Here is a 72,089-nt window from a genome sequence, read left to right as displayed (position 1 = left end):
CAACCAGGATGTGCCGGACAACATGTATGACATGTTGGTGACTGAGTTTCCAAATCAAAGGAAGGATGAGCAAGTTGCCCTTGTTAATTCTTAAGTGAACAGTAAACTTGTTCAAACAAGTGAATTTGAGACAGATACTGAAGCAAACGTCCAAGACATGGTGTTCATTATAAGGAGAAAGTTTGGTGGCAAGAGAATTCCTTTGAATTTTTACTCTGCTCACATGGATAACGTTTCATTTCCTTCTAAAACAAGTATTATTGTGACTGAGTGTAATGTTGAAGGCAACATGGAGTATAAAAGGGTCAATGGTAAAGGAAAGTGTGAAAATTTCTCTCTCTATTATTAATTATTATTTGGGAAGAAGTAAGGTTCCCTCTTTTGATAAGATTATGACTAAGTAAGAAGAGGAAACTGCAAGTGAGGATGAAGAAGAACATTATGTTGAAGAACTGAAGCATAATGAAATTATGGAGCTTCATAGTTATGCTAAATCATTGAAGACAATGTTGACTGCTGAAGCTTATTATCCTAAGTTAATAAAGGAATGTGAGGTGGTATTACTCCTGGGGTGATGTATACTAAATTATGGGAAAGATGTCTGAGACGTTGTGTTACACATGCAGGTACCTGTTGTTGAAACTAATAGTTTATGATGGAGAAATATTGAAATTGTTTTCAGCTCAACTTGTTGTTGTTGCTGTAGCGGTAAATTCATGATCATCCAGCTATGGATAAACTAGACATCAAATAACAAGAGTCGCCACCGCGCTTTTATTGTTTCCAAGAGAAAAGGAAAAAGTACGAACAAAACCAAAAAGTAAGAATTTTTCAAATCAAAACTAAAAAAATGTTAGAGATTACAGGTAAGGGGGTTGGTTACACAGAGGGAAGGTGATATCACCCAAAGTGTCTTAGGTACTCCTAGGGAGCCCTTTTTGTGTGCATATGTATTTTGTACAAATTGAGGGGATGAGAAAAGAATTCATTAATTATATTTTGGTGTTTGAGAAGACCTTCAGACTTGTGCCTATGTACCAACATAAAAATGAGGGATCAAAACCTCGTAGTTCGTGATACAAATTTCAAAGTGGATGCATTGCTTTTAAAAAAATTAAGTTTGAAAGGCACAAAAGCTTGAAAATGGTTTGAATGAGTTAGTTCTTTTTGGATTTTTTGAAAGTTTAAGTCAAGTATAATTAAGTCTACTTACAAGTTTGATTAAGAAAAGAAGTTTGAAAATGCAATGGCATAAGGCCAAAGTTTCTATCTTTTGAAAAGTGGTCAAAGTTTAGAACAAAACTAGTTCAATCAAAGAAGATTTTTTGAAAGGAGGGAGAGATTTTAAAATTAAAGAAATGGGGAGGAGATGAAGAGACTAATCCTATGCACAAAATTAAAAGTTAAGAGTTGAAAAGATCTGACCAATGGATAACAATCCAATAGACAAGAATGTCAATAGAAACCCAAATTCCCTTGAACATTTTAGAATCTAGCAACATACAAATGCACAAATATATCTTGAAGAGCAAGGCATCAAATAAAGATGGCCACATCCAAGCTTATCCACTCCATGATCTTATTCAAATTAAGCACATGTAATAGAGGAATTCCATAAGTCATATGTTCAAAATAACAGCTTCACAATGATCATGTTGCAGATGAAATCAAAGGGATCTTGAATTATGTATCAGATGAAGTTTCAAATTGGAATCCCTTAGTTTCACAAAAGTTGGCATTGGCCAAGTCCTTTAGCATAGGGAGGTTGCCTAGATTCTAAGTCCAATTGTCCAGGATCAAGTTAACAGTCCACACAAAAGTTTTTTAGGGTTTTTATTCTTATTATGTACATTAAAGGTAAAAGACCACACAAACAAACAAAATATACACAATAATATATCACACAATATGGTCCAAATGGACAAAGAGAAAATGACATTAACATAAACAATTAGAATGGTATGAATAATGGCAAATTAATTAAGACAAAATTAAATTGCATTAAAGTAAATGGCTTGAAATTAAATTTTAGTTGTTAAGGGGTTAGAAATTAGTATTGTTTTGCTTTTGCTTTTCATTTTTAAGTCATTCTTTGGAGAACACTCAAGCCACTAATCACAAGCATGAATCCTTGAACCAAGACATCTTCCAAAGGAAGGAAAAAAGGCCAAGTTTCCATACAGTACCATGAAAGAGGGGAGACTTACAATCTCACTAACTAGAATGTTATGCCTTTTGTGTCAAAATTTAGCGCTATGTTAAGCAATCGTAATTGGACTTATGTAGAAGTCACAACTATTTGAGGTCGGGCAATAGAATTTTGGTGTTAATGCATGTTAGAGACATAATATAATGGATTATGCTCATGAAACATACCATACACAAAAAGAATATGCAAAAGAGGCTGCCTAATCTCATCCATACTTATGTTGATTTTGCAATCAAGTAGCCTTAGGATTTAGAGACATCATAGGCCAAATGAGATGAATGCATAAAGAATGGGAAATAGATGAAGAGGGAGGGGAATGGATCAAAACTCAAATAGGTCAAAGGAGGACTTTTACCAAATTAATATCATTCATTCATTTTGGGAGATGGAATGTACATTCCATCGATCCCCTAAATCCAATGATATTAACTCAACAAGGTCAAGTCAACCCTGACCAAGGCCTAACAACAAGAGTCAAACTTATACAAGTCATCACAATAAGTCATCACAATAAGTCAAAACAATTATTTGGCATTTATTAAAATTAAAAATACTAAAATAAGACATTTAAATTAAATATGGTTTGTCAAATTCCTAAAACCTCGTCAAAACACCAAAGAAATGGCCATGAGATTTATCATAGGTCAAACAAGGTCAAACGACATTGGAGAAAAAATTTCAAATTTTTTAAAGACTTAAAAGTATTTTTAAACAATTAAAAACATAAACAAAATCAATTAAATCATGAATAATATTAATAATGATCCAAAAAATAATTTTAATTCAAAATATGAAAGAGATAACTATTTAAAAATCTTTGGTGAAAATCTCATATTTTTTGGATCAATATTAAAATTATTATGAACTAATGAAAATCAAAGGAATAAAAATTAAAATAAAAAAATCAAAAAAACATGGACCACTTGATCTCCCTCATTAATTGGGGTAGCAGATCAAATGGTCCGAAACACGCGTTCCACCAAACACACAAGTCAACGCGCTGTACCAATGGTAATCACAATGGGCGCTCAGGATTAAAACATTTTGAAAGGATCCTATGGCTGGGAGATGTGCCAACGCACCGCCGGAGCCAGAGCTCCGGTCTTCTTCTCCGGTGGACCTCACCGGACTGGTCCACCCTCAACCATCACCAAAATAAAAAAGGAGGACATCATATGAAAGAAAAATGGCGTAGAGCACAAATCTGACCTCAATTTTAACTAACTCCACATATATAGAAAGATATGAGGAGTTGAATTTTGAGGTGTGTCAACTGAGTTGCTTCGATTTGACCTCTAAGCAACTCAAACTTCTTGCCTACATTGGTACGACTTCTGACAACCAAAGATCCAAGAGAATTGATGAGAATTGAGTGAGAATTGAAGAGATGAAGTTTTCTAAAAATTACCTTTAATGCTATGTAGAACTTGAGGTTGCTTGCTTCAAACACGATCTGATCACACTTGAGAAGCTTGTAGGGAGTGATTAGCAATGGTGCAAAGCCTTGGATCCTGGAGTTCTTGAATCTCCAAACAGTTGAGATTCAAACTCAATTTTCAGATTGAAAATTATCAAGTTTTCCTTTAGAATGGGAGGGTTTGAATTTGGGGGCAAAGCTGGCGCGCAAGGTGTGTTTGAAATGAGCTCAGAGGCCATGTATTTATAGCATTTGGTATTGATAATTGCACACTTGAAAATTTGCTAAATTTGGCAATGTGATGCACAAGCTTGCATGGGCGTGTACAGGCCCATGAAGCAATCCATTTTGTTCCAATTGCAATTGTACTGAAGTTCAAATGATGCTTGATTGGCAAGGCAATGCGAGATGGATTTTTGGACATTTGATTTCCTCCAATAGTGCAACTCTGTTAAAGCCATGCGCAACCCTAGCAAACTTCATGCAAAATGCATGAACTTGGGTTCTTTGGAAAGCTTGGATCAAGGGGAACAAGTTTAATGCTGAACACTTTTTCATTTGGAGCATGGATCATGGTGAATTTGAAGGTGGAAGTTTGGAAATTTCAACATGTTGAAAAAAATTCTAAGTGTCAAGCCATATATCTCAATATTCCACCTTTCTTAACTTTTTATGTGAGCTTCAAATAAGAATAGTGTCTTTATAAAAGTTGTAGATCTTTCAAAGACCTTCAAAATGGTAACCAATTTCATGTCATTTGGATTTATAATGATAGTGTTATGCATTTTTGAAGTTTAGAAAAATCACTTGTTCAATGTGTAAGACCCCAATTTTGACCCTAAGATCCCTCTTGCAATTTCATCATAAGCATTAGCATTTGGATCATACCTTGGCATCCTCCTTACCCCTTTTCATTAGGTTGGTTTTGGGAGAGATCACCAAGAACTTTGTGATTATATCATACTTGTATTTTATCATTTCACTAACCAAAATACCAAAAATATGTCTTTGCATTTGCTTAACTCTTTTGTAGGTAGGGCATGGTCTCCATTGATTCATCAAGTTCACATCTAGGGTTTGAGACCCTCATGAACATAGAGCACAACCATGAGTTGATTCAAGAATGGTTATGGGCATCATATATGAGTCCCAATAATCTCTACATGTTATATTGATCAAGTTTTCTTCAAGAGTTTGAGGGTGATTTGCCTTGGAAACCCTAGTTTGACTGGGTATCTTGAGTAACTTATCCAACAAGCTATCTCACCAATTGATCAAATTTCTCAAGTGACACTTTAAAAATCATCATCTTAAGCATATATGATCTACCATGAGCCAATAAAGTCAAGAGAATTGGAATTTAGCAAGTTGGTTTATGGTGGTTGGCCAGATGAATTCATCTGATCAAAATTGGGTCTCCCTAGACCCTATCTCTTACAATTTTCACCCTATGAAAATGATTACAAGATAAAACTTACTCTAAATGACATTATAAACAACTTTCATGTTAAGACCTAGAGCTAGTTTTTCTTGGAATATCATTTTCTATGTTGAAACATTATTGGTCATTTTGTCTAAACCCTAATTTGAAAGTCAACTTCCCAAGGCCATAACTTGCTCAATTTTTATTAGATGAAAGATTTCCAAGTTTCACAATTAACGTCAATGTGTCTACCTCAACTTTTATGTTTGGATTGGGATCTAATTCAACTTTTTTGAGCATGTGATATGAGGTTACATTATAGGTCACTTTTGACCTATACCATTGATCAAGTGATTTTTCCAAACTTCGAAAATGCATAACTCTATCATTTCAAATCCAAAGGACATGAAATTGGTGACCATTTTGAAGGTATTTGAGAGATATACAACTTTGATGAAGACACGTTTATCATTTGAAGCTCCTATGAAAAGTTAAGCAAGGTGGAATATTGAGACATATGACTTGACACTTAGAAATTTTTTGATATGTCAAAATGTTCCAAACTTCCACCTCAAATTTCTCTAAGTTCCAAGCTCCAACTGAAAAAATGTTGAACATGAAAGTTGTTCCTTTTGATCTCACCTTTCTAAAGAGCTTAAATTAATTCATTTTGGACAAGAAATGCATAGGCTGTGCATGGCATAAACAGGGTGACATCACTTGGCAAGGATCAAACTTCAAACATCAATGCATACTTGCCTTGCAATCCAAGCTCAATTTAGACCATCTGGTATTCATTTGTCGACCTCAAGCAATCATTTCATGGGCCTATGCCCGCCCATGCACACTTGCATCACCATTTGCCAAAATTGGAAAGTGAATTTGAAAGTGCAATTATCACTTGCTGCAGATATAAATAGAGCTTTAATTGCTCAAAAATGAACACACATTCGCGCAAACTTTGATCCCCCATCTCAAACCCTCACTTTGCAAAGGATAAGCCTGAAAAATTCTCTTGAATTTGAGATTGAATTTCCACTGTTTTGAAATTCAATTCTCCAGGAATCCACAACTTTTTAACCATTCAATCCTTCTTCTGTAAGCAAGTGGAGTGAGACCAAGCACAAGCAAGATCAGTTGAATCCAGACCTCCATTGAAGGTATTTTCCAGAAATTTTGAACTCCTCGATTCTCTCAAATTCTTGCTCAATTCTATTGATTCTTTGGTTGTCTGAAGTCCTACCAATGTAGGCAAGAAGATTGAGTTGCTTTGAGGCCAAATCGAAGCAACTCAGTTCATGTACCTCAAATTTTAACTCCCTATATCTCTCAATATACTTGGAGTTAGAGTGAATTGAGGTCAGATTCGAGCTCAGTGCCATTTTTTCTTTAAGATCATGTCCTTGTTTTTCATTTTGGTGATGGTTGATGGTGGACCAGTCCGGTGTAGTCCACCGGAGAAGATGATCGGAGCTCTGGCTCCGCGATGAGTTGGCAAGGCTCTGAACCACATGATCCATCCATTATGTTTTAATCCTGAGCGTTGGTTTTGATTACCAATGTTTCCACGCGTTGACTAAGGTCTATCGTGGATAACGCGCTCCTGGCCACTTGATCTGCCACCTCAATTAATGAGGGAGATCAAGTGGTCCACGTATTTTTGATTTTCTGAATTTTTATTTTAATTACATTATTTTCAATAATTCATATTAAATTCAATATTGATCCAAAAAATATGGGAGTTTCACCAAAAAATATCAAATATTTTTCTCTTTCATATTCTGAATTAAAATCATTTTTTGGATCATTATTAATATTTTTCATGAATTAATTGATTTTGCATATTTTTTAATTGTTTAAAAATATTTTTAAATGTCCAAAAATTATGAATTTTTTTCTCCAAGGTCCTTTGACCTTGTTTGACCTATGATAAATCTCATGGCCATTTCTTTGGTGTTTTGATGAGATTTTAGGAATAGCACAAACCATATTTGATTTAAATGCACTATTTTATTATTTTTAATTGAATAAATGCTAATTATTTTTGTTGACCAGTTGTATTGACTTGTTTGATTTTGCTTGTTGTTGTTAGGCCTTGGTCAAGGTTGATTTAACTTTGTCAAATTAATATCATTGGATTTAGGGGATTGATGGAACGTACATTCCATCTCCCAAAATGAATGAACGATATTAATTTGGTAAAAGTCATCCTTTGACCAATTTGTGATTGCATTCATTCCCCTCCCACTTCATCTCATTCGTCTTCTCCATTCATTCATTCCATTTGGCCTATGATATCTCAAAGTCCTAATGATAGTTGATTGAAAAATTGACATGAGTATGGATGAGATTAGGCCACACCTTTTTGCATATTCTTTTTGTGTGTGGTATGTTTCATGAGCATAGTTCATCATACTATGTCTCTAACATGCATTAACACCAAAATTCTATTGCCCGACCTCAAATAGTTGTGACTTCTACATAAGTCCAATTACGATTGCTTAACATAGCGCTAATACTGTGACATAAAAGGCATAAGCATTCTAGTTAGTGAGATTGTAAGTCTCCCCTCTTTCATGGTATTGTATGGAGACTTGGCCTCCTTTCCTTTCTTTGGAAGATGTTTTGGTTCAAGGATTCATGCTTGTGATAAGTGGGTTGAGTGTTCTCCAAAGAATGTCTTGAAAAAAGCAAAAGCAAAAACAAAACAATACTAACTTCTAACTTACTAACTATTAACTTTTAATTTCAACCTTTTACTTTAATGCAATTTACTTTTAGCATTTTATTTCATTTTCCATTGTTCATATCATTCTAATTGTTTATGTTAATGCAATTTTGACTTTGTCCATTTGGACCATATTGTGTGATATATTTTGTTTGTGTATACTTTGCTTGTTTGTGTGGTCTTTGACCATTAATGTTTATAATAATAACAAAAACCCTAAAAAACTTTTGAGTGGACCGTTGGCTTGATCTTTGATAAATGGACTTAGAATCTAGGCAACCTTCCTAAGCTAATGAACTTGGCTAATGCCAACCTATTAAAGAACCAAGTGCTTGCAATTTGAAATCCATCTGATACATCTTTGAAGATCTCTCTAAGATTTATCTGCAACATGATCATGGTGTAGCTGTTATTTTGAACCTGTGACTTGTGGAATCCATCTGTTGCATAGGCTATTTTGAAGAAGATCATGGAATGGATAATCTTGGATGAGGCCATCTTTATTTGATGCCTTGCTCTTTAAGATAATATAATTGTGCATTTTTGTGTTGCTTGATTCTTAAAAGTCAAAGGGAATTCTGGGTTTCTATTGACATTTTTGTCTATTGTATTGCTACCCATTTGGTCAGATCTTTTCAACTCTAAACTTTTAATTTTGTACATAGGATATTGTCTTCATCTTCTCCCCATTTCTTTAATTTCAAAATCTCTCCCTCCATTTTTCAAAATCCTCTTTGTGTGAACTACTTTTGTTCTAAACTTTGACCACTTTTGCAAAATGATAGAAACTCTGGCCTTATGCCATTGCATTTTCAAAATTCTTTTCTTAAATCAAACTTGTGAATAAACTTAACTATACTTGACCTAAACTTTCAAAAAGAAAAAAAAACTAACTCATTCAAATCATTTTTAGGCCTTTGTGCCTTTCAAACTTAAATTTTGTTAAAATCAATGCACCCATTTTGAAATTTGTATCACGAACTACGAGGTTTTGATCCCTCATTTTTATGTTGGTACGTAGGCACAAGTCCGAAGGTCTTGTCAAACACAAAAATATAATTAATAAATTCTTTTCTCATCCCCCCTTCTATGTATTTGTACACATCACTTTGTACAAAATACATATGCACACAAAAAGGGCTCCCTAGGAGTACCTAGGACACTTTGGGTGCTAACACCTTCCCTCTGTGTAACCAACCCCATTACCTGTGATCTCTGAGTTTTTTAGTTTTTATTTGAAAACTTCTTACTTTTTGTGTTTTGTTCGTACTTTTTCCCTTTTCCCTTGGAAATAATAAAAGCGTTGTGGCAACTCTTGTTAATTGATCTCTAGCTTGTCAATAGCTTGATGATCATGAATTTCCCGCTACAGAAATTATGTGGCGACTCTGTTGGGGAGTAGTCTCCAGTGGGTTTAGCCTAATTTTTGTGTGAATATATTTGTATATATGTGATGTTTGTATATATGTATGTGTGATATAATCTTCTTGTTGTGCTTGATGATCTCTGAGTGGTAAGATAAGTTCTAACCCGAACTTGAGTGCAATTAAGATAGGAGGATGGTATAGTCATGTTCGACATGTGTGGAGTAGTCCTCAACAAGTTAGCTTGAGATCCATCTGCTCAGTGGAGACTCCTTTGGATTTGGAAATGTCACACAAGTATTTATGGTTAGGCATTACTATTTTTAATTGGGTCTGAGAAGCTGGGGACTTTAGATCATTTAACCCATCTTGGCCTATTTAGGACGTAGTGCGGAAACTGTTCAGGTGTAGACTTGATAACAATTGTTACGTGATACTACACTCATACGAGTTTCTCTTGAGAATATTATGGGTCGATGAGTCAGTCATCTTAACCTGTAATATCCGATAGATGGAATTAAGACTCTGGAAACTTTTTAGAACATGATCTACAAGTTTTTATCCTTAGTTCACTCCTATGGGATGGTTCTTACCCCGACTCCATGCTCGCGACTTACAACAAACCCTTGATTCTTAGTTGATCGAATCAAGTCTTGTCAATATCAATGGAAGTCGGGTGTTGGTAAGGTGTAAATCATAATCCACATAAATGGATGATTGATCTTGACAATGACTTGATTCATCCCTTTACCTTTGTTTTCCTTGTATGTGATCCCTTATTTGTGATTGTTGCATTCATGCATTCATGCGCATTATAACATTCATCACACGAAAATTTGAAGGAACTAAGGTATCATTTGCAAATATTTTCAGACCATGGATTGTGGACGAAGGAACACTATGAAGTACAGTTTCAGGTGTCCCGACTTGAAAGAGTTAAGGAAGCTAGCATCTTTTGTATTAGATCCATTGGACTTCAAACAACGTCATGGGAAGCTTCTGTCCATCTTGTCTGCTGATGTGGTTGAAGCACTCTTGAGTGTGTTAGTGCAGTTCTATGATCCTCTCTACCATTGTTTCACTTTCCCAGATTTTCAGCTTGTGCCTACCTTGGAGGAGTATTCTCATCTTTTGGGGATACTTGTTTCTAGTAGAGTGCCTTTTAGTGGATTGGAGGAGATTCCCCGATCTAGTATTATTGTTGAAGCTCTTCACTTGAAGAAGTCAGAGGTAGAGGCTCATTAGGTGAAGAAAGGAGGATTATTTGGGTTGCCATCTGTTTTCCTCATCAAGGAAGCTACTACTTTTGCTAAAGCTGGTAGTGTGGATGCTTTTGAAGTTATCTTTGTATTGCTCATCTATAGGTTAGCTTTGTTCCCTAACATTAACGGTTTTGTTAATGTTAACGCCATTAGACTTTTCTTGATTGGGAATCCTGTGCCTACTTTGTTAGGTGATATGTATTTCTCTTTGCATCTAAGGAATTCTAAGGGTGGTGGAACGATTGTCTGTTGTATCCCTCTTCTGTACAAGTTGTTTATTTCGCACTTGCCTCAGACGCTTGCTTTTGTGGAGAACAAACAATGTCTAAGATGGTCTCAGAGACTTATGTCTCTCACCAATGATGATATAGTTTGGTATGATCCGTCTTTAAGCAGTTTGGAGATTATTGATAGTTGTGGGGTATTCTCTAATGTGCCTCTAATTGGTACACAAGGGGGAATTAACTACAACCCTGCTTTGGCTCGTCGTCAACTTGGGTTCCCCTTGAGAGACAAACCTAATAACATGTTGTTAGAAGGTCTTTTCTATCAAGATGGTAAAGATCCCCAACATTTGAAGCAGAAGATTGTGCATGCTTGGCATAATATGCATAGGAAAGGAAGATCCGAGCTTTGTCCACGCAATTGTGTAGCTTTGGAAGCTTACACTCTTTGGGTGAAGAAGAGAGCTTTGGAATTAAAATGCCTTATCCTTGTGAAAGACCTATGTATATGGTTGTGGTTGAGCCATTAACTCTCCCTAACCAAGATGTAGAGTGTAGCGGGGTATTCGTTACCATTAGAGATATTGACTAAATCCAAGGTAAATCATACAAGTCGAGTCGCCACCGCACTTCTATTTATCCAAAGGAATGGTTAGAAAGTGAACAAAAACCTAATAGTTTTAACAAAAACTAGTAAAAGAAACAGAGATCTGGGTAAGGGGGTTGGTTATGCAATGGGAAGGTGTTAAGCACCCAAAACATCCTAGGTACTCCTAGGGAGCCCTTTTCATACTTGTTGTAAGGTTGGTATTTTGTGAAAATTTATTTGTGCAAACATGATTGAAGAGATGAGGAAAGAATATACAAGTTTATTTACATTTTTTGTGTTTGGATGGATAAACCCATTGCCTACGTACCATCTTATAAAAAGATTAGGATCAAAACCTCGTAGTTCGGGGTAGAAATCTCAAAATAAGTTGGTGAATTGATTGGTCCAAAAGCCTTAAAGTCTTTTGTTATCAAAGGGAGAAAACTCAACCAAACCACAAATCCACCATGTGAGGATAGCTTCAACATGCTAGTGAGGGGTTAACCCTATAATAAGCATGGAAGGCTCATTGTCCATCACTAAGGATATATGTGAGTATTACATCTACCACAAGGATAACTCAAACCTCATAGCTAAAGGTTATGAAAATTTGATTAAGGAAGTGGCCATTAGAACCACAAAAGGACATTTGAATGGGTTATATTTACCAATTAGAAGTATATACAAAATGGTCAAAGTTGACTTAAAGATTCAATTCAAAACAAGTGTTATGAAAAGAAAGTTGAAAATCAAAAGCATAAGGCTTAGGTTTCTAATGTTGAAAACAAGTGAAATGTTTGCACACAAAAGTTTTGGCTTGGGTTAGAGTGGAGAGAAGAAGAAGAATGGCTAAGTCCTAAGGAAAATAAAAGGTGAGGGATAAGAAATGAAACCACACTAGGAGTTCCTCTCTTGAGATCATATTGATGATCCAAGTAGCTCCCATCCTTTGGAACAACGCAACCACAAAGCAAATATTTCAAACAATCAAACACAAGGCAAATGCTTCTAAGAATCCTTCAATGGCTTTGGCATCTCCTTCTTTAGATGAACATGGCAATGATCCTCTAATTAAGCTTAAATGGGAACTCCTAGCACAAAAGCACACACATCAAAAGTTCCATGAAGTAAAACAAGAATGGACAAGAGTGAGTTTAGGGATTTGATTCTCCCAATCCATCTTCATCATTAAGATGCTTTTATTCCAATTTTGCATAAGGAAAGTCCTAGAAACTAAGTCCAATTCTCCATTTCTTTGCATAGGGAAAGTCCTAGAAACTAAGTCCATTTCTTTGCATTTGGTTCACAACAATCAAAACAAAAACACAAGCAAAATAATATATACACAATTATGTGCTCAAGTGAGCAAAAGGCAAATGGCATTAACATAAACATGTGCTCAAGTGAGCAAAGGAAAAAAACAAATGAATAATATGTACAAGAATAGTAAATTGCATTAAAGTAAATTGCATAAAGTAAATGTTAATTGTCAATAGTTAGTGTTAGTAGTTAGTGTGTCATAAGGAAAATTTAGCCCTATGTTAAGCAATCGTAATTGGACTTATGTAGAAGTCACAACTATCTGAGGCCGGTCAATAATAATGTAGGCAACAAACACAAGTTAGGAGTCTTGATTAGTGAACCAAGTCCCAACATCTTGCCATGCCAAAAAAGAGAGGAAAATTGATCTTGTATTGGTTTAAGCCTTTTGCATGATTTAAAAGACAACCTATCCTTAATGCAAAGCCATTCACTTAATCAATTAATCAAGATGAATTAGATTTGAATCAAGGAAGGTTAAATCTCCCTAATCAATGCTAACTTATCAACCTTCAACTCATTGATCAAAAAGAAAAAGGAAGAAGAAGAAGAAGGAGATGGATATGAGAAATGGAAATGACAAAATTAAACTGCATTAAATGGAATAAAATGTACCAATCCTCATATGTTGACCAATCAACATTGAAAGTCAAGGTCAAACAATCAAAAACAGAAGTGAGATGAAGATTGGAAGTCAAGAAGAGAATAAAATATTTTTGGCATTTTTTAATATCAAAAAGAAACTTGAATTAAAAATAAATGGAAAGGTCAAACTTCAAAATCACTTCAAATCAACCTTGAAAGGTCCAAGTTATTTATCCTAAGTTCAACAAGGTCAAACAAAGTTTGACAAAAAATTTCAGCATTTTTAAAAGTCAGAAACTATTTTTAATCAATTAAAAATGAATAAAAATAATCTAATTGAACTAAAATCTCAAATAAATCTCAAATCAATTCAAAAATTAATGAGAATATTTTTCATAGATCCATCATCATTCAAATAGGTTAGGAAAATATTTTTTCATTTTTTGAATATAAAAAACTATTTAAAATGAATTAAAAATAACTAGAAAAGAGAAAATTCACAAAAAATATCAAATGACTAAATAAAAAATATTAAAAATCAGAAATAGAAACTAGAAATTATTTGGGAAATAATGCAATTGGTCCAATAACTTTTGGATTAAAAATGAAAGAGATGTGATTTTTTGAAATAAAAGGAATTTAAGAAAATAAAAACAGAAATTACAAAATGCAAAAAAAAGGAGGAGCGTTGGATCTGAGCTCATTAGTTGAGCTGGCAGATCACACGCTCCTAAGGCGCGCGCATATGGTGGTCTCTGGTCAATGCGTGCGTATGGGAAAGAATTAAAAGTCATAACAATGAATGATCCTGATTGAATCTGGAAAATAGATCAAACAGTCCAGATTTAAACTGGAGCTGATGAAGCCACCGGAGCCACCGTCTTCTCCGGTGAGCCTCCAGATTCCGGCCAAAATGCAGAAACTCAAAAGGCAACCAAAACGTGCGATCTATACATCAATAGAAAGATGGGATGATGTACATCATCCCTATACCATCCATTTTCATTTTAGATCTCTATGATTTGAGAAATCAGAAGTTGAAAAATCTGGTGTTCATCATGAACACAATGAATTGTAAAAATTGAAAGCATAAACATGATGCCTCTATTGAGAGGACTTCAGCCAACACAAAATCACAGCCAATAGGTCAAAGGATTAGGAGAATCGAAGAAAATACCAGTTGGAGTGTGAGCTTGAGTTCTGGTGATTTGAGCTTGAAACCTTGCTTGCTTTATCAAAACAGAAGTTCAATGAAGTGTATGGTGAAGGTCTAGAAGCACTAGATCTAAGAATACAACCAGATGAAGCTGAATTCTAGATCTGAAACTTTTAAGAGAAATGAAACTTGCTTCTTTAGTGATGGTTAAGGGATGAATTCTATAGCATTTCAGGTTGAAATTAGGGTGTGAAATGGAGGGAATGAAGTCTCTATTTATAGAGAAAGTGGCAAGGGAAGTGTGAAAGAATCCGTGTGCATGAATTTGGATACCACTTGCATGGGCTTGCATGATCATGCACAAGACCCAAAAGCAATGCCAAATGCAAGCTGAGTTCAAATGCCAAGGGTTTGGACGTGTAATTTGCTATGAATTGGCTTGTGCAACAAGATTTCAACATGAATTCCACAATTGAACCTAATCATTCACCTCTTCGAAAATACCATTTAGAAAATCCAAGCATAAGCATATGGGTAATGGTTGGAAAGGTCTTGGTATGAGGAACAAATGTTATGTTGGGCAAAAACTCATTTGAAGTGTGGAAATTTATGAATTTTGAGTTTAAAGTGTGATGTGCAAAACATGCCAAGTCAAGGTTTCAAAAATTGGCCAACTTTCAAGCCTTTCTGTTTTGATGATGCAAGCTTCAAATGAAAAAACCTCCAACATCAAAGTTGTAGATATTTTCAGGACAATAAAAATGGACTTACATTTTGCATCATTTGGATTTTTGACGAAAGAGTTATGGGCACTTGAAGTTGGACTTTTTTGACTTTTAATGCCTTTGACCCAAAAGGACCTATAATGTCTTTAATTATCAAATGTATTTCCTTTGAGATTTTGAAGTTGTGTTCAACATAACATTTGAAGTAGACATCTCAAGCTTTCCAATTCATTTGATCCCACCTCAAAATCATAAAAAATGAATGAGTTATGTCTTTGGGAAGTTGACCCAAAATTAGGGTTTCAGTCAAAATGACCTATAATGTATTGGAATGGAAGATGGTTTTCCAAGATTCAAATCAATTTTTTACGAACATGAAAGTTGTTCATATTGTCCTTAAGAACAATATTTATTTTGGAACCATCTTCATTTAACCAACACATAAAAAGTTAGGTCTCAGTGCATTTCAAAATAGTCAGGTGAATTGACTGATCAACTTCTCAAGTCCATGCCTCATATCTTGATGAATTGATGATTGAGGATACTCAAATAAGTTCAAATATGCATGAAATGAAGAGTTAAAGCACTTCCCTTGATTGTATTTGATCATGTGTTGAGGTTGCTTCATGAGCAAGGCATTGTGGTGCATAGATGAATTAGGGTTTCTCTGGGGAACAAACCTCAAATCCTTTGACTTGCTTTGATCAAAATGATGAATTGAGATGATAGGGAGGCATATTTGATGGATGAGAGCTTTGGGAACCATTACCATTCTTGCTTTCACCTCTTCTTGGCCATGTCTTTGTACCAATGATCTCCTAGAAGCTTTGAACTTTGTGATTTGCTCAAGCTACAAACAACAGATGTTAGTGACATATTTTTGTGCTTTTGGTTAGTAAATAAGATGGGAAAGCAATGATATACAATTCAAGCATGCTTGGTGATCTCAAACCACTCACAAGAAGTCCCAACTAAAGGCAAAGGGAACCAAGATGCTAATGATCCTTGAGACAATGCACATGCAATGTTATGATTCCATAAGGGATCTTAGAGACAAAATTAGGGTCTTACGTAGAGGAGTTGGAAGACGCGCTCGCCAAGATGAAGCAAGAGAAGGATATGTGGGAATATCGTTTCTGTGCTTTGAGCAAGAAGCATGAAGAGTTGCAGTTGGAGTCTAAAGACAAAGATGCACTGATTCAGCTACTTGAAGACCGAGTGACGAAGAGACAGAGAGAGCCAGAGGTTTCATCTTCTAGCATGCCTCAGCTTTCCGTTGCTTGGGAAAAGATTGTTGATCAGATTGTCCTCGAGAAGACTCAAATGAAGGCTTCTTTTGAGACCGAGATCCGTCGAATTCGAATGAAGTACGCGCCTTCAGCCAGATCTTTTGACATTGTTGTTAGGGATCCTTAGGATGACTAGTCTCCTTTCCTCTTGTATCTGTTTATTTTTGGTTTCTGAAATTGTACTCAAAGTAATCCTTCCAATTTATATAAATAAAAGGATATTTTTTGGTCATATCAAATTGTTGCAATTGCCATTATATATTTGCAAATGATATAGTAAGTTCCTTGGAAATAAAAATAATCAAGCATTGCATTTCATGCATCATTTGCATAAGTAGGTTTTTGCCAGGTGTCTGATTGGTGTTTCTTCTATGCTTTAGCCAAGCTGACTCACCGGTACAACACCAGGGCCAATCATCTGAGAATTATGGAACATTTGGAGCAAGAGAATAGAGAGCTAAAGAATGAGATCGCCCGTCTGACTGCCATAATGGATTCAGTTCTTGTTGCTCAGAGTCAAGCTTCTCCAACACCTGCAACTCCTCCCGCAAGGACTGTTACTTCAGAGGTGACTACCTCTACCATGCCTACTGCTACCGTCCACTTCGCGCCAAACCTGCATGCCGGATTCCCATGAGGAATGCCGCCCAACTTTGTGACAGAAGGATTTCTGCCTACCTTTGCTTTCATGCCGGAATCTATCCCGGTCATGTCCGTGCCACCTCCAGTTGTGCACACGTTGCCTCGCGTAGAGGATACCATCTGTCATTCCGAGCTGTCTTAGGGTCCGGATGTTTATGAGAAGATGGCCGAAATGAAAGATCAATTTCTTGAGTTGCGCAAGGAATTGAAGACGCTGAGAGGTAAAGATCTATTTGGGAAGAGTGTTGCCGAGTTATGTTTGGTACCCAATGTCAAAATCCCGGTGAAGTTCAAAGTGCCTGACTTTGAAAAGTATAAGGGGAACTCTTGTACGCTCAGTCATCTTGTGATGTATGCCCGTAAGATGTCGACTCTGACAGATAATGGCCAATTGCTTAGTCACTACTTCCAGGATAGCCTGACTGGTGCTGCACTCCGTTGGTACATGGGATTGGATAGTGCAAGCATTCACACTTTCAATGACTTGTGAGAGGCTTTTGTGAAGCAATACATGTATAATGTGGACATGGCGCCAGATAGAGACCAGTTGAGGTCTATGTCTCAGAAGGACAAAGAGACATTCAAAGAACACGCACAAAGATGGAGGGAGTTGGTTGCCCAGATCATTCCTCCTTTGGAGAAGAAAGAGATGACAAAGATCTTCTTGAAAACCCTGAGTTCATTTTATTATGAACACATGATCGCTAGTGCCCCCGGTGACTTTACCGAAATGATAAATATGGGGATGAGACTTGAAGAAGGAGTCTGTGAAGGACGTTTGTCAAGAGATGAGGTGTCAACGAGTAAGAGGTGTGACAGTAGTTTCAGCAAGAAGAAGGATAATGAAACCAATGCAGTAATCAGTGGGAGGAAGAGGAGGCCTCAGATCAGAAGAAATCCACCACCCCGTCAACATCATCATCATCAAGTGTCATTAGTAATTCTGGTATTTTCTAATCAATATGCAACACCAACTCAACAACCACAACATCAACGTCAACAACAACAACTGCAACAAAGAACGAACACCTACAACAACAACAATACCAACAACAATCATCATCAGCAGAACATTGAGAGGAAGAAGGTCTCTTTTGACTCGATTCCTATGTCGTATGCAGAGTTGTATCCCTCGTTAGTTTTCAAGAACTTAATCCAACTTAGGAACCCGTCGCAGATCCCAGAACCACTTCCCTGGTGGTATAAACCTGACTTTCGGTGTGCTTTTCATCAAGGAGCACCCGGACACGATATTGAAAACTGTTATCCATTGAAGTATGAAGTTGAAAAGCTTATGAAGAGTGGTATGGTGTCCGTTGAGGACCGCACGCCAAATGTGAAAGCAAACCCTTTGCCCGCTCATGGGAACTCTTCAGTGAATATGGTAGATGGTTGTTCTGGAGAATTCAAGGTTTTTGATATCCGGTTTATCCGAAGATCCTTGGTGCAGATGCATAAGGATATCTGTTTGGTGAATGACTATGAACATGACCATGATGGTTGTGTTGTTTGTAGTGTGAACCCAAGAGGGTGTGATGTGGTGAAAAGGGACATCCAACGTCTGATGGATGAAGGCATGATCCAGATTGTTCAATCCCATCATGTAATGTCATAGTGCCCATTTTCAAGCAATAAGAGTGGTTGGTAATCCAATATGATAGCAGCAACAATAAGAATGTCAGTCAAAGATCAGTATCACCGTTAGTAATACGGTTAGCGGGCCCAATCCCATATTCATCTGATAAGGTTGTACCGTACCGGTACAATGCTACAATGATAAAGAATGGTCAAGAGGTCCCGTTACCTATGACTAGTTCAGTAGTGAGCATTGTTGATGTTACGAAGGTGACTCGCAGTCGTCGAGTGTTTGGGTCGGTGGTCCCAGAGGAAACGATTGTTGGTAAGAAGGTGGAGGCACCTAATGTAGATCTAGTTGGTTGTTCAAAGGATAAGTCTGGTGAATCCAGCAACTTGAAAGCCAATGATGATGATGAGGTACTCCGATTGATAAAAAGGAGTGAACTTAATGTGGTTGAGTAGCTGCTCTAGACTCCTTCAAAGATCTTCGTGTTGTCTCTGCTTTTGAATTCCGAAGTGCACAGAGAAGCACTGCAGAGAGTTCTTGAACAAACATATGTAGAGCAAGATGTTACTGTGGATCAATTTGATCACATTGTGGCTAACATCACTTCATGCAATAATTTGAGCTTTTGTGATGAAGAACTCCCTAAGGAGGGAAGAAATCATAACCTAGCTTTGCATATTTCAATGAACTGTAAGGAAGATGATTTGTCAAATGTGCTTGTTGACACTGGTTCGTCACTCAATGTGCTTCCGAAGTCAACTTTGTCAAAGTTATTTTATCAAGGAGCGCCCATGAGGTATAGCAGTGTAATTGTCAAAGCCTTTGATGGTTCGCGCAAGACAGTAATTGGTGAAGTGGACCTTTCAGTCAAGATAGGTCCGAGTGATTTTCAGATTACTTTTCAAATAATGGATATCCACCCGGCCTACAGCTGTTTATTGGGAAGGCCATGGATTCATGAGGCAGGGGTTGTTACCTCCACTCTGCATCAGAAATTGAAATTTCTCAAGAATTGCAAGCTTGTGATTGTTGGAGTAGAGAAGGCGTTGTTGGTTAGACACCTGTCATCTTTCTCGTATGTTGAAGCTGAGGATGAGGTTGGAACTCCGTTCCAAGCCTTGTGTATTGCTGCTGAGAAGAGAGTTGGGGCACCTATGTCCTCGTTGAAGGATGCTCAAAAGATTGTGGAAGAAGGTGCTGTTGATCAGTGGGGGCGCATGGTAGAGGTCTCCGACAACAAAGGCAGAACCGATTTGGGGTTCCAGAAAGGCTCATCAACTGTTAGATCTGAAGATATGCAACCCAACTTCCGTAGCAGAGGGTTCATTCATGGAAATGAACAACACTTAGCTGCTGTGCTAAAGGATAGCGAAGAGGAAGATTGCACCAACTTTGTAACGCATGGAAAGACATGCAACAATTGGACTGCTGTTGATATTCCTGTTATTTTGCATTGATCTAAGTAATTGCTTTTATATTTTAAAATCCTTCTCCTATGCCTAAGGAAGAAGTGAAAATTGTTTGGGCATTTTAAATTGATCATCAATAAAATTAATTGTATTCATCCACATCTTTGATGTTTTGTTTTTACTTTTTGCTTTATTCTGAAAATGGTAATCACAAAAAACATAAATAAACAATATAATTGTCCATATGCATAATATTTGGTCACAAATTAACTTCTCTAAAATCAAAATATCAAATCATTATGCAGGTTGGTTCCTAACCCCATTGAATACAATGATCCTTCTCCTTCTCCAAATTTTGAATTCCCTATGTTTGAGGCCGAGGAGGAAGGTGATGTTGAAGTGAGTGAGGAATTGTCTCGTCTTCTTGTGCAAGATGAAAAGATTATTCAGCTGTTTGAGGAGCAGATTGAGCTAGTCAACTTGGGTTCCGAAGATGATGTGAAGGAAGTTAAGATTGGGTATCGACTATGTCCAGATGCTAAGAAGGGGTTGATTTATCTTCTTCAAGAATATTCAGATGTGTTTGCTTGGTCCTATCAAGACATGCCTAGTTTGGATTCTGAGATTGTGGAGCATAGATTTCCGTTGAAGCCAGAATGCCTACCAGTCAAGCAGAAGTTGAGAAGAACGCATCCTGATATGGCTGTGAATATCAAAGAGGAAGTGCAGAAGCAGATTGATGTCGGTTTTCTCGTGATAGCTGAATATCCGCAATGGGTGGCCAATATTGTGCCTGTACCGAAGAAAGATGGAAAAGTCCGCATGTGTGTTGACTATAGAGATTTGAATAAAGCTAGTCCGAAAGATGATTTCCCTCTGCCACACATTGATATGTTGGTAGATAATACTGCTAAATTCAAAGTCTTTTCGTTTATGGAAGGATTTTCCGGATATAATCAGATCAAGATGGCACCCGAAGATATGGAGAAGACCGCATTCATTACACCCTAGGGACATTCTGTTATAGAGTGATGCCTTTCGGTTTAAAGAATGTTGGTGCAACTTACCAGAGATCAATGACTACTCTTTTTCATGATATGATGCATAAAGAGATTGAAGTATATGTCGATGACATGATTGCTAAATCAATTGATGAAGAGGAAAATGTTGAGCATTTGTTAAAGCTATTCCAGCGTTTGAGGAAGTATAAACTCCGCTTGAATCCCAATTAGTGTACTTTTGGTGTTTGTTCTGGTAAGTTGTTGGGCTATATTGTCAGCAAGAAGGGTATTGAAGTAGATCCCGCCAAGGTCAAAGCAATACAAGAGATGCCTGCGCCCAAAACTGAGAAGCAAGTCAGAGGTTTTCTCGGTCGCTTGAGTTATATTTCCATATTCATTTCCCACATGACTGCCACGTGTGCGTCTATATTCAAGCTTTTTTTGGAAAGATCACTCTTGTGATTGGACCGAACACTTCCAGAAAGCTTTTAACAGTATCAAAGAATATTTGCTTGAACCTCCGATTTTGTCTCCCCCTGTTGAAGGAAGACCGTTGATCATGTATTTAACTGTACTTGAAGATAGTATGGGTTGTATTCTTGGTCAGCAAGATGAGACTGGAAAGAAAGAATTTGCAATATACTACCTTAGCAAGAAGTTCACCGACTGTGAGACTCGGTATTCTATGCTTGAGAAGGCTTGTTGCGTATTGGCTTGGGCTGCTAAGCGTCTGCGTCAGTATATGTTGAATCATACCACTTGGTTGATATCCAAAATGGATCGAATCAAGTATATATTTCAGAAGCCTACTTTAACTGGGAGGATTTCCCGTTGGCAGATGTTGTTATCAAAGTATGATATCGAATACCAATCTCAGAAAGCGATCAAAGGTAGTATCTTGGCTGACCATTTGGCTCACCAACCAATTGAAGATTATCAGTCAGTACAATATTGTCGCAACCTGAAAAATACAGTGCGCGAAAAAACAACCGGCGAAAGAAAATGACAGGAGAGTCGCCACCGTGCGTTATTCATCCCAAAGGAGGGAAAGGAAATGCTCGAAGTAAACCTGAAAAAGGAAAGGACAAAACGGGGTCTCGCAACCAAATCTTGGGTTCGGGAGTCGATTATGCGAAGGGAAGGTATTAGCACCCCTACGCATCCGTAGTACTCTATGGGATCCACTTTTGTAGTTTTCGTCTAAAGGGTGTGAGTTTATCTTGTGTTGTTTACCAAAAAAAAGGGTTAAATGAAAATGACTCGCGCGGATGTCGCATCCACTGCATACGTATCTCATCTGAATATGAGAATCAGAGTCTTCGTAGCTCGGCTGATCTATGGGTTGGGGGATGTGTGCTCGCTAAGACATCGCGTCTTATGCCTATGTATCTCATCTGGAATGAGAATCAGAGCAAGCCGTAGTTCGGCTAACTACGGGGTTATGGATTGGGTTTTGGACGAACGACATCACTACGCAATCTACCGGATGCTCGACCTTTGGAGACTTACTCGCCTGTAGTAGAAGGAGTAAACGTGTATTATGGAGAAGAAAAATCAATGAAGGGTTTGTTTGCATTGTAGGAACCCGCATGCAAAAGGGTAATGAGGATAAGACCTCATAGCTCTTAACCCTGGACAAAGGAACCTGCATAAAGTAAACACAAAAACATTGCCTCCTATCGAGGTCTTCCAGCTAGGAAAGCAGTAAAATGCGGGAAAAATGTAAAAGTACCACGCGGATAAAGATCCGAAGTAACATCAATTAGAGGAATGGGAAACCCTGAGATCCTTCCAAGCTAACATCATCAAAGAAAGTGGGTCAGTACAGGTAATCGGAATGAACCTCCAGGGGTTATCCCACAAATAAAGTGGGAAACCACGCAAGTTATCCCTGCAAAAGTCATGTGAGCCCTCACAAAAACTCAACAAAAGGGTTAGTGAAACACCATAAGCATTTTTTTCATGGATAACAGTATGGTTTCAGAAACCTCAAACCCTATGGCATACACTTCAGAAATCATGTGATTAAACATTCAAGGCATAGGTTTCACCCATTCATAATACATCACACATTTAAAACATTCAAATTGAAGGCGTAAAATAATGGGAATAGGGCAAACCTGATTGGAGAGCTTGATTGAAATTGAGTTGCACCCGTGAGGCCCTTCAGGGTTTGGAGGCTGCTCTGAGTTCTCTGTCAGGTTTCTCTTCAGGTTTTGTCCAGGGTTTTGTTCCAAGGAAACCTCAGAGTATTTTGCTTCTCTCCCTTTTTCTCAAGTGAAGCCTTGGTATTTATAGACTGAATTTCATGGTTTTGTGGGCTCAAATAAGAGAGACCCAAGTCCAAATTTTTTTATTATATTTTATTTATTATTTATTTATTATTATTTTTATTTATTTATTTTTTTTGTAAAAAATTAATTAATTATTTTTTTTTTCGTTTTTTTCCATTTTTTTTTCGGATCTAATTCTGATTGACATGATGAAATGCAATATGAAATGCTAAATGAATGCATGAATGAGGAGGGCAAATTTTGGGGTGTTACAGATGCCCCTATTCAATCATTAGCTAAACCGAGTAGGATGAAAGCGAACAGCTTATCAGACAAACGGGGTGAGCTGTGATTGAATACCAAAGACAGACCGAAAATTTGCGCTCCGAGAACACCACAAAAACGTGGAAATACACCGTGCTGTTTATTTTTCTTCCGATCCTCTGGCTTAATCTGGAGTTTCGATCCTCTGGCTGAACCTATACTCAATTTAGTCCTCTGGTTGGATATTAATTTTGATCCTCGGGCTGGATACGATTTTGATCTTCTGGATAGATCTTCTTCGATCTTCTGGCTAGATCTCCTCCGTTTCGATTCTCTGGCTGAATCTATTTCCTTTGATTCTCTGGCTGAATCTACTTCGATCTTTTGGCTAGATTTGAATTGTTGCGATTTTCGATCTTCTGGCTAGATCTTCTTTGTTTAGATTCTCTGGCTGAATCTACTTCGATCTTCTGGCTAGATTTGGATTGTTTTGATGATAAATTCCCGTCATTAGGATCCCGCATCTGAGGCATGCGCTGGTTGACCCTCTTTTGAAATCTACACCCAACCTTCATATTAGATATGCAGCTTTTGGGCTTCGTACATATTCTTCGGGCTAGAACATGTTGTAACGACTCCTCAATTAGACTTGGGCTTGCTGGGGAAATAAAGCTTGTAGGCGACTTCATTGGGGAATCTTCAAATTGAGCCTTAGGCTGGCTTACTGGAACACGATTCTCAGGCTGAATCTTCGAAATGACCCTCAGGCTGGATCACTAGAACACGATTCTCAGGCTGAATCTTTGAAATGACCCTCAGGCTGGATCACTGGAACACGATTCTCAGGCTGAATCTTCGAAATGGACCCTCAGGCTGGATCACTGGAACACGATTCTCAGGCTGAATCTTCAAAATGACCCTCAGGCTGGATCACTGGAAAACGATTCTCAGGCTGAATCTTCAAAATGACCCTCAGGCTGGATCACTCACGCTTGATCCTCTGGCTGGATCTCATGACCTTGGTTGTAAAGTAATTCTTCAGTCTGCTTGGAAGAACCTGTTTATCAGCTTATGTGTATGCTTGATATGATATGCATGCAAATGCAAATGTTATGCATGGTGTAAAAAGAAATCTGCTTGGGGAAGCAAACTTCGGTAGGGAACAGATCGCTGTATCAATCCTTGAATGCTCTGTGGGGAATGATCCGTCTGCCGGGACCAATGAGCCACCAAAAATAAATTGGCTGCTTGAAAAGTTGACCTTGCGGGGGGAGTATCAACTATGGAAACTTTGTTCGGCGAGGCTCTGTGAGGAGAGTCTGTGGGGAAAACACTTCCTGGGGAAATGTCGTAGGAAACGACCTTTGCTGGGGATATGAACTTGCTAATCGTCCTCAAGCTGGGGATTAACAAATCTGTTAAAAATAATCTGATGGGGAATGAGATGAACACTGGGAACGCCACCCTCTCATCTGTTGGTTATGCAACCACTCCGCTGTTGCTAGGAAGATACAGTCTGACACTGTCAACTCCACTGGGGATATATAGTCTGGATACTGTCAACTCTACTGGGGATAGACAGTCTGGATACTGTCAACTCTGTTGGGGAACATGCTCTGCTGAGGAGAGACTTTGTCAACCGCTTGGAGATGAGGATTCATGACTTGGCATCCGGTTCCTGTGACTTACAACCAAAAATACACGTATGCCCCGGGGGAATTACTCGGTTTGAATTCACCGTTCGGGATTAAGCACATTCAAAGCAATTTTAAATGTTTTCCTGTGCAAATCATCTGCAAAAGCCACCATTATGTTCATATGCAATATGTTTTATCAAAAATTCGGACATTTTTGCAAACAAACTGATAAATGAAAAATAAAGAGGCTCTTTAACTGAATTATTCGACTCTTACTGGGGAGAAAAATTGTGCCAGGAATAGGCGAGGGTATCAGGAAGCTGATCCCTGAAAAGAGGTGATCGCTATAAAAAGAGAACTATCCTAATGGCAATGGGGATACGGGGTCCCACCGAGTTTCGACTCTGCTATGACTCGTATGTCCTCAAGACGCTCTGCTCATCTTGCTTTCTGAAGTGGATGATTAGTCGATCTTTAACCTTTGAAGATTGCCGGATTGAATGAAACGGTGATATAACACTGATGAACTCAGATCACAGTCATTCGCTTATTCCCTAACTTTTGCCTGGATCGCCCCCTTTTCGGGTTTTCAATCCATCGGGATACCCATTTTTGCTTGAGCCGCCCTTTTAGGTTTTCGACTCACCGGGTGTACTCTTTTTTTTATATCCCTAATTTTTGCCCGAACCTCTTTATTCTCTTTTTTTTTGGTTCGTCGGGATGCCTTTTTTTTGCCCAGACTATTCTTTTTATCGTCCAGCGGGTCTATTTTATGCGAAGTATTTTTTTTAACTGCGTCTGAGTTAATAGGGGACGGGAATCCTTCGCCATCCATGGTTGTTAGCATCAAAACTCCGCCATAGAAAATCCTTTTAACCACGTACGGACCCTCATAGTTCGGTGTCCATTTGCCCCTGTGATCTGTGTTGGGAGGAAGAAATATTTTGAGTACCAATTCACCGACTTGAAACCCCCGAGGGCGCACTTTCTGACCAAATGCTTTCTTCATTCGTCTCTGACCGAGATACGTCAATTCTGGGTACGTGGTTCCAGCATAGCACCTTAATCATCGAAGACAAGGTAGCCAAAGTATCAGCAAATTGGTTTTCTTCATGAGGAATGTAATGCAGCCTCACCGTCGTAAAGAAAGTCAACCATCTTCTCGTGTAGTCTCTGTAAGGAGCCAGATGAGGCTAAGGTGTATACCATTTCCGGTTGGTTTGATTGATGACCAAAGCTGAATCCCCGTATACATCCAGGGTTTTAATTTGTATATTGACGGCTTCCTCAAGTCTTAGGATTCAAGCTTCGTATTCGGCTTCATTGTTGGTGCAGGGAAAAGTTATTCTGGCACCAAATGGCATATGAACCCCCTTTCGGTGTGATCAACACTATACCAACTCCGCGACCATTGACGTGGACCGCCCCATCAAACATCATAACCCATTTGGATTCAGGGTCAGGCCCCTCCTCCGGGAGTGGTTCCTCTCAATCTTTCAATTTGAGAAACATGATGTCCTCATCAGGAAAGTTAAACCTCATAGGTTGGTAATCATCAATCGGTTGCTCTGCAAGATAGTCTGACAAGACACTTCCCTTGATAGCTTTTTGTGAAGTGTATTGGATGTCATACTCTGTCAGTATCATTTGTCACCTAGTAACCTTTCCGGTAAGTGATGGCTTTTCAAAAATATACTTGACTGGATCCATTTTTGATATCAATAGAGTCGTGTGAGTCAACATATAATGTCTTAGTCGGCGAGCAGCCCATGCCAAAGCGCGGCAAGTTTTCTCGAGCAATGAGTATCTTTGTTCACAGTCGGTAAACTTTTGCTAAGGTAGTATATTGCATGCTCTTTTCGACCTGACTCGTCATGCTGACCGAGCACACAACCCATTGACCTTTCTAACACAGTCAAGTACATGATCAACGGTCTTTCCTCTCGGCCTGTAGACTGGCCCCGATCTTGATCTCTTTCTTTTCGTCTTCGGTACCAACGTTGATGGTTTCAACCACCTCCTGATAAGGTGTAATAGCTCGGTCCTCCTGTTTCAACAATCTGGCTAACCCTTCAGGCAATTCACAATCTTCCTCAGCCCCTTCTTCGGCTTGATAGATAGGATTGTCGAAGTCATACTTGGCCATAGTAGTGTCGTTAGCAGTGAGATCCGAGTGGTCGGCTCTGCATGATGGAGGATCATGCTTTACCTTAGAATGAGAGATTTTTTTTTGAAAGAAAGGAAAAACGAAAAAAGAAACATTGCCATTTTTTTTTGTAAAAAGTAAAAAAAACTGAAAGAAAGAGAACACAAAATTGTTTGCAAAAGCCGTCCTTTATTGATGATAAAAATAATTGCGAAACGTAACTAAATGGATGGCCCTACAAATGAGCCGTTACACCTTGGGCAAAGTGTAAGACTTTATTATGCATGTAATAAAGGAAAATAATAAAAATCACTCTTTCAGCAGAGTAACCCGGACGGTTTTTTCAGACGACCAATTGTCGAGCTTTTCTCCCGGGACACACGGGCGAATCCAGCTATCTAAGTCACAGTCGCTGTCAGCCTTGTCTTCATCTACAGCATTGACGATGTGGGGGGAAACCAAACCCTCGCTGGAGAGAGTACCAGTTTCATTCTTCTGAGATCCCGGAGCATACCCCAATCCAAACTTGTCTTCTTTGATGACTGGCTCCACAAATTTTCCCCAGCCTTGGGCATTACCAGCTTTAACCACTTCGACAGCTTGCTTGTATGAAGAGATAGAAGTCCCGACCTTCTCAAACTCAGGTGAAAAGACAGCTTCGGGCGCGACCTCATTGATGTTTGTAGTTTCGAAGCCCTGACACAACATCTCATGCATCTCGCCATCCATCTTTACATACTTAAATGTAGACAGGTGGCTAACAAAAATATCCTCTTCACCATATACAGTGACGATCTGACCTTCTAGTTCATATTTGAGCTTCTGGTGGAGGGTAGAAGTAACAACACCGACATCATGAATCCAAGGCCGACCTAGCAGACAGCTGTAGGCAAGCTGGATATCCATCACATAAAATGTGCTCTTGAACACCTGCGGTCCAATCTTAACTGGCAACTCAACTTCGCCAAAGACAACTCTCTTAGAGCCATCAAAAGCCCTCACAACTAAGTTACTTGGCCTCAGGATGATGCCATCGCAACCCAACTTCATTAAGGCTTTCTTTGGAAGAACATTCAGAGAAGAGCCTGTATCGACCAAAACATGGGAAAGCACCACCCCTTTGCACTCCATTGTGATATGTAAGGCTTTGTTGTGATTCCTGCCCTCAGGTGTCAGGTCATTATCGGTGAAACCTAGCCCCCGGCTAGCGTTTACATTGGAAACAACCGACTCCAGCTGGTTAACAGTTATCTCCGGTGGAACATAGGCCATATTCAGTACTTTCAACAAGGTTGCTCTGTGCGCCTCAGAGCACAGCAATAGTTAGAGAATGGAGATCTTTGAGGGTGTCTGATTTAGCTGGTCGACTACCTTGTAGTCACTTTTCTTGATAATCCTCATAAACTCATCCACTTCCTTCTCGAATGCGGTCTTAGGAGGATCTTCCTCAGTAGTAACCTCTTCGGTGGATACCTGTTTCCCTTTAGCCTTGGCAGCTGCCTCGGCTTCAGCATTCGCGCGTAATGTTGATGGTGCAAATAGGCGTCCACTACGAGTGAAGCCACCAACCCCTCCAACATTATCTACGGCGGAGCTACCAATGTCAATGTCTTCTTCGTTAACTTTCTGCCCCTGGCAGTAGATATCAGCCCCATAGTGCCACGGGATAGCACTGTCTTTCTCATACGGAACAGGTCCTGGTACCGTGATGGTGATTGGACCAACCAAAGTCGGTTGAGGGCTGTCAGAGTAAATTGCGACTGGTGCTGAACTTTCGATGTTCACCGCTGCTGGTTCTGTACTTTCTGGGAAATATATTGTTGTCGGAGCGAGTCTCTCGGGAACATATATTTCTTCAGGAGTGAAATAAAACGTTACCGTCGATACATCATTCTTCACCGGACGGGCCTGATCGAACTGAAGACAACCTTCATCTATCAGCTGCTGAATACCCCTTCTCAAACTGTCACATCCGTTTTCGGCAGCTTGACAATTTCTGCATTCTTCCCCACAGCCCGGGAAAATCTGTCCTTTTAGAAGTCGGTCTTTAACCACCGATAGTGAAGTCTTCACCTTAGTCACATCAAAAACCAAATTCAAAGTTTCCCCACTATCAACATCATTAATCCTCTGCCCGCCGTGAGCCGGCATCGGGTTCTGGATAACATTAGGCACCGGAGCAAAATTGATAGCCTGGGCATCTCTCAAATCTTGTACCTTTAACTGGAGAGCCTTGCAATTATATGTAGTATGGCCAGGTGCGTTGGAGTGAAAAGCACATCGGGCGTTGACATCATAACCCCTAGGCAAATTATTGGGATCGATTGGTGGGGCCAGAGTTCTCAATGTAACCAGATTCATGTCAATCAGCTTGGGAAGTAATACTGAATAAGGCATTGGGATTGGTTCGATGACCCGGTCCGTCTGCCTTGGACGTTGTTGATAGTGTCTCTGCTGACCCGGATTACCTCCTTGTTGTTGATTGTTATACCTGGGTTGTTGTTGCGGAGGATATTGCGGTTGAGGAACAGGTGTTGGAATAGTGACTGCGGCCACTTGATCTTGATAATAATTAGGGCGTCCTCTACCCCTGCCTCTGCCGGCATACACAACGCTTGCCTCGCCTTCTTTTCTTCGCTGACCGTTACCAGCAAACGGTCTCTTGGGACCTGATGAGTTGGAAGCACTATTGTCTTGAATTCGGCCCATCTTCAACAGACTCTCGATTCTTTCTCCAGCAATTACTATCTCTGCAAAGCTGATTGACGGGCAAGCAGCCAATCTCTCAATATAATTGCCTTGAAGAGTGTTCATGAACATGTCCGCCATCTCCCTTTCAGACATAGGGGGTTGGACGGACGCAGCAATCTGTCTCCAACGCTGAGCATACTCTCTAAAGGTTTCCTTGGCAGTCTGGGACATACCTTGCAACAAGGTCCGATTTGGAGCCATGTCCAAGTTGTATTGATATTGCTTGACAAAAGCCTCTGCCAAGTCTTTCCAGCTCTTGATGGTAGTACGAGACAAATGAGAATACCATTCACGAGAAGCTCCAGTTAGACTGTCTTCAAAATAGTACATCCACAGCTTTTCATCTTCCATGTGGGCTCCCAACCTTCCCAGATAAGATTGGAGATGAGTGTGTGGGCAAGAAGCCCCGTTGTATTTCTCAAAAGTAGGGGGTTTGAACTTGTGAGGAATCCTTACTCCCTGAACCAGACCAAGATTTGTGACATCAAAGCCTAAGGAATTTTGAGACTCCAAAGATTTGAGCTTCTCAGCAAGCTCATCCATACGGCGAGTGGTCTCGAGGGCCTCGTCGTGCAAAGAAAATTGATCATACTGATAATCTTCAGTAACGGGGTGCCCGTTAATCCGAATTCCTTGATTCACATTGTACCTTCCGCCAATACCATTTCCAACATTCCCTGTGTTGCCAACATTACCCGGGTTTCCATCAGCATTTGCATTACCCGCGTCACCAGTGTTCACAGGGTTATCAGCATTCCCAGGGTTACCAGGGTTTCCCTCAGCATTTAGTATCTCCACCTCCGGATCAGGCCTCGGTTACTCAACCAATTCCCTCAGCTTTTCTTGACCTGCTGCCATACCAGTCATCAATGTCATGAACTGATCCATCCTTTCACGCATATCAGCCAGCTCTTTCTGTACTTGGTCCATCGCTAGTCGTGGACGGTTTTCCTTTGTCGGGTATCTATGAACTCGCTTGGGACCAATAACTGCCTGATACAGGGAACAAACATTAGACACTGCGGTGACACCTGCAAAACAGACAAGGGTTAATATGCATGGTATGCGATGCACTGCTTGTTCAGTTTTAAGGCACCCCCGTTTTGAAAGGGAATACCCTGCAAATGAATAAGCATGAGATGTTGGATGCAAATATGCAGATGATGTTATGCAATGCAAAGGCATGTCAATCAGAATTGATGGATCCGCTTGAACATCTGTCAGGTTGCACTTCCTGGAGAGAAATTCATTGAGGAATATAATACAAGACCAAAACTCTGCTCCAGAAAACCGGGTTGGTTGAAGGTTAAGGTTTCCTAAATTTAGCCCACCCCTCACTGATAGGTTCTAAGAACAGAAGTTCGTCAGCTTCAGCCCTTCAGTCGCGAATAATACGTTTACCACTGAAGGTTTGGCATTATTACGGGATAAAAGACCTCCACTGACTCCCCTCAACAGGACATCCTAAAGCAAGTTCCCAGTCTCGGGGTCCTCGGATTGATCAGCGAGAATGCGCCCACCAGAGCTAACATAATCACGTCTCTGAGGAGAGGCCTCGACTGAGTTCTCGGGAAATGGTCACCAGAGTCGACGATTTCTAAAGGAACACCATGTCGTTACGGAACATCCGTAGGACATAATATATCCAAAAGAAACCTCGTCTGGGTGTGGTTCTTCATGAACGACTTAACGTAGCAACATGCCACGCAAGCCTCATGATCATCCACTCTAAAACCTGTGTGTACACTCAAGCCTGGGTAATGGGTTTATCTCTCATAGAACATCCCATCCCAACAAACAAACAAACAGATCCAATAGATACAACAGATGCATGCAAGCAGGTAAGCAAATAAATGTACAAAAGCATGAACACCCAATAAACAAGTAATCACACAAGCTAGGAGGGACTCGCTTAGGGAAGATGGACCAGCAAGAGGTCAACTTCTTAGTCCCCAGCAGAGTCGCCAGCTGTCGCAACCTGAAAAATACAGTGCGCGAAAAAACAACCGGCGAGAGAAAATGACAGAAGATTCGCCACCGTGCGTTATTCATCCCAAAGGAGGGAAAGGAAACGCTCGAAGTAAACCTGAAAAAGGAAAGGACAAGACGGGGTCTCGCAACCAAATCTTGGGTTCGGGAGTCGATTATGCGAAGGGAAGGTATTAGCACCCCTACGCATCCGTAGTACTCTACGGGATCCACTTTTGTAGTTTTCGTCTAAAGGGTGTGAGTTTATCTTGTGCTGTTTACCAAAAAAAAGGGTTAAATGAAAATGACTCGCGCGGATGTCGCATCCACTGCATACGTATCTCATCTGAATATGAGAATCAGAGTCTTCGTAGCTCGGCTGACCTATGGGTTGGGGGATGTGTGCTCGCTAAGACATCGCGTCTTATTCCTACGTATCTCATCTGGAATGAGAATCAGAGCAAGTCGTAGTTCGGCTAACTACGGGGTTATGGATTGGGTTTTGGACGAACGACGTCACTATGCAATCTACCGGATGCTCGACCTTTGGAGACTTACTCGCATGTAGTAGAAGGAGTAAACGTGTGTTATGGAGAAGAAAAATCAATGAAGGGTTTGTTTGCATTGTAGGAACGCGCATGCAAAAGGGTAATGAGGATAAGACCTCATAGCTCTTAACCATGGACAAAGGAACCTGCATAAAGTAAACACAAAAACATTGCCTCCTATCGAGGTCTTCCAGCTAGGAAAGCAGTAAAATGCGGGAAAAATGTAAAAGTACCACACGGATAAAGATCCGAAGTAACAGCAATTAGAGGAATGGGAAACCCTGAGATCCTTCCAAGCTAACATCATCAAAGAAAGTGGGTCAGTACAGGTAATCGGAATGAACCTCCAGGGGTTATCCCACAAATAAAGTGGGAAACCACGCAAGTTATCCCTGCAAAAGTCATGTGAGCCCTCACAAAAACTCAACAAAAGGGTTAGTGAAACACCATAAGCATTTTTTTCATGGATAACAGTATGGTTTCAGAAACCTCAAACCCTGTGGCATACACTTCAGAAATCATGTGATTAAACATTCAAGGCATAGGTTTCACCCATTCATAATACATCACACATTTAAAACATTCAAATTGAAGGCGTAAAATAATGGGAATAGGGCAAACCTGATTGGAGAGCTTGATTGAAATTGAGTTGCACCCGTGAGGCCCTTCAGGGTTTGGAGGCTGCTCCGAGTTCTCTGTCAGGTTTCTCTTCAGGTTTTGTCCAGGGTTTTGTTCCAAGGAAACCTCAGAGTATTTTGCTTCTCTCCCTTTTTCTCAAGTGAAGCCTTGGTATTTATAGACTGAATTTCATGGTTTTGTGGGCTCAAATGAGAGAGACCCAAGTCCAAAATTTTTTATTATATTTTATTTATTATTTTTTAATTTATTTATTTTTTTTGTAAAAAATTATTATTATTATTATTATTATTATTATTATTATAATTTTTATTTTTTTTTTCGGATCTAATTCGGATTGACATGATGAAATGCAATATGAAATGCTAAATGAATGCATGAATGAGGAGGGCAAATTTTGGGGTGTTACAAATATGACTTTCCTGATGAAGAGATTTTGTACTTGAAAATGAAAGATTGTTATGAACCATTGCTTGAAGAAGGGCCAGAACCTGGTTCCCGTTGGGGAATGGTATTTGATGGAGCGGTTAATCAATATGGAAATGACATTGGGGCAGTGATTATTACTCCTCAAGGCACGCATCTACCATTTACACCTAGATTGACTTTCAAGTGTACAAACAACATGACAGAATATGAAGCTTGCGTTATGGGGTTGAAGAGACCATGAATCTCAGAATCAAGTATTTGGATGTCTTCGGGGATTCGACTTTGGTTGTGAATCAAATCAAAGGAGAATGGGAGACAAATCAACCCGGTTTGATACCATATAGAGATTATGCGAGGAGGATTTTAACTTTCTTTACAAAGGTTGAATTTCATCATATTCCTCGAGATGAAAACTGGATGGCAGACACTCTTGCAACATTGGCATCAATGATTGTAGTAAAGTATTGGAATGAAGTTCCCAATTTATCTGTGATGCGTCTTGATAGGCCAGCTCATGTGTTTGCTGTTGAAGAGATCAAAGACGAGAAGCCGTGGTATTATGACATCAAAAGTTTTCTCCAAAGTCAAGTTTACCCGCCTAGGGCATCTTTGAAAGATAAGAAGACTTTGAGAAGATTAGCCGGTAATTTCTACTTGAATGGTGATATACTCTACAAGAGAAACTTCAACATGGTTTTTCTCAGATGCGTGGATAAACATGAAGCAGACTTGTTGATGACTGAAGTGCACGAAGGTTCTTTTGGTACTCATTCCAATGGACATGCAATGGCGAAGAAGATGATGCGAGCAGGCTACTATTGGCTGACAATAGAGTTTGACTGTTGCAAATTTGTGAAGAAATTCCACAAGTGTCAAATCTATGCTGATAAGATTCATGTTCCTCTGAAACTTTTGAATATTATCTCTTCCCCATGGCCCTTCTCCATGTGGGGAATTGATATGATTGGGATGATTGAGCCCAAAGCTTTGAATGGACATCGTTTCATTTTGGTGGCAATTGATTACTTCACAAAATGGGTAGAAGCGGCGTCATATGCAAATGTAACCAAGCAAGTCGTTGTAAGGTTTATCAAGAATCCAATCATATGTCGTTATGGTGTGCCAAGTAAGACCATTACTGAAAATGGATCGAACTTGAATAACAATATGGTGGAAACTCTTTGCAAAAACTTCAAGATTGCACATCATAATTCTTCTCCCTATAAACCCAAGATGAATGGGGTTGTTGAAGCTGCGAATAAGAACATCAAAAAGATTATCCAGAAGATGGTTGTAACATATAAGGATTGCCATGAGATGCTTCCATTTGCTTTGCATGGGTATCGTACATCCATCCGCACTTCAACTGGGGCAACCCCTTTCTCTCTTGTATATGGTATGGAAGCAGTGCTCCCTGTAGAGGTTGAGATTCTTTCATTGCGTGTGCTTACGGAAGCCAAGTTGATTGAAGCTGAATGGTGACAGACTAGGTTTGACCAGTTGAATTTTATTGAAGAGAAGAGATTAACTGCCATGTGTCATGGTCAGTTATATCAGCAGAGGATGAAGAAAGCTTTTGATAAGAAGGTCAAACCTCGAGTGTTCAGAGAAGGTCACCTTGTACTCAAGAAGATTTTGACATTCAAGCCAGATGCCAGAGGAAAATGGACTCCCAATTATGAAGGCCCATATGTTGTCAAGAGAGCCTTTTCAGGAGGTGCTTTGATTCTTACAACTATGGATGGTGAAGAGTTCACTCGTCCTGTGAACGTAGATGCAGTCAAGAAATACTTCGCCTAAAAAGAAAAGAAGAACTCGCTAAGTTGAAAACCTGAAAGGAAGGCTAGGCAAAAATGAGCGTCTCGGTGGATTGAAAACCCGAAAGGGCGATCCAGGCAAAAATTAGAGACATAAAATAGAAAGAATTTCCCGTTTAGTTGAGTACCCCACCTTGGGGAAATTTCTGCAAAAATTAGGGATTATGGCAAGTAACTGCATTCTGCTGATCTTCAGTGTTTTGAAGACTTGGTTGAGCACAAGGGTTGACATTAATTCATCTCCAGCGGTAGTCAAGAGCACAGTGGATATCAAGAGTTGGTAGAGGGATTAAGGATCATTTGTATTCAATGTAACCCTTTTCCATGTAAATTACCATTTTCAACTTTGTAAAATCTATGGAGTCTTGTCATTTACAAACTACCATTCTATTAAATAAAGTTGAGCTTTTATCCAATTGCTTCTACTCTTATTTACTTCAGCCAATAGTTAAATTTTATTATGATCATTTTGAAATTAAATTTTTAAATCAAAACCAAGTTTTCTTTAATATATAAAAGCAAGAATTTTTCTAACGCAAGTAAAAGGAATATCAACAACATTTCAATGGATAGCAAGTCCTTAAGTGTGAAGCATTAGAGGTTTCCCAAGCAGTTAACCCTACGGGTATCCCTAGAAATTAGTGTTGATTCATTTCATCGATGGATAGCGCGATCCTGGCCACTTGATCTGCCACCTCAATTAATGAAGGAGATCAAGTGGTCAACGTATTTTTGATTTTCTGAATTTTTATTTTAATTACATTATTTTCAATAATTCATATTAAATTCAATATTGATCCAAAAAATATGGGACTTTCACTTAAAAATTTCAAATATTTTACTCTTTCATATTCTGAATTAAAATTATTTTTTGGATCATTACTAATATTTTTCATGAATTAATTGATTTTGCATTTGTTTTTAATTGTTTAAAAATATTTTTCAATGTCCAAAAATTATGGAATTTTTTCTCCAAGGTCCTTTAACCTTGTTTGACCTATGATAAATTTCATGGCCATTTCTTTGGTGTTTTGATGAGATTTTAGGAATTGGACAAACCATATTTGATTTAAATGCACTATTTTATTATTTTTAATTGAATAAATGCCAATTATTTTTGTTGACCAGTTGTATTGACTTGTTTGAGTTTGCTTGTTGTTGTTGGGGCTTGGTCAAGGTTGATTTGACTTTGTCAAATTAATATCATTGGATTTAGGGGATTGATGGAATGTACATTCCATCTCCCAAAATGAATGAATGATATGAATTTGGTAAAAGTCATCCTTTGACCAATTTGTGATTACATTCATCCCTCTCCCACTTCATCTCATTCCACTTCTCCAATCATTCATTCCATTTGACCTATGATATCTCATAGTCCTAATGCTAGTTGATTAAAAAATTTACATGAGTATGGATGAGAATAGGCCACACCTTTTTGCATATTCTTTTTGTGTGTGGTATATTTCATGAGCATATTGTGTGATATATTTTGTTTGTGTATACTTTGCTTGTTTGTGTCGTCTTTGACCATTAATGTACATAATAATAACAAAAACCCTAAAAAACTTTTGAGTGGACCGTTCGCTTGATCTTTGATAAATGGACTTAGAATCTAGGCAACCTTCCTAAGCTAATGAACTTGGCCAATGCCAACCTATTAAAGAACCAAGTGCTTGCAATTTGAAATCCATCTGATACATCTTTGAAGATCTCTCTAAGATTTATCTGCAACATGATCATGGTGTAGCTGTTATTTTGAACCTGTGTGTTGCTTGATTCTTAAAAGCCCAAGGGAATTTTGGGTTTCTATTGACATTTTAGTCTATTGGATTGCTACCCATTTGGTCAGATCTTTTCAACTCTAAACTTTTAATTCTGTACATAGGATAGTCTCTTCATCTTCTCCCCATTTCTTTAATTTCAAAATCTCTCCCTCCATTTTTCAAAATCCTCTTTCTGTGAACTACTTTTGTTCTAAACTTTGACCAGTTTTGCAAAAAGATAGAAACTTTGGCCTTATGCCATTGCATTTTCAAAATTCTTTTCTTAAATCAAACTTGTGAATAAACTTAACTATACCTGACCTAAACTTTCAAAAAGCCAAAAAAAACTAACTCATTCAAACCATTTTTAGGCCTTTGTTCCTTTCAAACTTAAATTTTGTTAAAATCAATGCACCCATTTTGAAATTTGTATGACGAACTACGAGGATTTGATCCCTCATTTTTATGTTGGTACGTAGGCACAAGTTTGAAGGTCTTGTCAAACACAAAAATATAATTAATGAATTCTTTTCTCATCCCCCCATTATATTTGTTTGTAAACATCACATTATATAAAATACATATGCACACAAAAAGGGCTCCCTAGGAGTACCAAGGACACTTTGGGTGATAACACCTTCCCTCTGTGTAACCAACCCCCTTACCTGTGATCTCTGACTTTTATTAGTTTTTATTTGAAAACTTCTTACTTTTTGGGTTTTGTTCGTACTTTTTCCCTTTTCCCTTGGAAATGATAAAAGCGCGGTGGCGACTCTTGTTAATTGATCTCTGGCTTGTCAATAGCTTGATGATCATGAATTTCCCGCTACACAATGGTATAGGTCAAAAATGACCTATAATGTATCCTCATATCACATGCTCATAAAAGTTGAATTAGCTATCACTCCAAACATAAAAGTTGAAGTAGGCATCTTGATTTTGATTGTGAAACTTGGAAATCTTTCATCTCATAAAAACTGATCAAGTTATATCCTTGGGAAGTTGACTTTCAAATTAGGGTTGAGACAAAATGACCTATAATGTTTTAACATAGAAAATGATTTTCCAAGAAAAACTAGCTCTAGGTCTCAACATGAAAGTTGTTTGGGATGTCATTTAGAGTAACTTTACCCTTTGGGATAATTTTCATATGGTGAAAAGTGTAGGAGATAGGGTCTAGGGAGACACAGTTTTGATCAGATAAATTCATCTGGCCAACCACCATCAACCAACTTGCTAACCTTCAATTCTTATGACCTTCTTGGCTTATGGTAGATCATATATGCATAAGATGATGAATTTTGAAGTGTCCCTTGAGAAATTTGATCAATTGGTGAGATAGGTTGTTGGAGAAGTTACTCAAGATACCCTGCTAAACTAGGGTTTCCAAGGCAAATCACCTTCAAACTCTTGAAGAATACTTGATCAATAACACATGTAGGAATCATTGGGACTCATATATGATGATTATAACCATTTGTGGGTCAATCTTTGGTTGTTCTCTTTGCCATGAGGGCCTCAAACCCTAGATATGAACTTGATAAATCAATGTGATCATGCCCTACCAAAAAAAGAGTTAGGCAAATGCAAAGACACATTTTTGGTATTTTGGTTAGTAAAATGATAATATACAAGTATGATACAATCACATGGTGCTGGGTGATCTCTCTCAATGCAAACCCAAGGAGATAAGGGTAAGGAGGATGCCAAGGTATGATTCCAATGCCAATGCATATGATGAGATAGCATGAGGGATCTTAGGGTCAAAATTGGGGTCTTACAGCTGCCCCTATTTAAGGATATTCTAACTGAGGAGGTGAAGGTTAAAATCTTCGGCTTGACTCAGTAGAATGGGCTTAAATAACAACATATAGAAACAAATTTTGGTCCCTAAGAGACCGCATGATGCATATGATATGAATGTAAAAGTTAATGCTCTGTGGGGAAATATTGCCATAGAGGAAAAGAAATCAGAGAGACCGAAAGTCCGCAGGAGTATAATGCATTCCATGAGGAAAACTCACTGGGGAGACAGAGACTCTGGGGGAATATATGAGGTTATGCGTAGGCCAAGATACAACTTAAAGCTGTTGGGGGATTAGAGGAATTCCATACAAAATAGAAAGACTCAGTCAGGGAAACAAAACATCTACAGGGAAAGCGAGTACTTGAATCATGCAGGAAAAGCGATTTCACTTAAAGAAATATGCACTTAAATCAACTGGGGAAGAAATAACTTCAACACAGGAGGATCAGAAATCTATTATCTACTACATGCTTTTGGGTAAGGAGATAATAAAGATTTGACAGAGAAGACATCCGTCATCTATTAGGATGAACATATCAAGGATGACTCACTAGGAACCACCAGGAGGGAGTATTCATTACCGGTTACTGGGTAAGAATAGCCTTGCTAGGGAAAACTACAGATAGTAGGATTTACAACTACCAGTTACTAGGAAGAAGACCAAAGATGAGAGTATCTGTCATCGGTTAGGATGAACATATCAAGGATAAACTCAACATGGAAGAAAATATGCCATCGGTTAGGATGAACATATCAAGGATGGACTTGCCGGGGAATGTAAAGGAGGATACCCATCATCAGTTAGGATGGACATATCAAGGATATACCAACTGAACAAAAAGTAGGAATTACATCTATCGAATGATGGATAGAATACCATCAAAGAGAAAATCTGTCACCGGTTAAGATGAACATATCAAGGATAGACTCTGTGAGGAGAGAAAATAGGAATTACATCTATCAGTTACTAGATAGAATACCATGAGAGGATATCCATCATCGGTTAGGATGAACATATCAAGGATAAAATCTACAAAGGGGAAAAAGGCAGGATTTACAACTATCGATTACTAGGTAGAAGACCGCAAAAAGAAGGAAACCCGTCATCGGTTAGGATGAACATATCAAGGATTAACTCTCAGAGGAACAAAATAGGGATTACAACTACCTTTTTACTGGGTAGAATACCAAGAATGAGAATATCTGTCATCGGTTACGATGAATATATCAAGGATAGACTCGAGCGGGAGAGAGAAAGATATCCGCCACCGGTTAGGATGAACATATCAAGGATACACTTCCTGGGGAAAATAATACACTAGGGACTCTACTGAGGAGAAAAATAGGGATACTTTTGTCGGGTATTGGGCAAGAAGTAACAAACTGTACACTAAGAAGAACATTAAAAGTTATTGGGAAATAAACTCTTAGGAGACTCACAATATCTATCTAGGCAAGAGCTAGAAAGACAGGGTCAATCAAGACTCTACCCAATGAGGATATATCTCAAGGGGAGGGGTTCCATCCAGCTAATCAACTAGGGAGGAAACTAAAACAATAGTCATCCACGAGGAAATAACTCAGTGGGGAAAGGAGAAAGGTTAAAGTCTTTCTGCTTAAGGGGCTGACACTTTACGACTGAGAGAGGACAAACACCAAACTTGCATGGGGATAAACAACCGCCATAACAGGAAATAAGAATCTCAGACGATGATTCGACAAGTATGATGACGCAAATATGCCATTATGAAATTACATGAGTGTATATGTATATATATATATATATATATATATGATGATTATGCTGACAAAATGATTGCAAAGGATACAAGGGTGTCGCAAAATTTGAATCATCGGTATAATCCTCGACCAATCCACAAAAGGGAAATAACTGCCAGAGAACAGAGAGATCCATGTCCCAAAAGCTCAAACCTAGCTAGGGAAGGAGGAGATCTACTGAGGAAAGGAAACATTATCGAGTCTGCGGGGAATTTTAGGTCAACACCATATTAAATGGGAGACAACCATATAAAGGTAAATGCAAGATAGCTCCTCAGAAACCAGGAGGAAACTCTGACTGGGAGCGAGTCAGATGGCGACTGATGGAGACAGCAACACGATCTATTGGGGAATCAAAATACTCCACTGAGGACCAAAACTTCTAATGAATACACAAACTCTGTCCGGTGATACAGAGACTCTGTCGGGGATCAAACTTAACTCCACAGGGTACTGAATCAACCAACTTAGCTGGGAAACCTGAAGGGTTAACTGCTTGGGGAACCCTTAAAGCTTCACACTGAAGACTTTCTGCTTTTGAAATGTTGTTGATATTTCTTTTCAAATTGATTTGAAAAATTCTTGCTTATATATATTTAAAATGATTTTGATTAAAATTTTAAATTTCAAAAATGATCATACTAAAATTCAAAACTATTGGCTGAAGTAAATAAGAGTGAAAATAATCGGATAAAAGCTCAACTTTATTTAATGGAATGGTAGTCTGTAAATGATAAGACTCCATAGATCTTTACAAGGTTGAAAATGGTAATTTACATGGAAAAGGGTTACATTGAATACAAATGACCACTAATCCTTCTACCAACTCTTGATGTCTGCTGTGCTTTTGGCCGCTACCGGGGATGATGAATTGATGTCAACCCTTGTGCTCTAGGTTTCTCCAAGCAGAATGCAGTTAATTGTCATAATCCCTAATTTTTGCATAAGTTTCCCCAAGGTGGAGTACTCAACTTAGCGGTAAAGTTCCTTCTGTTTTATGTCTCTAACTTTTGCCTGGATCGCCCTTTTGAGTTTTCAATCCACCGAGACGCTCATTTTTTCCTAAGCCGCCCTTTCGGGTTTTCAACTTAGCGAGCCGTTCTTTTCTTTTTTAGGTTAAGTATTTCTTGACTGCATCTACGTTCACAGGACGAGTGAACTCTTCACCATCCATAGTTGTAAGAATCAAAGCACCGCCTAAAAAGGCACTCTTAATAACATATGGGCCTTCATAATTAGGAGTCCATTTGCCCCTAGAATCTGGTTTGAATGACAAAATCTTCTTGAGCACAAGGTCACCTTCTCTGAATACACGAGGTCTGACCTTCTTATCAAAAGATTTCTTCATCCTTTGTTGATATAACTCACCATCACACATGGCAGTTAATCTCTTCTCTTCAATCAAATTTAGCTGATCAAACTTTGTCTGACACCATTCAGCCTCAATCAACATGGCTTCCATCAGTACACGCAATGAAGGGATGTCAACCTCTACGGGGAGTACTGCTTCCATACCATATACAAGAGAGAAATGGGTGGCCCCTGTTGAAGTGCGGATGGATGTTTGATAACCGTGCAAAGAAAATGGGAGCATCTCATGCCAATCCTTATATGTCACAACCATCTTCTGAATAATATTCTTGATGATCTTGTTCGCAGCTTCAGCATCCCCATTCATCTTGGCTTTGTACGGAGAAGAATTATGATGTGCAATCTTAAAGTCTTTGCAAAGAGCTTCCACCATATTATTATTCATGTTCGATCCATTGTAAGTAATGATCTTACTTTGCACACCATAACAGCATATAACCCGATTCTTGATAAACCTCATAATAACTTGCTTGGTTACATTTGCATATGATGCCACTTCGACCCATTTTGTGAAGTAGTCAATTCCCACTAAAATGAAACGATGTCCATTCAAAGCTTTGGGCTCAATCATCCCAATCATATCAATTCCCCACATGGAGAAAGGCCATGGGGAAGAGATAACGTTCAATAATGTTGGAGGAACATGAATCTTATCTGCATAAATTTAACACATGTGGCATTCCTTCACAAACTTGCAACAGTCAGATTCCATTGTCAGCCAATAGTAACCTGCTCGGAACATCTTCTTCGCCATTGCATGTCCACTGGATTGAGTACCAAAGGAACCTTCATGCACTTTAGTTATCAACAAGTCTGCTTCGTGTCTATCCATGCATCTGAGCAAAACCATGTCGAAGTTTCTCTTGTATAGTATATCACCATTCAAGTAGAAATTGCCAGCTAATCTTCTCAAAGTTTTCTTATTTTTCAAAGATGCCCTAGACGGGTAAGTTTGACTTTGGAGGAAAGATTTGATGTCTTAATACCACGACTTCTCGTCTTTGATTTCTTCAACAACAAACACATGAGCTGGCCTATCAAGACGCATCATAGATAAATTGGGAACTTCATTCCAATACTTCACTATGATCATAGACGCCAACGTTGCAAGAGCATCTGCCATATGGTTTTCATCTCGAAGGATATGATGAAACTCAACTTTTGTAAAGAAAGTTGAAATCCTCCTCGCATAATCTCTATATGCTATCAAACCGGGTTGATTCGTCTCCCATTCACCTTTGATCTGATTCACAACCAAAGTTGAATCTCCGAAGACATCTAAATACTTGATTCTAAGATTCATGGCCTCTTTGAGCGCCATAATGCAAGCTTCATACTCTGCTATTTTGTTTGTACACTTGAAATTCAATCTAGCTGTAAAGGGAAAGTGTGTGCCTTGAGGAGTAATAATCACTGCCCCAATGCAATTTCCATATTCATTAACAGCTCCATCAAATACCATGCCCCAACGAGAACCAGGTTCTGGCCCTTCTTTAAGTAATGGCTCATCACAATCTTTCATTTTCAAGTACAAGATCTCCTCATCAGGAAAATCATATTGTACTGGCTGGTAATCTTCAATTGGTTGGTGAACCAAATGGTCAGCCAAGATACTACCTTTGATCTCTTTCTGAGATCAATATTCAATATCATACTCTGATAACAACATCTACCAACGGGCAATTCTCCCGGTTAAAGCAGGCTTCTCAAATATATACTTGATTGGATCCATTTTGAATATCAACAAAGTGGTATGATTTAGCATATACTGACGCAGACGCTTAGCAGCCCAAGCCAATGCGCAATAAGTCTTATCAAGCATAGAATACCGAGTCTCACAGTCGGTGAACTTCTTACTGAGGTAGTAAATTGCAAATTCTTTCATTCCAGTCTCATCTTGCTGACCTAGAACACAACCCATACTATCTTCAATCACAGTCAAATACATGATCAAAGGTCTTTCTTCAACAGGTGGAGATAAAATCGGAGGCTAAAGCAAATATTCCTTGATACTGTCGAAAGCTTTCTGGCAGTCTTCGATCCAATCACAAGATTGATCTTTCTGAAGAAGCTTGAATATAGGCGCACATGTGTCAGTCATGTGTGAAATAAATCTTGAGATATAATTCAAGCGGCCGAGAAAACTTCTGACTTGCTTCTCAGTTTTGGGCACAGGCATCTCTTGTATTGCTTTGACCTTGGCAGGATCAACTTCAATACCCTTCTCGCTGACAATAAAGCCTAACAACTTACCAGAACGAACACCAAAAGTATACTTATTAGGATTCAAGCAGAGTCTGTACTTCCTCAAACGTTGGAATAGCTTCAACAAATGCTTAACATGTTCCTCTTTATCAATTGATTTAGCAATCATGTCATCGACATAAACTTCAATCTTTTTGTGCATCATATCATGAAAAAGAGTAGTCATTGCTCTGTGGTAAGTTGCACCAACATTCTTTAAACCGAAAGGAATCAGTCTGTAACAGAATCTTCCCCAAGGTTTAATAAATATTGTATTCTCCATATCTTCGGGTGCCATCTTGATCTTATTATATCCGGAAAATCCATCCATAAACGAAAAGACTTTGAACTTAGCAGTATTGTCTACCAACATATCAATGTGTGGCAAAGGGAAATCATCTTTCGGATTGGCTTTATTCAAATCTCTAGAATCGACACACATGCGGACTTTTCCATCCTTCTTCTGCACATGCATAATATTGGCCACCCATTGCGGATACTCAGTGGTCACAAGGAAACCATCGTCAATCTACTTTTGCATTTCTTCTTTGATCTTTACAGCCATATCAGGATGCATTCTTCTCAATTTTTGCATGACTGGCGGACATTCTGGCTTCAACGGCAATCTATGCTCCACAATCTCAGAATCCAAACCAGACATGGCTTGATAGGACCGAGAAAACACATCTGAATACTCTTGAAGAAGATCAATCAACCCCTTCTTCGCATCTGGACACATTTGAGACCCAATCTTGACTTCCTTCACATCATCCTCGAAACCCAAGTTGACTAGCTCAATCTTATCTTCGAACGACTGAATGATCCTTTCGTCATGCTCAAGAAGACGAGATTAATGTATTCAATGAGGTTAGGAACCAACCTGCATAATGATTTGATATTTTGATTTTAGAGAAGTGAATTTGTGACCAAATATTATGCAGTTGGACAATTATATTGTTTGTTTATGTTTTTTGTGATTACCATTTTCAGAATAAAGCAAAAAGTAAAAACAAACATCATAGATGTGGATGAATAGAATTAATTTTATTAATGATCAATTTGAAAATGCCAAAATAATGTTCACTTCTCCCTTAGGCATAGGAGAAGGATTTTGAAAACATATAAAAGCAATTACTTAGATCGATGCAAAATAAAAGAAACATCAACAGCAGTCCAATTGTTGCAAGCCTTTCCATGCGTCACAAAATTGGTGCAGTCTTCCTCTTCCTCATCCTCTAGCACAACAACTAAGTGTTATTCATTTCCATGAATGAACCCTCCGCTACAGAAGCTAAGTTGCATATCTTCAATCCTTGTAGTTGATGAACCTCGCTGAAAACCCATACCGGTTCTACCTTTGTTGTCGGAGACCTCTACCATGCGCCCCCACTGATCAACATTTCCTTGTTCAACAATCTTCTTTGCATCTTTTAATAAGGACCTAGGTGCCCCACTTCTCTTTTCAGCAGTAATAGATAAGACTTGGAACGGAGTTCCAACCTCATCCTCAGCTTCAACATAAGAGAAAGATGACAGGTGGCTAACCAACAACACGTTCTCCCCGCCAACAATTACAAGCTTTCCACTTTTCACAAATTTGAGCTTCTGATGCAATGTGGAGGTAACAGCTCCCGCCTCATGGATCCATGGCCTTCCTGTAGCGGGGTTTTCGTTACCTTATGGTTTATTGACTAAACCAAAAGTAAACATACAATTCAAGTCGCCACCGCACTTTTATTTGTCCAAAGGAAAGGCTAAAAAGCGAACAAAAGCCAAATAAGAAGTTTTTCAAATCAAAAACTAATAAAAATGTCAGAGATCTGGGTAAGGGGGATGGTAATGAAATGGGAAGGTTTTATGCTCCCAAAACATCCTTAGTATTCTAAGGGAACCCTTTTTGCAAATATGTGTTGTAGGTTGGTATTTGTGAAAATATGTGCAAAAGATTGGAGGGATGAGAAAAGAAATAGATTATATTTACAAATTTTGTTGTTTGAATGGATGAACCCATTACCTATGTACCATCACAAATGTGGGGTAAAAATCTCAAAAAATTGGTGAATTGATTTAATCAAGCCTTAAGGTCTTTTGCTATCAAAGGGAGAAAACTCAACCTAAACCAACAATCCACCATGTAAGGAGAGCTTGAACATACTAGTGAGGGGTTAACCCTATAATAAGTATGGAAGACTTATAATCCAATCACTAAGGATAAGGTGAGGTGTACATCAACCACTATGATAACTCAAACCTATGACTAATATTTATGAAAAGGTTTTAAAGAGGTGGCCATTGGAACCACAAAAAAAACAACTTGAAGTGAGTTGTATTTACAAGTTAGGTTTATTTACAAAGTGAAGTCAAATTTGAATTAAGATTTATTCACAAATGAGTATTGATAAAAAGATTTTGAAAAGTCAAATGCATAAGGCCTAGGTTTCTAATTTAAAACAAAGTCAAAGTTTGCAAGAAAAGATTTTGGCTTGGGTCAGAATGAGGAGAAGAAGAGAAGGGCTAATCCTAAAGCATACAAATATAAGAGGGAGAAGATAAAAACCCTTGGAGTTCCTTTTCTTGAAATCATAGAGATGATTCAAGATGCTCATTTTCTTTGGACTTAGCAAACAACAAGCAATCACACAAATTAGATTCAAGCTCCTAGGGTCTCCATTTGGTTTGTCTCTCTTAACTTGGATACTCATGACAATGGTACTCCTTACTATCTCAAAATGGAATCCCTATCACACAAGAGAAAACATCAAAAATTTCACAACACAATAAGAGGAATGGACAAAGAATAGGTTTTGGAAAGGAAGTCCTTTGAAGTCAACTTTGAAATTTAGCATTCTAAAGGCATGAGGCCTAGTGGCCCTTCAACCAATTTAACATTTTAAAGGCATGAGGCCTAGTTGCTCTCGGGCTCCTTTAAGCATAGGTAAATCCTAATTCTAAGTCCTTTCTCCTTTTTTGCATTGGGTTCACACAAGACAAAGACAAAACAAACACAAGACAACAATATATTTATATACAATAATGAGCTCACATGAGCAAAAGGAAAATGTCATAAACATAAAATATGTGCTCAAGTGAGCAAAATAAAAAGCAATATGAATAAATGAGCAAGAAGTAAATTGCATTAAAGTAAAGGGGAAAGAAATTAAAGGCTCAAATTAAATTTAGTAATTAGTGAAGTTATGTTAGTTTGTCATAAGACAATTTAGCGCTATGTTAAGCAATTGTAAGTGGACTAATGTAGTAGTCACACCTATCTGAGGCCGGTCAATAAAACTATAGGCAAATAAATACAAGTTAGAGATCATGACTAGTAAGCCAAGCTCCTAAAACTTGCCATTCCAAAAGAAAAGAGAAAGGCCTTGTATGGACTTTAGGTTTTTTTGCTTGACCAAGAAGCAACCTATCTTGGACACAAAACAACTCACTTGATCTTGGATCAAGTTGAGTTTGGTTTGGATCAAAGAAGGTTAAACCTCTCATATGTCAAGACTAACGATAAGACATTAACTCATTGGCCAAAAATAAAAAAGAAATGGGATGAAGATGAAATGGATGGAAAGAGAAATAAAGCATCAAACACAATTGATCAAATGTGAACCAAGTCATCATCAACCAATGCTAAACAGAAGAGAAATGAAGGTTACAAGTCCACAAGTCAAACATAATTTTTTGGTATTTTTTTAATTAAAATAAAATACTAAATAAAATAAACAAAATATGATCAAACCTTAAATTCAATTCAAATCAACTTCAACAAGTCTAATTAAATTCTCATAGGTCTAACATGGTCAAACAAACTTTTGACAAATTTTCTCAACAATTTTTGAAATCAGAAACTATTTAAAATCAATTAAAAACAATAAAAAATAACACCATGTGAATTAAAATCTTAAATAAATCTCAAATCAATTAAGAAATTGATGAGACTATTTTTCATTGACTTAAGAAATTGATGAGACTATTTTTCAGATATCAAAAGGTATTTTAAAATGAATTAAAACTATTAAAAACCAAATAATTCACAAAAAATATTAAATGAAGTCACAAAAATAATTAAAAATCAAAATATGAAACTAGATTTTTCAAGAATTTTTTTGGCATTGGTCTCATATTTTTGTGACTTCAAATAAAATATTTATGAATTTTTGAAAACAAAAGGAATTAAATGGAATTAAAACAGAAATAAGAAAAATAGAAAAAACCAGCGCCCTCAGATGGTTTCATTAATTGACGTGGCAATGATCATGTGACTTAGAGGCGCGGATACACGACGTGCCTTGATTTAAAATAAGTCAACATAATGAAAGGCCACGATTAAAACGTTTCAGCAAGATCCAAAGGCTCTGAAGCTCCCACGTGGGGATGGTGGTGGAAACCACCATCTTCTCCGGCGATCTAACCAGATCCGGCCACCACGCGCAGGGAAATAAAGTTTAATGAAAATGAAAATTGAAGGCATCAAAATGAAGCTGAGGTGATGAACATCACCCCTGTAACCATGGATCATCCTCATAGTTCCTATTTAGAGAGAAACATGAGCTTGAAGATCATGGTACATGAACTAAAATGGCACGATTTGCAAAATTAAGACCACCACTGGCCTGCCTCATGCATGAGGACTTCAGAAAACAACACAAACCAAAGAAATTCACATTATATTGCAAGATCTAAGTCAAAGAAAATTGAGGTTCTACCTCTGAAATGAAGCTCCAAACAACACGAATTCTCCAAGCTCTTGATCTACTCTTGCTCTGGAAGTGTGATGGTGATGCTAGGTTAAGGAATTGAGCTTTGAAGGTCAACTAATGATGTTGAAATTCAAGCTTCAAATTGTAATAGAAAACTGAAAATTCCTTTAGTGAGGGTTTGGTTTTCAATTCCGCAGCACTTCATATCTCCACTTGGTTACCATCTGAATGAGAATGCACTCCTATTTATAGCTGGAATGTGATGCAAGGCAATGCTTGGCTCGTGTGCATAAAGTTTGAATACTCTTTGCATGGGTCTGTACAAGCGCGTGTGAGGCCCAAGAATGAATGCAAATCCATGCTGAGATCATCTGAAAGTGAACTGGACGAGTAATTTGAGTGGCATTTGCTTGCACATGAAGTTATAATGTGAAAAGCAAAAATGAACATAAACATGAAGCTCTTTGAAACTCCCACATGGAAAGTTTAAAAAATTAATGTGAGTTATGGTTGGAAAGCCCTTGAAATAAGGAACAAAAGTCATGTTAGGCAAAAGTTCATTTGGAAATTGTAAATTTATGAAAACTGGCTGTGAAAGTTTGGGTACAAAACATGTTTAAGTTCCCTTTGAAAATTTTCACCAAAAGCAAGCATCTTCAAGCCCTTATGTTTTAAATGATGTAAGCCTCAAATGGAAACACCTCCAACATAAAAGTTATATATATTTTCAAGGTGATCAATTTAGACTTAAATTTTTCATCATTTGGATTTTTCATGAGAAAGTTATGGGCACTTGAAGTTGGGCATTTTTCAAATTCAATGACTTAGGTCCAAAGTGACCTATAATGTTTTGTATTATCACATGTGTTTCTTTTAAGATTATGAAATTTTGTCCAACATAAAATTTTAAGTAGACATCTTCAACTTTCCAATGCATTTGGTCTCATCTCAAAATCATAAAATTAAGGAAGTTAGGTCCTTTGGAAGTTGACCCAAAATTAGGGTTTCAGTCAAAATGACCTGTAATGTTTTGAAATTAATGATGACCTTACAAGTTTCAAATGGATTTTTTATGAACATTAAAGTTATTCATCTGGTTCTTAAGAACATGTTTTCTCTTGGGGTCATCTTCATTTGACAAACACATCACAAGTTGTGTCTCAGTGATCCTCAGTTTAGTCAGATGACTTGACTGGTCAACTTCTCAAGGCCAAACTTCAAATCTTGATGAATGAATGATTTAGGGGCCTCACATAGGCTCCTATATGCATAAAATAATTAATGAAAGAACTTCCCTTGATTAAATTTGATCATAGGTTGAGGTTGCTTCATGAGCAAGACACAGTCAAAGCACAATTGAATTAGGGTTTCCTTGGGAAACAATCCTCAAGCCCTTTGGGCTATCTTGATCAAATTGGCAAATTGAGATACTTGGGAGGCATATATGGTAATTAGGAGCTTGGTGTACCATTTTTATGCTTTTTCTCATCTTCATCTAGCCACTTCATTGAGCTTAGGAGCCTCATAGGAGCATGAGAGCACATGATCACTTGAGCTTCAAAACGAAAGAGTTAGTGACATATTTTTATGATTTTGGTTAGTAATCAAAATAAGAAAAGCAATAATATACAATACAAGCATGCTTGGTGGTCTCAAACCACTCACACAAGTCCTAACCCTAGGGTTAAGGAGCCAAACATGCTATGATCCTTGAGCCAATGCACTGAGCAATGATATGATGCCATGAGGGATCTTAGGGTCAAAATTAGGGTCTTACACATCCCAACAAGCAATTGTAGGCCGGGTGGATATCCATTACTTTAAAAGTAATCTAGAAGTCACTCGGACCTATCTTAACTGGAAGGTCCACTTCACCTATCACTGTTTTGCGTGAACCATCAAAAGCATTGACGATTACACCGCTATACCTCATAGGCGCTCCTTGATATGATAGATTTGACAATGTTGACTTCGGCAATACGTTCAACGAAGACCCGGTGCCAACAAGCACATTCGACAAAGCATCATCTTTGCAGTTCATGGAGATATGCAAAGCCAAGTTATGATTCTTACCCTCCTCAGGGAGTTCTTCATCACAAAAGCTGAGATTGTTGCAGGAAGTGATGTTAGGCACAATATGATCAAACTGATCTACTATAACATCATGTTCCACAAAAGCTTTCTCAAGAACTTTTTGCAGTGCTTCTCTGTGCGCTTATCAATTCATGAGTAGAGACAACACTGAGATCTTTGAGGGGGTTTGGAGCAGCTGCTCCACCATATTAAACTCACTTTTCTTGATCAATCGAAGTACGTCATCATCATCATTAGCCTTCAAATCATTGGATTCACCAGACTTACCCTTTGAAGCACTAACTGGATCTACAGCAGGAATTTCCACCTTCTTACTAACAACTGATTCTTCTTTATCCTTTGGGAACACTGACCCAAACACACGACCACTTCGGGTCACCTTGGTAACATCAACAATGCTCACCACAGAACAAGTCGTGGGCAATGGGACCTCTTGACTATCCTTCATCATCGTAGCATTATACTAATGCGGAATAACTTTATCAGATGAATACGGGACTGGACCCGCTAAACGTATAACCAACGACGATACTGATCTATTGCTAACATTATTACTGTTGCTGTTGTCATATTGAATTACCAATCTCTCTGGCTGCTTGAAAATGGGCACTATGACATTTACATCATCATCTACATGATGAGATTGAACAATCTGAATCATGCCTTCATCCATCCTTCGTTGGATGTCCCTTTTCACAACTTCGCAACCCCTTGAATTAACACTGCAAACAACACAACCCTCGTGGTCATGCTCATAATCACTCACCAAGAAAATATCCTTATGCATCTGCACTGAGGACCTCCGGATAAAACAAACATCAAAAACCTTAAACTCGCCAGGACAACCATCCACCATATTAACCGAAGAATTTCCATGGGCGGGTAATGGATTTGCTTTCACGTTCGTCGCACGGTCCTTAAAGTACACCATTCCACTCTTTATCAGCTTTTGAATCTCATACTTAAGTGGATAGCAACTTTCTATATCATGTCCCGACGCCCCTTGATGTAAAGCACGACGGAGTTCAGGTTTATACCACCACGGAAGTGGTTCTGGAATTTGCGGAGCGTTTTAGTTTGGATTAGGTTCATGAGAACCAAAGATAGATAGAGTTCTGCGTATGACATAGGAATTGGGTCAAAAGAGACCTTCTTCCTCTCGATGTTTTGTTGATGATGATTGTTGGTATTATTGTTGTTGTAGGTGTTTGCTCGTTGTTGCGGTTGTTGCGGTTGATGTTGTTATTGTTGAATTGGTACTGATTGATTATTAGAGAATACAAGGATAACTGAAGATACTTGGTGATGATATTGACGGGGTGGTTGACTCTTCCTGATCTGAGGCCTTCTCTGCCTCCCACTGATTACTGCATTAGCTTCGTCGTCCTTCTTCTTCCCAAAGCTACTGTCGTACCTCTTACTTGACGATGCTTCATCTTTTGACAAACGTCCTTCTCGGACACCTTTCTCAAGCCTCATCCGCATGTTTACCATTTCGGTAAAGTCACGGGGGGCACTAGCTATCATACGTTCATAATAAAATGAACTCAGGGTCTTAAAAAAGATCTTTGTCATCTCTTTCTCCTCCAAGGGAGGAGTGATCTGAGCAGCCAATGCTCTCCATCTTTGTGCGTTCTCTTTTAATGTCTCTTTATCCTTCTGAGACATAGACCTCAGTTGGTCTCTATCAGGCGCCATATCCACATTGTACTTATATTTCTTGACAAAAGCCTCCCCTAAGTCGTTGAAGTGCGAATACTTGCACTGTCCAACCCCATATACCAACGGAGCATAGCACCGGTCAAACTGTCTTGGAAGTAGTGAATTAACAGTTGATCATTGTCAGTTTGGGTAGACATCTTAGGGGAATACATTACTAGATGACTGAGTGGACATGTGTTCCCTTTATACTTTTCAAAGTCAAGCACTTTGAACTTCACCGGGATCTTCACATTTGCCACTAAACATAACTCAACAGCACTTTTCCCAAACAAATCCTTACTCCTTAGTGTCTTCAATTCCTTGTGCAACTCAAGAAACTGATCCTTCATTTCGTCCATTTTCTCGTAAACATCCGGACCCTCAGATGGCTCGGAATGATAAATGGTGTCCTCTAAACGAGGTAAGGTGTGCACAACGGGAGGTGGCATAGACATGACCGAGCTAGATGTCGGCATGGAAGCGAAGGTAGGCGCGAAGCCTTCAGGCATAAAGTCGGACGACATTCCCCATGGGAATCTGGTGGGCATGGCAGGCGAGAAGTAAGTGGTAGCAGCAGGCATGGTAGAGGTAGCCACCTCTTCAATAACCGTCCTCTGAGGAGGAGTTACAGGTGTTGGAGAAGATTGGCTCTGAGAAACCAACACTGACTCCATCATGGCATTCATTCGGGAAATCTCGTCCTTCAGTTCTATGTTCTCTTGCTCCAAATGTTCCATGATTCTGATATGATTGGCGCGAGTGTTATACCGATGAGTCAACTTGGCTGAAGCACAAAAGAAACACCAATGAGACATCTGGCGAAAGAGAAACCTACTTATGCAAATGATGCATGAAATGTAATGCTTGTTTGTTTTTTTCTATTTTCAAGGAACTTACTATATCATTCGCAAATATATATATTTAACAATAATTTCAACCATTTGATATGACCAAAAATCTCTTCTTATTTATATAAATTAGAAGGATTACACTGAGTAGAATTTCAGAAACCAAATAAAAATACAAGAGAAAAGGAGACTAGTCATCCTAAGGATCCCTAACAACAATGTCAGAAGATCTGGCTGAAGGCGCGTACTTCCTTTGAATGCGTCCAATCTCAGACTCAAAAGAAGCCTTCATCTGAGTCTTCTCGAGTACAAGCTGATCAACAATCTTCTTCCAAGCAACGGAAAGCTGAGGATTCTAGAGGAAGATGAAACCTCCGGCTCTCTCTGTCTCTTTTTCACTCGGTCTTCAAGTAACTCAATAAGTGCATCTTTTTCCTTAGACTCCAACTACAACTCTTCATTCTTCTTGCTCAAAGCATGAAAACACTCTTCCCACATATCCTTCTCTTGCTTCATCTTGGCGAGTGCGTCTTCCAACTCCTTTACATCTTGGTTAGGGAGAGTTAATAGTTCAACCACAACCATAAGCATAGGTCTTTCACAAGGATAAGGCATCTTCAACTCCAAAGCTCGCTTTTTCACCCAAAGAGTGTAAGCTTCCAAAGCTACACAATTGCACGGACCAAGCTTGGATCTTCCCTTCCTATGCACATTATGCCAAGCATGCACAATCTTCTGCTTCAAATGTTGGGGATCTTTACCCTCTTGATAGAAAAGACCTTCTAACAACGTGTTATTAGGTTTGTCTCTCAAGGGGAACCCAAGTTGACGACGAGCCAAAGCAGGGTTGTAGTTAATTACTCCTTGTGTACCAATGAGAGGCACATTAGAGAATTCACCACAACTATCAATAATGTCCAAACTGCCCAAAGAAGGATCATACCAAACTATATCATCATTAGTAAGAGACATAAGTCTCTGAGACCTCCGTAGACATTGTTTGTTCTCCACCAAAGCAGGTGTCTGAGGCAAGTGCAAAATAAACCACTTGTATAGAAGAGGAATGCAACAGACAATGGTTCCACCACCCTTAGAATTCCTTAGATGCAAAGGGAAATACATATCACCCAACAAAGTAGGCACAGGATTCCCAATCAAGAAAATTCTAATGGCGTTAACATCAACAAAACCGTCAATGTTAGGGAACCAAGTTAATCCATAGATGAGCAACGCAAAGATAGCTTCAAAAGCATCCACACTACTGGCTTGAGCAAAAGCAATAGCTTCCTTAATAAGGAAATCAGATGGCAACCCAAACAATCCTCCTTTCTTCACCCAATGAGCCTCTATCTCAGACTTATTCAAGTGAAGAGCTTCAGCAATAAGATGAGATCTGGGAATCTCTTCCAATCCACTAAAAGGTACCCTACTAGAAACAGGTATCCCCAAGAGATAAGAATACTCCTCCAATGTAGGCACAAGCTGAAAATCTGGGAAAGTGAAACAGCGGTAGAGAGGATCACAAAACTTCACTAGTACACTCAAAAGTCCTTCAACCACATCAACAGACAAGATAGACAGAAGCTTCCCATGACGTTGTTTGAAGTCCAAGGGATCTAATACAAAAGATGTTAGCTTCTTTAACTCTTTCAAGTCGGGACATCTGAAACTGTACTTCTTAGTGTTCCTTCGTCCACAATCCATGGTCTAAAATATTTGCAAATAATACCTCAGTTCCTTGAAATTTTCGTGTGATGAAAGTTATGATGCGCATGAATGTATGAATGCAACAATCACCAATAAGGGATGACACACAAGGTAACAAGAAAAGGTCAAGGGGTGAATCAAGTCATTGTCAAGATCAATCATCCATTTTGGTGGATTATGGTTTACACCTTATCAACACCCAAGTTCCATTGATATTGACAAGACTTGATTGGATCAACCAAGAATCAAGGGTTTATTGTAAATCGCGAGCATGGAGTCTGGGTAAGAACCATCCCAAAGGAGTGAACTAAGGATAAAAACCTGTAGATCGTGTTCTAAAAAGTTCCCAAAGTCTTAATTCCATCTATCGGATATTACAGGTTAAGATGACTGACTCATCGACCCATAATATTCTCAAGAGAAACTCGTCTGAGTGTAGTATCGGGTAACAATTGTTATCAAGTCTACACTTGAACAATCTCTGCACTACGTCCTAAATAGGCCAAGAGGGGGTAAATGTTCTACAGTCCACACCTTCTCGGACCCAAATTAGAGATAGCAATGCCTAATCATAAATACTTGTGTGACATTTCCAAATCCAAAAGGGTTTCCACTGAGCAGATGGATCTCAAGTCAACTTGTTAAGGACTACTCCACACAAGTCGAACATGACTATACCATCCTCCTATCTTAATTACACTCAAGTTCGGGTTAGAACTTATCTCACCACTCAGAGATCACCAAGCACAACAAGCAAATTATATCATACATACATATATACAAACATCACATATATACAATTATATACACCCAAAAAAGTAGGCTAAACCCACTAGAGACTACTCCACAGTAGAGTCGCCACTTAATTTCTGTAGCGGTAAATTCATGATCATCCAACTATGGATAAGCTAGACATCAAATAACAAGAGTCGCCACCACGCTTTTATTGTTTCCAAGGGAAAAGGGAAAAGTATGAACAAAACCCAAAAGTAAGAAGTTTTCAAGTCAAAACTAATAAAATGTCAGAGATTACAAGTAAGGGGGTTGGTTACACAGGGGAAAGGTGTTAGCACCCAAAGTGTCCTAGGTACTCCTAGGGAGCCCTTTTTATGTGTGCATGTGTTTTTGGTATAAAGTGATGTTTACAAAAAAAATAGAGTGAGGGGATGAGAAAAGAAATCATTAATTATATTTTTGTGTTTGACAAGACCTTCGGACTTGTGCCTACGTACCAACTTAAAAATGAGGGATCAAAATCTTGTAGTTCGTGATACAAATTTCAAAGTGGATGCATTGCTTTTAACAAAATTAAGTTTGAAAGGCACAAAGGCCTGAAAATGGTTTGAATGAGTTAGTTCTTTTTGGATTTTTTGAAAGTTTAAGTCAGGTATAATTAAGTCTATTTACAAGTTTGATTAATAAAATAAGCAAAGTGGTCAAAGTTTAGAACAAAACTAGTTCAATCAAAGAAGATTTTTTGAAAGGAGGGAGAGATTTTGAAATTAAAGAAATAAGGAGGAGATGAAGAGACTAATCCTATGCACAAAATTAAAAGTTAAGAGATAAAAAGATCTGACCAATTGATAGCAATCCAATAGACAAGAATGTCAATAGAAACCCAAATTCCCTTGGGCATTTTAGAATCCAGCAACATATAAATGCACAAATATATCTTGAAGAGCAAGGCATCAAATAAAGATGGCCACATCCAAGCTTAGCCACTCCATGATCTTCTTCAAATTAAGCCTATGTAACAGAGGAATTCCATAAGTCATAGGTCCAAAATAACAGCTTCACAATGATCATGTTGCAGATGAACTCAAAGGGATCTTGAATGATGTATCAGATGAAGTTTCAAATTGCAATCACTTAGTTTCACAAAAGCTGGCATTGGGAAAGTCCTTTAGCATAGGGAGGTTGCCTAGATTCTATGTCCAATTGTCTAAGATCAAGTCAACAGTCCACACAAAAGTTTTTTAGGGTTTTTGTTCTTATTAGGTACATTAATGGTCCAAGACCACAAAAACAAACAAAATATACACAAGAATATATCACACAATATGGTCCAAATGGACAAAGGGAAAATGACATTAGCATAAACAATTAGAATGGTATGAATAATGGCAAATGAATAAACATTAAAATTAAATTGCATTAAAGTAAATGGCTTGAAATTAAATGTTAGTTGTTAAGGGGTGAGAAATTAGTATTGTTTTGCTTTTGCTTTTCATTTTTAAGTCATTCTTTGGAGAAAACTCAACCCACTTATCACAAGCATGGATCCTTGAACCAAGCATTTTCCAAAGGAAGGAAAAAAGGCCAAGTTTCCACATAATATCATGAAAGAGGGGAGACTTACAATCTCAATAGGTAAAATGCTATGCCTTTTGTGTCAAAATTTAGCGCTATGTTAAGCAATCATAATTGGACTTATGTAGAAGTCACAACTATTTGAGGTCGGGCAATAGAATTTTGGTGTTAATGCATGTTAGAGATATAGTATAATAGACTATGCTCATGAAACATACCACACACAAAAAGAATACGCAAAAGAGGTGGCCTAATCTCACTCATACTTATGTTGATTTTGCAATCAACTAGCCTTAGAATTTAGAGACATCATAGGCCAAATGAGATGAATGCATAAAGAATGAGAAATAGATGAAGAGGGAAGGGAATGGATCAAAACTCAAATTGGTAAAAGGAGGAATTTTACCAAATTAATATCATTCAGTCATTTTGGGAGATGGAATGTACATTCCATCGATCCCCTAAATCCAATGATATTACCTCATCAAAGTCAAATCAACCTTGACCAAGGCCCAACAACAAGAGTCAAACTTATACAAGTCATCACAATAAGTCAACACAATTATTTGACATTTATTCAAATTAAAAATACTAAAATAAGGCATTTAAATTAAATCTGGTTTGTCAAATTCCTAAAACCTCATCAAAACACCAAAGAAATGGCCATGAGATTTATCATAGGTCAAACAAGGTCAAAAGACCTTGGAGAAAAATTTCAGAATTTTCAAAGACTTAAAAGTATTTTTAAATAATAAAAAACATTCATAAAATCAATTAAATCATGAAAAATATTAATAATGATCCAAAAAATAATTTTAATTCAAAATATGAAAGAGGAAACTATTTGAAATTTTTTGGTGAAACTCTCATATTTTTTGGATCAATATTAAAATTAATATAAGTTAATGAAAATCTAAGGAATAAAAATTAAAATACGAAAGTCAGAAAAACGTGGATCACTTGATCTCCCTCATTAATTGAGGTGGCAGATCAAGTGGTCTGAAATGCGCGTTCCACCAAACACACGAGTCAGCGCGCTGTACCAATGGTAATCACAATGGGCGCTCAGGATTAAAACATTTTGAAAGGATCATGTGGCTGGTGGATGTGCCAACGCATCGCCGGAGCCAGAGCTCCGGTGTTCTTCTCCGGTGGACCTCACCGGACTAGTCCACCCTTAACCATCACCAAAATAAAAAAGGAGGACATGATCTGAAAGAAAAAATGGCGTAGAGCACGAATCTGATCTCAATTTTAACTAACACCATATATATAGAAAGATATGAGGAGTTGAATTTTAAGGTGTGTCACTGAGTTTCTTCGATTTGACCTCTAAGCAACTCAATCTTCTTGCCTACATTTGTAGGACTTCAGACAACCAAAGATCAAATAGAATTGATGTGAATTGAGTGAGAATTGAAGAGATGGAGTTTTATGAAAATCACCTTGAATGATGTGCAAAACTTGAGGTTGCTTGCTTCAAACACGGTTTGATCACACTTGAGAAGCTCGCAGGGAGTGATTAGCAATGGTGCAAAGCTTTGGCTCCTAGAGTTCTTGAATCTCCAAACAGTTGAGATTCAAACACAATTTTTAGATTGAAAATTATCAGGTTTTCCTTTAGAATGAGAAGGTTTGAACTGGGGGGCAAAGCTGGCACGCAAGGTGTGTTTGAAATGTGCTCAGAGGCCATGTATTGATAGCATTTGGGATTGATAATTTCACACTTAAAAATTTGATAAATTTGGAAATTTGATGCACAAGCTTGCCTGAGCGTGTACAGGCCCATGAAGACATCCATTTTGATCCAATTGCAACTGTACTGAAGTTAAAATGATGCTTGATTGGCAAGGCAATGTGAGATGGAGTTTTGGACATTTGATTTCCTACAATGGTGCAGCTCTGTTAAAGCCATGCACAACCCTGGAATACTTTATCCAAAATGCATAAACTTAGGTTCTTTGGAAAGTTTGGATCAAGGGGAACATGTTTGATGTTGAACAATTTTTCATTTGGATCTTGGATCATGGTGAATTTGAAGGTGTAAGTTTGGAAATTTCAACATGTTGAAATTTTTTCTAAGTGTCCAGCCATATATCTCAATATTCCACCTTGCTTAACTTTTTATGTGAGCTTCAAATGAGAAAAGTGTCTTCATCAAAGTTATATCTCTTTCAAAGACCTTCAAAATGGTCACCAATTTCAATTCATTTGGATTTGTAATGATAGAGTTATGCATTTTTGAAGTTTGGAAAAACCACTTGTCCAATGGTATAGGTAAAAAATGACCTATAATGTATCCTCATATCACATGTTCATAAAAGTTGAATTAGCTCTCACACGAAACATCAAAGTTGAAGTAGATATCTTAAACTTGATTGTGCAACATGGAAATCTTTTATCTCATAAAAATTGTTCATGTTATGGCCTTGGTAAGTTGACTTTCAAATTAGGGTTTAGACAAAATGACCTATAATGTTTCAACATAGAAAATGATTTTCCAAGAAAAACTAGCTCTAGGTCTCAATATGAAATTTTTTTGGGATGTAATTTATAGTAACCTTGACCTTGGAATCATCTTCATATGGTGAAAATTGTAGGAGATAGGGTCTAGGGAGACCCAGTTTTGATCAGATGATTTCATCTTGCCAACCACCACCAACCAACTTGCTAACCTTCAATTCTTTTGACCTTCTTGGATAATGGTAGATCATATATGCATAAGATGATGAATTTGGAAGTGTCCCTTGGGAAATTTGATCAATTGGTGAGATAGCTTATTAGAGAAGTTACTCAAGATACCCAGTCAAACTAGGGTTTCCAAGTCAAATCACCTTCAAACTCTTGAAGAATACTTGATCAATAACACATGTAGGAATTATTAGGACTCATATATGATGCTTATAACCATTTGTGGGTCAATCTTTGGTTGTGCTCTTTTCCATGAGGGCCTCAAACCCTAGATATGGACTTGATAAATCAATGTGATCATACCCTACCTACAAAAGAGTTAGGAAAATGCAAAGACATATTTTTGGTATTTTGGTTAGTAAAATGATAATATACAAGTATGATACAATCACATGGTTCTTGGTGATCTCTCCGAAAACAAACCCAATGAGAGAGGGGTAAGGAGGATGCCAAGGTATGATCCCAATGCTAATGCTTATGATGAAATTACATGAGGGATCTTAAGGTTAAAATTGGGGTCTTACAGCTGCTACTGTAAATGTCTGTGGGAGAGCAAGATATGATAATACCTAATAAACAATGATGGTTCTATTTGGTGTTCATAAGTAATTGTATGTTGTTGTTATCTAAAGAATAATTGGTAGTATCAGGTGCGTAGTATCATGTACGTCTACGCTGTTTTTTTGATGGTGGTCATATTTCCTTTTTCTCTTTTTAGGAAAGGTGGGGGAGAAAAAGAAAAGGGCACACTTCTTTAATAACGTTTTCTGATAATCTTTGTATCTTATGTACTTTCTGTAATGCAATATTAAAGAAGTGTTTAACTTTTGCTTTGCCTTAAAAAATAGCTAAAGGGGAATGTTTTTCTTTGATTGGATGATTGGAAAAATGGAAAGCAAGATGTTTGGAACATGTTGTGTGACATCTTGGTGTGCGTGCTATACTATTTGGATTCTCATTCAATTCAAATTTGTTCCATGTTTTCTCAAATTCAAGGTTTGTTCAGGTCCAAGTTTCTGTTGTAGTTTTTTTGAAAGAAAGATTTTGATTAATGAAGAAGATTTAGAAGATTGGATTTGCATTGAAGAAGAAGCATAGACAAACAATTAATTCTTAAGATAAACCTACTCAGATGATGATGATGAAGACTGGGTTAATATTATTTCGTTAGGATGTTTTAGCTTCAACCATGAAGTTCTAGCTTTCATGTCTAATACTGACTAAGCTGCTGCTAACTGTGGTAATGGAGATTCTCGCAATTGTGGAAAAAAGGGGGAGTAATGGTGTGTAGGACTGGTGTGTTCAAACTACTGTCTAGTGACTTTGTGGTGTATGAGTATTATTGATATGCTGCTGACTAGTGTGCTTAGTAGTAACTAGTGTGTTTGGTACTAACTATTCTAACATGTTATGTGCTCATATGCTAGAGCCTTTAGCATGGCATCTGGCCCTCGTGTGAGTTTATTTGTTTGTGTTAGTAGTATCTGTTGATTCTGATATAGCTACTAACTATGTGTTCATGAATGATTGAATTTGTGATTTCATGACTGAGGGTTATGGAACATTGATTTTGTGTAGCAATCTTCTGATGTGTTTTATGTTACTGCTACTCTGAGTTTTACTGTTATTACTTGTACTTTTGGTGCTTCTCACATTTCTTTTGAGTATGAGATGCTTATGATACTTAGTGTGTGTTATAACTCGAAGTTGTATTGCAAAAATTTTCCAAAGGGGAGATTGTTGTTCGTTTTGGATTGGCTTCTGTAAGACCCCAATTTTGTCCCTAAGATCCCTCATCATATCATATCATATCATATCATTGCCTCAAGGATCATTGTGCACCTTGTCTCCTTCTCTGTGGGTGGGTTATCTTTTGAGAGTGATTCTTGATCACCAAGCATGTGTTGCATATGTATATCATTGCTTTTCATTTGTTTACTAACCAAAAGTACAAAAATATTGTCATCTAACCTTGTTACTTGCAGATGAAGCAATCTAGGTCAAGCAGTCTAAGGCATTCATTGAGCAATGGATGGTGGCCATTCTGAAGAATTTGAGCACCACTGATCATTCACAAGAGTTCATATGAACTATGACATCATTTTGAATCAAGATCCCAAGTGGTAGAGGCTTGGATTTCATCAAATCACAGCCAAGTCAGCTGAAACCCTAGAAAAGTCAACACAAGTCAACTGTGCATTCAATCATGGATTTGAAGGTGGGAGATGGTTAGAGAGACCTCATTCATGTCCATACAAGTCTCATTTGACATTTCAAACATCAACAATGAAGAATTTGAGGTCAGATGAAAAGTTTCCAAAAATAGTAAGTGACATGTAATTTCAAACTGCCAAAAATGGAAAGGTCTTCTCCTCAAGTTTACATCATCAATAATGCTTCAAATGAAATTTTGTCCAACATGAAAGTTGAAGATCTTGCCCTCACCTTTCCAAAAAGTCCAAGAACATCCATTTCTCATGTGTGGTTAAGAAGTTATGGATCAATCATTGCCAAGAAATTTTGAACTTCAAGCTTGCATAACTTTTGCACCAAAAGGCCAAATGGAGTGGTTCTTTTTGGAACATTTCTCTCTTGATCTCAACTATCATAATCATGCATCACATTTCATCAATTCTCATCACAAAATTTTGGCATTTTCACTTGAATTCCATTTTGAATTTTGGAGGGAAAGTAGCAATTTGAAAAATATGCATTATTTTCAATTCCAACCAATTTCATTTGCATACAAACAGATTTTGAAACTCATTCCAAGTGAAAATCGTGTACTGTTCCATTGCCATGCACATGTGAGGGTATTTTGGCCAAATTGCATAACACTCCCATTTCACGTAATCATTGCATTTTGCTTAATCATGATTAACAAGCCTCATTAGTACACCATATATAACCCTAATCCTAACAGAAAATGCTAAGAACAACTTCAGAAACTCAGATCTGAAAATTTTCATCTCAACTTTCTCTCAACTTTTCATCGAATTTCTTCATATCTTTTGCTTGTTCCTCAAGTTGTTCATCATCTACAAGCATTGTTGAAGATTATTGAAGCAAGATCCTGAAGAGTTCAAGCAAAATCGTGGACTGTTGAACCTTGCATCATCCATGGCAACTGAAATTTCTGGACAAATCAAGCACTGCTGAGCTGAATTTCTTCATCCATTCATTCATCCAAGAGTTGGAGAACATCTGTTTCAGCCTTTCTAAGCTTAGATCGCACGATTTCACTTCTGTTGCTTCATTGAGGTTAGATTTCGATGCTCATAATTCTTGAAATTGTTAGATGCATCTTGTAGATCTCTCATTGGTGATTATGCTGAACTTTAGATCCATTAGTTTCATGCAATATTGAAGTAGTTATGCTGATTTTAATTTTGACATGTGAAACTTGTTGTGCTCGATTTGTTTGATATAGTTAGAATTAGATGAAATCAATATTGGACATGTGATGTATGTTGAAGGACGATTCCAATGATATATGTTTGGTGATTTTCTGTGATGATTTGTTCTTGATGATGAAGAACACGATGAACAATGGATGGACATCTAGGTTTTCAGTTTCCAGATCCGTTTTGATCTTCTTGCGCGCTTCCTGCATGTGTTTTTATGTTAACCTTCATGTATTGGTCCACACAAGCGTTCACGTGGCTGTCTGATTGGTCCATATTCATTTGCATTGCCACGCATGATTAATGAAACAGAGCGTTTCATATAGTAGCGCGCTCCATTTGAATGCATACATGGTTCGATTCTGAGCCAAGGCATTTCACATATTTGCCTTTTTGTATTTTTTCTTGTATGCTCATTCACTCATTTTATTTTTTTCTCTTCATTTAAAAATCCATAACTCCAAAAATAATGATCCAAATCACATGAGGTTTTTTGCACAATGATCTTCATGATGTCTTCTATTTTATGGATATTTTTCCAGAATTTGTGCACGGTTGAAATTTGTTTTAGCCTAGGGTTTGTTCATACAAATGCTATGTTGCACCTTGCTTGCCATTTTCTTTGTGAAATGATGATGGTTAATCCAATGAATGTGAAAATTGACATGCTTAAACTAGACACTTTGCTGGTAATTTTGGTATAGAGTTTGCATTTTTAGCATTTCTGGTTGATGAGTTATGATCTGATTAATGTAGGTGTGACAATGTATGTCACACCATTGCTTTCTTGACTTGCGGATTTTATTTACCTTGCCAAATAAATTCCAAATGATCTGAATTTTTGCATGATGCTACTTCTGGATGTTAGGATTGATCATGATTTTTTGTAGAATTTTTGGATCCATTTCCAATTTGTTTGAGATTTTCTTTGCTGGTTGGTCATAATTGGACTTTTGATGAGTGTTGAACTTTCATGATTTGTGAAATGCTTGATGTTTATCATATGGACTTGAAATTTTACACATGTTTTCTAGACACATTGAAGTTTGTCTTGGCTTTTGTTTGAGTCATTTATCACTTGTCATCTCTGTTTTAGGATTGACTTAAGTTGATGCACCATTTGTGGTCTTGTTTGAGCTTGTTTATGCTTACCTTGACTTGATGATTTTAATTGACTTGCTTATAGTTGTCCAAATGCCATGATTTTTGGTGTGTTGATCCTTTGATGTGTTTTGTTTAGCATTGATGTTTCTTGAGATTTATTGAGCCATTCTGGAATTAATATGCCTTTGATCATTCTGTTGCTTCTATGTGGTTTCAATCTGCATGCTTTGCCATGATTGCTTTATGAAATGAATTTGATGAATGATATTGACATGAGACCACTTGGATATTGTTCTTGATTGATTAATCTTGATTCTTGTCAGTTTTCATGTTCTGTTTTGGATTATTTCTACCTCTTTGACCCTAGGCCTTGTCCTAGTGGTTTGCTTCTCATGTTTGAGTTTGTTTTCAGGTTAAGAAGCACATGGCCATAAGGAGATTAGTTTACATTGCTTGAGTTGGTTATTTGATGGTTATTGGATAACCTTGACTTGTTTTGTAGGATGCTTTTAGCTCATTTGAATTGAGCTTGTGCCTTGCACATTGTGGCATGGCTTGTTTGATTGTGTTTTGTCTGTTGACTGTTGGATTATCTGTTTGACTTTTTTTTGAATTGAGTACTGATGGAGTTGGATTGTCCACAGGTACATTAGTTGCTTAAGTTCATTTTGAACTTGCTTGGTTGCTTAACCAATTAGGTATAATTTCTCTTCTTCATGTAGTCTGGAAGACCTGGTCTGTTACTTGGCCAGGCACCTGTCTGAAGTCCTCCTTAAGAGGCAATGTTTGTGATTGTTTATCTTTGTCCCCAAGCAGGAAAAGTCCTTTTGATAAGGGAATTGGTAGATAAAAGAGATGTGTAGTCCATCTCCTACTATTCTGTGTGTCATCCCTTTGCTCACATTACATGTTGAAGCATTGTGGATCTTAACCCAAGATCTATAGAGTCATTAACTTGTGGAGAGAGTTCCAACTTTCTGAACTCCCAGACCTTCTATCATTTGAAGCTCTCCCTGACCAGGGATAAGAGCCATGAGGCACACCCCTCATATCCTTTCATCTGCTTCACCTTAACTATCAATGTTAAGGTTAAGAGCACCACTTACCCCATTCCAGTTGACTTTAAAGTCTAACCCTTGCTTGAGCCTAATTGCTTGTATATAGTGTGTGCTAACTGAATCATTGATTGCTTATTGGTTCATCTGTACATGTGTGCTTGTTTGCCTTTGTGCATTTATCATCATTAATTGCTCATTATTGCATGATCATCATTTCATATCTTTGTGACACATCTTTGTTTGTCCATTGAGGAATCAACTGTAAGTCCATTCATTGGCCATTGTTCCTATGATGTGGAAGGGATTGAGTGTAAGACCATTTCATTGGCCACTTATGTCCTCTTTGCTTAGTGCTTTTGTTTGCTTGTTGTATGTGAGGATTCAATTGTAAGTCCATGTTGTTGGCATTTGTATTCCTATGATCATCCTTTGGAGATTAGAGTAAGCCCAGATAGATTGGCATCTGATATCCATGTTTTGTTTTGTTTGTGAGATTGGTATAAGTCCATTTATTGGCATCCGGTATCATTGTCTTGTTTTAGGAGATTGGTGTAAATCCATTTATTGGTATCCGGTATCCACCTTTGTTTGTGAGATTGGTGTAAGTCCATTGATTGGCATCCGGTATCACCTTGCTTTTATTTGCTTACTTGCATTGTTGCCTCATTCCAAAGGACACACTTGAATCATCTTCTATATGATTTCAAGAGGTGAACTTCTAGGAAGTTTTACACTCCCTCATCCACATTCCTTTTTGTTTCAAAACCCCTTTTCACTTGTTGACTTTTAAAACTTTTAAATACATAGTGTGCAAACATTTTCATGTCTTTTCAAATTAGAAACCTGGACCTTAAGTCCTTGACTTTTCAAACTTCATTTTCATGACACTTCTTCCTGAATTAAATCCTAATCATACTTTGACCATCCTTTTGTGAATATTCAATATCAATTAACTTCACCCATTCAATTGTTTTGTGGCTTTGTCCATTGTTGATATGTTTTCATACATTAGCCATAGGTTTCAATTCTCATAGTGGTTGATGTAAATCACACCACATCCTTAGTGAGTTGATTGTAAGTCTTCCATACTTATTATAGGGTTAACCCCTCACTAGTATGTTGAAGCTATCCTTGCATGGTGGATTGTTGGTCTTGGTTGAGTTTTCTCCCGTTGATAATGAAAAGCCTTAGTGCTCTTGTTTTAAAATGAACCCACCGATATTTTGGAAATCTTTTAGCCGAACTACGGCATTTTGATCCTTACCTTTCATGGAAGGTACGTAGGCAACGGGTTCATCCGTTCAAACACAAAAATAATAAATTGTACATTCTTTTCTCATCTTCCCAATCATGTTTGCACAATATGTCATAAACAAATAAACATTTTTTATACAACAAGTGTGAAAAGGGCTCCCTAGGAGTACCTAGGACGTTTTGGGTGCCTAACACCTTCCCATTGCGTAATTTACCCCTTACCCAGATTCTCTGATCTTTTCATTAGTTTTCTATGTGTAAAACTTCTTAGGCTTTTGTTCGCTTTTTAGCCAATCCTTTGGATAAATAAAAGGGCGGTGGCGACTCGATTTCTTTGTATACTTTGCTTTTGATTTAGTCAATAAATCATAAAGTGACGAATACACCGCTACAGCTTCATTATGTAAAACAACAATGGAGTGTGTAACGGTAAATTCATGATCATCAAGCTATGGATAAGCAAGACATCAAATAACAAGGGTCGTGTAAGACCCCAATTTTGTCCCTAAGATCCCTCATGGCATCATAAGCATTGCATTACATAGCCTCAAGGATCTTTGAGCATCTTGGCTTCCTTTCCTTTGGGTTGGGATCTCCTGTGAGTGGTTTGAGATCACCAGGCATGCTTTCATTGTATATCATTGTTTTTCTTGTTTAATCATAAACCAAAAGCACCAAAAATATGTCATCTAACATTTGTTTTGCAGTCTAAGCAATCACAGGTCAATCACTTCAAGGATTTCCTTTGTACAAGAGCTGATGGTATTTTCTTGAGATGAGGACCACATGATTATTCTATAGAGCTTACATGAGCTAGGGTATCATTTTGAAGCAAATTCCCCAAGTGGTAAAGGCTTAAGTTCATCAGGCATTGTCAAGGTCATCTGAGGGCCAATACAATCAACTCTGCAGTTAATTGAGGGCTTTGAGGTGTGGGAAATGATTTGAGACATCCCATTCATGTTCAAACAAGGCCTATTCATCATGTCAAACATCTATCTTGAAGATTTTGAAGCCATGGCAAAAGTTTCCCAAAATGGAAAGTGACCTATAATTTCAAGTTTCCAAAAATGGCAAGTTTTTGGTCCACATTCAACTTGACTTTCCAACATCAAAGAAGATTCAAATGGATTTTTGTTGAACATGAAAGTTGAATATCTTTCTCTCCTCTTTTCAAAAAGTCCTATATCATGATCATATGATAATTGGTTGAGAAGTTATGAACAAATGATCACAAAGTATGCATGGAAGTTCAACTTGGCATAACTTTTGATCCAAAACTCCAAATTGGTCCACTGTTTTTGCAAAATGCTCCTTGTGACCAAGAGATTCCAAATCAATCATTGCCTTGCATGAAAGAAGCTCACATGACCATTTGTGCATACATGTGCATTTTGGAGGGAAAATGGACAATTCAAAATTGGTGGATCATATAAGCAAATCAACACTTCCATGTTGTTTATTGACTGATTTTAAGTGGAATTGAGGCATAACATGGCACTGTTCACGTGCACATTAGCCATGCATAGTCACATTTTCATTTTTTGCATTCCACCTCATTTTTCCTTAATCACAATTAACCAAAGCCTAATCTCAATTGCAACATGATTAAGGGATCATATATAAGCCAAATCTTAATCACAATTGTAGGAGAATAACATAATTTGGATCAAAATTTCATTTCCCTCTCAATTTTCTCTCTCTTCAATTTTCAAATTTCTTCATACAATTCCACAAAATTCTTGCTTAATCTTGTTTATCATGCATCATTGAGTAGGAATCCACGTTTGGTTTGGAGAATTTGGTCAAGAGTCAAGCAGATCGAGCACAAACTCATGGCCATGGTTTTCTGAAACTGAGCTTCATTCAGGTGGATTCAAGGGTCAATTCTTGCATAAAGCTTCATTAGAGGATTGAGGAAGAAGATCTGGAGGTGGAGGAAGCTTGAACACACAGATTAGATTACTGCAAATTCCAAGTAAGTGAAATTCGATCATCTCGTTTTACCTTTTCTTGTACATAAACCTGTAAATCTTTTGATGCTGATGATTCTGATAGCTTTAGATTTTGATTTGGTTAAGTATTGCTCTAGATATGTTAACTTAAAGTTTGATTGTTCAAAATGTTTTCGCTCGATCCGGTTGATTCATGAAGTTTTAGGCTAAATGATTATGATATTCATGCTCCTGGTTGAAAGAGCTTTCGATCCATGTATAGTTTGCAAGTTTCTGGGAAAATTTTGTGATCTCCATCGGAATTCCAATTGGAGAAGACGACCGTGGCCGTCTGGTTCAGCTCTTTAGGGTTTGCCTTGAGCGCGCCTTGAACCTTCATTACCTGTGTTCGATTCCTTCGCCATGCGTTTTTTAAATTTCCATTTGATTCCTCATTTGGATTGAAACGCTCCGTTTCATGTTAAGCGCTTCTTGGACCTTCAATACGCGAGTTCGATACCTGGCTCGTGTTGTTTCTGAATTTTAATTGAATTTTCTCTTCATCTTGGAGCGCAGGGGTTCGAACCTGGCCTTGTGCACTTTCCAATTTAATTCAAACTTTGTTTTCCATGTTATTTCATATTATTTTCATTAAACTTTCAAAAATAATAAAAAATAGGAGACATGTCCAAATTGATCCAAATTTTTTTCACATGCTTGTGTTGATGTCTATTATTTTTTTGATGTTATTTTCATGATTTGTTTGTTGCTGGATTTTAAATTGTGAAGTTATGATTGCACATGAGGCCATATTGATATGTTGTATTCATTTGTTTGTGAAATGCTCATGGTTAATCCAATTGCTTTGAAATTTGACATGCTTGTTCCTAACATGTGATGTGATTTTTTGGCTTTGGTTTGAGTATTTTATCATATGCCATCACTGTTTTGGACACATGAACATATGGTGTGACAATTTGTGTCACATATTTGTGGTTGCATTTGTTCATTTTCATTTACATATCATTTGAGCTCTTCTGGACCTAATTTTTTGCATGATGTTCATTCTTAACATGATAAGCTTACATAAAAAATTTCATATCCATTGGATGCTTTTATGTGTTGATTTGAATTTTCTATTTTTGATGTCCAATTTTGATCACATTGCTTTCCTTTGCTTTACATTGATCATTTGATGCCTTTGCCTTATGAATTGGTTTTGGTGCTTTTGAGGACTCTTTCTTGTTTGATTGAATGTGCTTCATATGAAATATTGACTTCTGTTTTGGTCATTTGACTTGCTTTTGAACCTAGTCTTTGCACTAGTGGTTTGTACCCATACTAATTGTGCTTTGTGTTTCAGGTTTGAGCATTTAGCACTAATGGTCGGTGTGGTCTCATTACTTGAGATGCTAATTGCTTTTATCACTAACTATGGTTGTGTTGTAGGTCCATTGATGTGATGAACTCATTTGAGTGCTTGCACTTGTGACTTACATTGTGTAGATATTGAAAAGTTCCACTGTGTTGATTGTTTGGTTTTCTGAATACAATATTAACTGTTTGGCTTTTGTACAGGTACATTACTTTCTTTTAGCTCTTGCTTGAGCTTTGCTTTGGAGTGTGGTTGATACACCACTGAGGTATCTTAGCCTTCTTACTCCATGTAGTCTGGAAGTCCTGTCACCTTTTTGGCAGGCATTTGGCTGAAGTCCTCCTTATGAGGCCATGTTTGTGATTGTTTACATTTGTGCCAAAGACCTCTAAATGAGGCATGTTACTTGATAAGTCCTCCTAAGTGAAGAGGCAATTGACAGATAGAAGGGTTTAGCAATCAATCCCATGTTATTCAGTGAGTCGTTCATTATGCTCGCACTACGTGCTGATGCTCTTGAACAAACACCCAAGATCTTTGTATAGTGTCTGTCAAGTGGAATAGGATCCCACATTCTGGATCCCCACACTTTCATTATCATAAGCTCACCCAGGCCAGGGTTAAGAGCATGAGGTCTCATCCTCATTTCTCCATTTGATCAGCTTCACCCTAACTCTCAATACCTGATACAGTTTGGCTTGTTTGTCGAGGTTGATATGACCCCTCTTGACTAAAGCCCACCTATTTAATTGAGCCTCTTGTTTGTATATAGTGTGTGATGCATTGTTTGCTTGATTGCTTTGCATGTGTTTGCATTTGCATGTTTGTTTGGAGGAGTTAGATATAAGTCCATCTATTGGCATTCTGTTTCCTGTTTTGTTTTGTGGAGTTGGATGTAAGACCATCTATTGGCATTCTGTTTCCAGTTTTGTTGTTAGGAGTTGGATGTAAGTCCATTGATTGGCATTCTGTTTCCTCTTTCTGTGGTTCTCTTATGAGACTTGCTTATTGCTTTTACTTTGTGTTGCCTTATTCCAAAGGAACTTACTTGGATCATCTCTATGATCTTGAGAAAGGAACTCCTATTTATGGCTTTATCCCTTATCATCCACCTCTTGCATGCTTAACTTTGATCCTTCTCCATCCCTAACCCAAACCAAAAACTTTTGTGCAAACATTTGACTTGTTTTCAACATTAGAAACCTAGGCCTTATGCCTTTGATTTTCAAACTTTCCTTTTCATAATTACTCATTCTGAATTGAATCTTTAAGTCAACTTTGATCATTTTTTGTACATACTTCTAATTGGTTAAACTAACTCACTCAAATGTGTTTCTTTGTGGTCCCAAAGTCCACTTCTTAATCAAATTTTTCTCATAACCTTTAGCTATTAGGTTTGAGTTATCTTTGTGGTAGATATAATACTCACCTATGTCCTTAGTGATGGACAATAAGTCTTCCATGCTTATTATAGGGCATAATCCCTCACTAGCATGTCGAAGCTATCCTCACATGGTGGACTTGTGGTTTTTCAGGTCGAGT

The sequence above is a fragment of the Lathyrus oleraceus genome, chromosome 1, assembly GCF_024323335.1.
Source record: "Lathyrus oleraceus cultivar Zhongwan6 chromosome 1, CAAS_Psat_ZW6_1.0, whole genome shotgun sequence".
NCBI classification, from domain to species: domain Eukaryota; kingdom Viridiplantae; phylum Streptophyta; class Magnoliopsida; order Fabales; family Fabaceae; genus Lathyrus; species Lathyrus oleraceus.
This window is presented reverse-complemented; position numbering follows the sequence as displayed.